The following is a 72,089-nucleotide window of genomic DNA, read 5'->3' as shown; positions in this document are numbered from 1 at the left end:
CCTTATGACCTTATGACCTATGTTATCCCAGTTTCACATCCCACTAATTCAGCGTGTCAGGCAGCATTGTTGGAAAACATGGATAGATGATGTTTTCGTCAAGACCCTTCTTCCGACTCTTCGCAAACCATGAACTCTTAACAAAGGCTCCAATGTTTCTACATGGTTTCTTGATTTTAAATCTTTCCCCTCTCATTTACTACATTATTTATTTGATCTGTGATACTATTTAACACTATCAAAAGATCCACACTCCTGAAAAATATACAATGATTCAAAACATCACGTGCACCACCTTTTTCAGCACTTTGTTCAGAGAAAAAACATTTTCATCTTTGCTGCTCGGTCCCATTACCATATAAAAGTCCAGAAAAGTGACTGAAGAATTTTTTTTTAAATTTCACTGCTAAGTCTTTTTCTCAACAAGTGGTCTTGCCCAAGGTGAGGAACTTATAACAGCGGACTGTGATAACTGTCTAACAATAAGTAACTACAATAGGAGTTCTCCCTTTTGATGTGAAACATGAGGCTCCAGGGATTTCTGACTAAATGCACACTGAAAAGGCCCTCGATGCAATGAGTCATGCTGGTGAACCCTCTGGAGGTCATTCTTGGTAATAGCATGGCTTCTAATTTCGATTTCTGTTTTTTAATATTTTCTACAAAAGGATGAAATTTCAAGTTATAATTCAAATAAAATCACATGAAAATAATTTGCATAATTCAAGGTTGCTGACCATTTGGATTTAGGAAGGCAAATTATATGTTGGCCTATATTTTAAGAGGTTTTAAATCCAAGTGAAGATGATGTATTCAAATTACACAGGGCCCTAGTGAGACCACAGATTTGTTAAAAAATCTGATCTTCCTTCTTAAGGAAGATGCTTGCATTAGAGGGAGAGCAGCAATGTTTTTTTAGAAAAACTGGTTCATGGCAGGTTGTCTTACAAGAATAGGTTAAGCAGACTGAACTGAAACTATTTATTGTGTAGAAAAGACCTGCGGATGCTAATTTTCACTGGTGAGTTATTAATGAAATAACACGATTTCAAGTCCAGTCAAGTCAAGTCAATTTTATTTGTGTAGCACATTTAAAAACAACCCACGTTGACCAAAGTGCTGTACATCAGTCCAGGTACTAAAAAAGAACATATAAGAGGGTGGTCATTTAACACTGGGGTACGTTGAGATTTCTTTTTGTAGAGGGCAGCAAATCTCTGGAATTCACATCTCCGGAGAGTCGTGGAGGATGGATCACTAGAAGCATTTAAAGTGAAGATAGATAAATGTTTGAAAGTTTGGGGAACCAAGGGCGATAGGCTATTGGCAAAGAGAAGGTAAGGCCTGGGAAATATTCAGCTACTATCACAATGGATGGTGGAAATGGCTTGAGTGGCTAGGTAGCCTACATCTGCTATTCTCTTGTGTTTTTGTGGTGGCTGAAACTGGTCTCCTGTTAAGTCTCAGGGTCAGTTCAATGTTGATGACACATGGCCATACACATGCACATATCCAGATCTTTGTATGAACCAGCCTATAATTGCCCCTTGCACCCCAAAATAGCTACAAACAGGAAGATAAACTAGTGGCCAGCAGTCTAGGGCTACTTAACTACCGGTCCAACTAATTCCCCCAAATCAAAGATTGAAACATGTCATCTTGCCCCAGCGGGTCTACAAACTTGATTTTGCTTTGTGTAAAATGTTTTAAAAAGTTATGAAAATCAGATATTTTTACTTTTGGTGCCCTGTCAGCTAGCAGTTTTATTGGATGTTCAACAATGTCGAAGCATTGTGTGTAGGAAGGAACAGCAGATGCTGGTTTAAACCGAAGATAGACACAAAAAAAGCTAGAATAACTCAGCAGGCCAGGCAGTATCTCAAGAGAAAGGAAATGGTGACGTTTCGGGTCGAGGTTCTTCTGCCGCCTGACCCGCTGAAGTACTCCAGCGTTTTGTGACTAAAGTCGAATCATTGCTTTGTACTATGCTTATTTCACCAGTTCAGACTTTATCCTGTCTGGTAGGATGGCCGGTCCATTGGCAGGTCCTTGTACCTTTTAGACTTTTCGAGATAGAGCGCGGAAACAGTCCACGCCGTACACTAGCACCATTCTATACACTGTGCTTAGATTAGATATCTAGAATTTCTACTTTTTTTCCAAGTGAATATTTTCACTTTTCAGGTGCTCTATAGGACATCCTGGTTCATGAATCCCGGTTACAAAGCAGCGAAACACAGATAGCTGGATGGACTCCGCGGGTCAGTCAGCATCTGTGGAGGTCATTGACAGACGGAATTTCTGGTCGTGATCCTTCTTCAGACCCTATAAAGGGTGGTTCAGTCCTTGATTATTGTTGTCTGAAGTTCAGAAGCATTCCACACATTCCCCCATCCCTGCCAGCAGGATTGTGAAGACCCTTCTTCAGACCTAATGTCCCCGCTCTTAAATCTTACACACGGAGCCTCCGCTGCCTTTCCCCTGGACGCTGTGCAGTGCGAGGAGCATAATTTGAAAGGGATGAATGCTCCAGGTCCCGCTCTGTCCGGCTGGAGCGCTAGGCGCGGCTGGTGGTTTCCCCACCCCGGACCCGGGAGCCCTAGTCTGCCCGCCACCAGGAGATGTTCCTGGTTCTGGTCGCCACTGGGTGCACGGGGCGATATCTGAACGTGTTTGCATTTTGATCTCCAAAGGGGAGTTCGGAAACGCTAAAAGAAAGAGGTGTTTTCAGATCAGTCTATTATCCATGCGGCGAAAATGAGTCGCCCGCTTGCCCGGCGCAGATCACAGCGCCCTCTCCTCTCCTCATCTCGTCTCTCCTCCTAACCATTCGCATTGATTCTTCATCTGTTCTCCTTTCCACACCTTCAATCCTTTCTACTCACCTACACCCATCCTCCCCACCCTCATCGATCCCTGCAACCTTCAGCTTTCCCATCCCTTCCCTGCTTGTTGCTCCTTCCTATCTCCTCCATTCCTTTCTTATCTTCCCTCTTTCCTTTTTTCTTCTGCTCTCCCTTATCTCTTCACTTCCTTCCCAACTCCTCTCCCCTTCCTTGCCCTCTCCTTCCTTTGTCCACCTTCTTCCTATCCTCTTTCTTCCTGGTTCCATCTTCCCTTCTCCCCTTACTCTCTCATCTGTTTTATTTTCTCCCGCTCTCTGCAGCCTTGCCTCTTCTGTCCTTCCCACACTCACACCCAGCATCTCTCCCTCCTCTCCCCTGACCAACGTTCTTCCACAATCACCCCGAGTCCTTAAATATTTACCAATTGCATGTTTTAAGAGACAGAGCACTTTTTGTAGCTGTTTTCTCCAAGTCAAAAATGGCTACTGTCAATCACGGCATCCTCTAACACCAAATAAAGAACCCATTTCCTTTGTCCCATCTTTAGACTTTGAAATGCATAACTAGAGAACTATCTGCAATAACTTATTTCCTGGTACTGCACTGCTTCCAATGGAGATACCCAAGGATCTATCCATGCACGCTTCTATCTCCATACTGTCCCTCAACAATAATGTATAAGTGGATGTGGAGAGGATGTTTCCACTAGTGGGAGAGTCTAAGACCAGAGGGCATAGCCTCAGAATAAAAGGACATACCTTTGGAAAGGAGATGAGGATGAATTTCTTTACTTTGTCTCACTCTTTTACACAAGGACATACAATATGTGATGGAGAGACACAAGTTGCTGGAATCCTGAACAAAACACAAAGCACTGATGGAAGTTAGCAGATCAGGGAGCATCTGTGGAGAATGGACAGATGACATTTTGGGCTGGGATCCTTCTTCAGACTGAATCCGAAATGTCATCTGTCCATTCTCTCCACAGATACTGCCTGACCCACTGAGTTCCTCCAGCACTTTATGTTTTGGTATACACACAACAGTTGGGCCTTAGATACGACCAAATGAAAAGTGAAATGCAGTGAATACTTACACATTGGATTCATCAATGCAAAGAGAAATCAACACATTTTTTTATTTGCATTTGCTAATACCTTATAAGAAATAAAACAAACAAAATAAGAATATTTATTACGGTTTCATAATATGGAAGCAACACCTTAAAAGGGTCATCAAAATCTTCCTAGGATTGTACATGATTTAGCTGTTGTTACTACAAAGTCTATGGAAGTGGATATCTTTAGTGTTCAATTATATTTTAAGATATCTATTCTGTTTATGGAAGGTATCACAAAATGCTGGAGTAACTCAGCAGGTCAGGCAGCATCTCTGGAGAGAAGGAATGGGTGACGTTTCGGGTCAAGAGCCTTCTTCAGACTGATGTCAGGGGGGGCGGGACAAAGAAAGGATATAGGTGGAAACAGGAAGGCAGTGGGAGAACAGGGAAGGGGGAGGGGAAGGGAGGGACAGAGGAGCTATCGAAAGTTAGAGAAGTCAATGTTCATACCGCTGGGCTGTAAGCTGCCCAAGCAAAATATGAGGTGCTGTTCCTCCAATTTGCGGTGGAACTGCACTATGACACTGGAGGAGGCCCATGACAGAAAGGTCAGACTGGGAGTGGGAGGGGAAGTTGAAATGCTCAGCCACTGGGAGATCAGGTTGGTTAAGGCGGACTGAGCAAAGGTGTTGAGCGAAACGATCGCCGAACCTACGTTTGGTCTCGCCGATGTAGAGACGTTGATATCTGGAACAGCAGATACAATAGATGAGGTTGGAGGAGGTGCAGGTGAACCTCTGGCTCACCTGGAAAGACTGTTTGGGTCCTTGGATGGAGTCGAGGGGGGGGAGCTAAAGGGACAGGTGTTGCATCTCCTGCGGTTGCAGGGGAAAGTGCCTGGGGACGGGGTGATTTGGGTAGGAAGGGGAAACGCTGCATTCAAGAATTCCTGTAAAACAGCTGGCACTGACACGGATAAGTAAGAAACAAGTAATTTTATTTATTTAAACCAATGTCGTTAGATTCATATCCCTTCCATTTTCTAACATGTTTCAAAGACATACAATATGAATAAACCCATCATAAATAGCTTTTTGTCCAAAGCTAAAAAGGTAAAGAAATTTAAATTTTATCTTCAGATTCATTTGGATTTCCTTGGAAATCATCTTCCTTTTCAGTCCCATCAGTCTCCTGATCGCCTTGATAAAGTCTGTCATGCCCTGCACTGTAAGGGTTATATGCCGGGTTATAGTCATCGTAAGATGCAGTCACGTCATTGGCATCATTCTCGAAAGGACATGAGTATTGAAGGTCTGGATCACAGATCATTTCATAGCGGCCCGTATCTTGGGAATCGAGCTCTTCATCCTCAAAGGCGAATCGCTGCACATGGCATTCGGGGTCATAGTTGGGATCACAGTCAGAATCTGTATCGTACACATCCTCCTCCTCGTTGTGGCAGCTGGAGTCATAGAGCGGGTCGCAGTCTTCTCTGTGCACTTGGTCGTACTCGACAGACTGAGGTGCGGCACAGTCACGGTCGTAGTCAGGGTCACAGGTCTTCTCTGATGGATGAGAAGCCACTGCCTCTCTACTACAGTAAGGGTCACGAGGGTCACACTCCTCGGCATCTGTTTTCTCGCTGCTGTGGGCAGGAGTGCCGCTACAATCAGGATCCAGGTCAGATGGGCAATCGCGATTTGATTCATTTGAGTTAGTTGGTCGGTTGTTGCAGTTGGGGTCATGACTTGGGTCACAATCTTTAACGTGAGACTGGTATCCATCGCAATCTGATTCAAAGTTAGGATTGCAGTTTTCCGTGGTCGTCCTTTCCTGCTCTCTCGCCTGGTATAAGGAATAGTAACATTCAGGATCAGTGTACGGGTCACACTTTTCAATGGCTGTCGCTTCCTTCTCTCCAGCGTGGGACCGGGAATAACACTCAGGATTAGTGTACGGGTCACAATTTTCTACGTCCGTTCTCTCTTGCTGTCTACTATGGGTTTGGGAATTACATGCAGGGTTAGTGTTAGGGTCACAATTCTCTGTCGCTGTTCTTTCTTCCTCCCTGGCATGCGATCGGGAATAACACTCAGGGTCAGCGTAGGGATCACATTTCTCACGGGCTGTTCTCTCTTGCTCTCTCGAAGGCGTTTTGAGATGACAATCGGGATCCTTGGAAGGGTCGCAGTTCTCAGTGGTTCCTCTTTCTTGCTCGCTGGTGCGGGACTGGGATTTACACCCAGGATCGGCGGACGGGTCACAATTCTCCGCTGCAGAACTCTGCTTTTCCCTGGCGTGATATAGAGAGTAATAACACTCGGGATCAGAGTGCGGATCACAGTTCTCAGCGGCCTCCCTTTGCTGCTCTCTGGACCGAGTTTGGGAATCACATTCGGGATCGGTGCGTGGATCACAATTGTCAGTGTCTACTCTTTGTTGTTCCCTGGCCTGGTATCGGGAATAACACTCAGGATCAGTGTAGGGGTCACAGTTTTCAGTGTCTTCTCTTTGTCGCTGTCTCGCGTGGTGCCGGGAATAACACCCGGGATCCGTGTATGGATCACAGTTCTCAGAAACTCTTATCTGTTGTTCCCTCGCCTGGTATCGGGCGTTACACTCAGGATCAGTGTACGGGTCACAGTTCTCTATGTCCACTCTGTGCTCCTCCCTATCCCTCCTGGATTGTGATCTGCACTCGGGATCAGTGCGTGGGTCACAGTTCCCAGAGTCTCCTCTTTGTTCCTGTCTAGCTCTGTATCTGGAATAACACTCGGGATCAGTGTACGGGTCACAGTTCTCTGCGTCTCCTCTTTGCTGTTCCCTAGCCAGGTATCGGGAATAACACTCGGGATCAGTGTACGGGTCACAGTTCTCTAAGTCCACTCTGTGCTGTTCCTTAATCCTGGATTGTGCTCTGCACTCGGGATCAGTGCGTGGATCACAGTTATCCGAGTCTCCTCTTTGTTGTTCCCGAGCCTGGTATCTGGCGTTACACTCGGGATCAGTTCGTGGGTCACAGCTCTCTGTGTTCCCTCTTTGCTGTTCCCTGGCCAGGTATCGGGAATAACATTCAGGATCAGTGTACGGGTCACAGTTCTCTGACCTTCCTCTTTGTTCCTGTCTAGCACGGTATCGGGAATTACACCCGGGATCTGTGCGTGGATCACATTTCTCTGCGTCCCCTCTCTGCTGTTCCCTGGCCAGGTATCGGGAATAACACTCGGGATCAGTGTATGGGTCACAGTTCTCTGAGTCTCTTTGTCGCTGTCTAGCCTGGTATTGGGCGTTACACTCGGGATCAGTGCGTGGGTCACAGCTCTCTATGTTCCCTCTTTGTCGCTGCCTGGCCTGGTATCGGGCATTACACTCGGCATCCGTGTATGGATCACATTTCTCTGCGTCTCCTCTCTGTTGTTCCCGAGCCTGGTATCGGCCGTTACACTCGGGATCAGTGTACGGGTCACATTTCTCTATGTCCACTCTGTGCTGTTCCCTAATCCTGGATTGTGCCCTGCACTCGGGATCAGTGCGTGGATCACAGTTCTCCGAGTCTCTTTGTCGTTGCCTAGCCTGGTATCGGGCGTTACACTCAGGATCCGTGTACGGGTCACAATTCTCTGTGTCTCCTCTTTGTTGCTCTCTAGCCTGGTATGTGTTCCCACTTTGTCGCTCCCTAGCCTGGTATCGGGCTTTACACTCGGGATCAGTGCGTGGGTCACATTTCTCTATGTCCACTCTGTGCTGTTCCCTAATCCTGGATAGTGCCCTACACTCGGGATCAGTGTATGGGTCGCAATTCTCTATGTCTCCCCGTTGTCGTTCCCTGGCCTGGTATCTGGCGTTACACTCGGGATCAGTGCGTGGGTCACAGTTCTCAGTGGCCGCTGTTTCACGGCAATAAGGATCACGCGTGGGATCACAATTCCGGCCGTGTTGCGGTACATGATTACTTTCCTCATTTCCACGACAGCCAGCGTGGGACGGATCACAAGCAGTGCCGGCTTGGGAATCCCGGACGGGGTAGCAGTCCGGGTGGTAGTAGGGGTCACAGGGGTAGCCTTCCTTCGTCCGGCCTCTGTACGAAGCTTGCGGCCTGCGAGCTCGGTCAATGGACTTGACATCTCGGCCACAGTCGGGATCATAATATGGATCGCAGCGAAGCTCGTTGTCACCGCCATACTGCGAGCTGTCGGGCCTGCAGCTCCGGCCAGACCTGGGGTCACAGTCTGGGTCTGTGTCTGGGGCGGGCTCGTCCCCAGGGTGCGATGCCGAATGGCAGTTGCGGTCATAGTAAGGATCACAATCATAGTGAGGGTTGGACCCAGACACAGCAGAGCGGCAGTAGGGATCTTTTACAGGGTCACAGGCAGAATGCTCTTCCTTGTTGGACCTTGGGAAGCAGTTGGGATCTGTGTACGGATCACACGTCTGCTTGAGGTATGCAACCAGAGCCTGGCAGTGCGGGCTGTCTGGGTCGTAGGGGTTGCAGTACTTGTTCACCAAGTCGGCATACTGTGCGTAAGAGTACGGTCGCTGATTGCACTGTGAGTCGTATCGCGGGTCGCATGGGAATGGCGCCAACTGCCCAGAGTGCAGTTCTGGGATGCAATAAAGATCTTTCTGCGGGTCACATGGTTGCAGGTGGGTTTTACAGCTGGGGTCCCTAGATGGGTCGCAACGCTCAATGCTGCAGTGCGGGTCTTTCCGTGGATCACAAGGGGAGGTCTCTGTTCTGCAATGGGGATCCGTCCTTGGATCGCATGCATGTGCCGCTACTCTGCAGGCGGGATCTTTCTGTGGGTCACACGGGTATGCTTCTGCTCTGCAGTATGGATCCCTCCTGGGGTCACAGGAGTGTGACTCTGCTCTGCAATAGGGGTCGGTCTTGGGATCACAGGAAAGGGCTGCCGCTGTCCTACAATTGGGATCGGTCTTGGGGTCACACGAGTAGGCCGCTGCTCTTCTGCAGTAAGGGTCTGTCCTGGGGTCACAGGAGAGTGCCCTCGGTCTGCAATATGGATCCTTGGTTGGGTCACACGGAGGAGGTTCCGCCCTGCAATGCGGATCTCTGTACGGATCGCATGCCTTCTGAGCGGCAAGTAAAGGTTTGTGAAGGACACCTGGCTGACAGTCGGGGTCTTTAGTGGTGTCACATTCTCCTTCCCGTAGATGCTGCAGGAGTGCTTGATGCGACCGCGTAGATTCATCTCTATTCTTGGCCTGGTGATATTGCAGATACATTCTGTCCATTTCAAACACCTGGAAAATACACGAGTCAAACAGAAGCAGTTATGATAATATCCGATGTTAAATCCAAGTGTTAAATCCAAGGAAGAGGCATATAAATCAGTCAGAGGAAGCAGGAAACCGAAGGACTGGGAGAAATTTAGAATTCAACAGAGGATAAAGAGGTTAATTAAGAGGGGGAAAAATGGAGCATGAAAGAAATCTTGCGGGGAATATAAAAACTGACTGTAAAAGCTTCTTTAGATATGTGAAGAGGAAAAGATTAGTGAAGACAAATGCAGGTCCCTTACAGTCAGAAACTGATAGATTTATAATGGGAAACAAGGAAATGGCAGACCAGTTGAACAAGTACTTTGGTCCTGTCTTCACTAAAGAAGACACAATCTCCCAGAAATACTAGGGGACCATAGCTCTAGCGCGAGGGAGGAACTGAAGGAAATTGATATTAGTCAAGAAATGGTGTTGGGTAAATTGAAGGCAGATAAATCCCCAGGTCTGATGGTCAGCATCCCTGAGTACTCAAGGAGGTGGCCCTAGAAATCGTGGATGCATTGGTGATCATTTTCCAGTGTTCTGCACTCTAGATCAGTTCCTGTGGACTGGAGGGCGGCTAATGTAACCCCACTTTTTAACAAAGGAGTGAGAGAGAAAACGGAATTATACACCAGCTAGCCTGACAACGGTAGTGGGGAAGATACTTGAGTCAATTATTGAAGATGTAATAGCAGTGCATTTGGAAAGCAGTGATAGGATCGATCAAAGTCAGCATGGATTTATGAAGGGGAAATCATGCTTGACTAATCTTCTGGAATTTCTTTAGGATGTAACAAGTAGAATGGATAAGGGAGAGCCAGTGGATGTGGTGTATCTGGACTTACAAAAAACCTATAGCAAGGTCCCACACAAGAGATTAGTGTGAAAAATTAGAACACATGGTATTGGGGATAGGGTATTGACATGGGTAGAGAACTGGTTGGCAGACAGAAAGTAGGAAGTAGGAATTAGCTCCTTTTCAGAATAGCAGGCAGTGACTAGTGGGGTGCCGAAAGGCCCGGTGCTGGAACCACAGTTATTTACAATATATATTAATGATTTAGACAAAGGAATTAAATGTAACATCTCCAAGTTTGCAGATGACATAAAGCTGGGTGGCAGTGTGAGCTGTGAGAAAGATGCAATGAGGCTGCAGGGTGAATTGGATAGATTGGATGAGTGGGCAGATGCATGGCAGATGCACTATAATGAAGTTATCCACTTTCGTGGCAAGAACAAAAAGGCAGATTATTATCTGAATAGTGTCAGATTAGGAAAAGAGACCTGGGTGTCCTTGTACATCAGTCACTGGAAGTAAGCATGCAGGTATAGCAGGCAGTGAAGAAAGCAAATGGCATGTTGGCCTTCATCACGAGAGGATTTTAGAAGCAAGGAAGTCCTGCTGCAGTTGTACAGGGACCTGGTGAGACCACACCTGGAGTATTGTGTGCAGATTTGGTATCCTAGTTTGAGGAAGGACATTCTTTCTATTGAGAGATTGCAGCGTCGGTTCATCAGGTTAATTGCTGGGATTGAGGGACTGACATATGATGAAAGAATGGGTCGACTGGGCTTATATTCACTGGAATTGAGAAGGATGAGAGGAGATTTTATCGAGAAATATAAAATTATTAAGGGATTGGAAAAGCTAGATGGAGGAAAAAAATTCCCAATGTTAGGGGAGTCCAGAACCCGGGGACAGTTTAAGAATAAGAGGTAGGCCATTTAGGACTGAGATGATGAAAAACGTTTTCACCCAGAAGTGAAGGCAGTGGAGGCCAATTCACTGGATGTGTTCAAGGAGAGTTAGATATAGCTCTTAGGGCTAACGGAATCAAGGGATATGGGGAGAAAGCAGGAACGGGTTACTGATTCTGGAGGACCAGCCATGATCACATTGGCTCGCAGGGCTGACTGCCCTACTCCCACACCTATTTTCTGTTTCTAGCACGAACTGTTACAAACACCTGCCACACTTCATATTCCCCCTCTACTACATTTTATCCATTTTCACTCCTATAAAATTGTATATTTAGGAGTGAGAACGCAAGAGTTTGCACCGTAAAACTCTGCAGCTGTTGAATAAGTTAACAGAGTGGAAAGCGGAAAGGGTTACTCCAGCACTTTGTGTCTTTTTTTTGTAAAGCAGCATCTACAGTTCCTTGTTTCTACCTCTTAGTTACTAGTCCAGTAACATAATCACTGCACTGCCAACATACAATTATCCTTAAATAACATTGAGTATCATGAACAATTACTAGCAAATTGGCATGTGCTACCTCTTAGTTCCTTTAGACTTTAAAGATACAGCATGGAAAAAGGCCCTTCTGCCCACGAAGCTGCGCCGACCAGCGATCACCCTGTACACTAGCGCTATCCTACACACTAGGGAAAATTTACAATTTACAAAAGGCAATGAACCTACAAACCTGTACGTCTTTGGAATGTAGGAGGAAACCGGAGCACCCGGAGAAAACAGGGAGAAAGTACAAACTCTGTACAGATACCATCTGGAGCCAGGATCGAACCCAGGTCTCTGGCACATTATGCCAGCTCCTCTACCACTGCACCACTGTACCGCCCTTATAATCGATAAATATCGATGCCTGTATCATAAGAATATTAGATACTTACTCCTTCATCAAATCCTATGTCAGAATAATGCTGATATGCCTTCCAGAAATCAGGGGAAAATTGATGCCATTTTGTATGTCTTTTTGAGCGTATCAATTTGTTTAAAAAGTTGTTTGCTTCTTTGGGCTCCACAGCTATTTTCTTTTCATCAACTAAAAGAAATAGAAACAATGAAAACAGCTAAAATTATAGCTTTTCATTTTGCCACCAATGTTCTGAAGCATTAACTCAGAGGAAAGTAAATTCCATACTTTTCCTCTTCACCATGTTATACTTCATGCAAACATTTCCATTGGTGATAACTACATTTAAAATTAAGATGGACTTCAATATAAAATCAAGTTATTTTAATAATACCACATTATCACAAAAGTATGTTTTAAAATATGAGTAGGCCCTTTTCAATACCATTATAATTAGTCTGAAGAAGGGTCACGAACTGAAACATCACCCATTCCTTCTATCCAGAGATGCTGCCTGTCCCACTGAGTTACTCCAGCATTTTGTGTCTATCTTCGATGTAAACCAGCATCTGCAGTTCCTTCCTATTCATGATTAGTTTTACATCATTTTCTGATCGTAACATAATTTTAAATCCGACTGCTGACCACATCTTTGCAATGCTTCATGTGGTAGTGAAACAGATTTCAGTTGACACAAAATATATCAACACTTGAGAATGCAGATTTGTATTCTTTCAAAATAAAGTAGTGTTGCTTGATTTTGAACTATGAATTGTTGTAGTCTGCAATGAATTGAGTGAAAAAGTGCTGGAAACCAATTCTTACAACAATCTGGTAATTTTGTGCTCTTTGATATGAAAGCATTATCTTCATGTTCTTCACCATGGGGACTAACTTGCTGAGTATTTCTTGCTATTTCTGTTTTTATTTCAGAATGACAGCATGTCTTTTAGGATTTCTTCCTTGTTGATCTGCTAAATATTTATAGTGTTTTCTTAGATAGATTTAACAACTCTGGGTCAAAGAAGAGAAAAAGCCGTTTCTCATTGCTGTTGGAGTCATGGATTCAAGCAGCACAGTAATTGGCCCTTTGGCAGCCCAGCTTGCCCATGCTGACCAAGATGCCCCATCAACACTAGTATTACAGACTGAAGAAGGGTCTTGACCCGAATGCCTGAAATGGCATTCCTTCTCTCCTGAGATTCTACCTGTCCCGCTGTTACTCCAGCTTTTCGTGTCTATCTTCAATTTAAACCAGCATCTGCAGTTCCTTCCTACACATTAGTACTACCTGCCTATGTTTGACCCATATCCTTTTAAACCTTTCCTATCTATGTACCTGTCCGAATGTCTTTTAAATATTGTTATAGTACTAGTACTAGCCCCTCAGGTTCCTATTAAATCTTATAAGAAAATAACTGCAGATGCTGGTACAAATCGATTTATTCACAAAATGCTGGAGTAACTCAGCAGGTCAGGCAGCATCTCGGGAGAGAAGGAATGGGTGACGTTTCGGGTCGAGACCCTTAAAGACCCTTAAAGGGTCTCGACCCGAAACGTCACCCATTCCTTCTCTCCCGAGATGCTGCCTGACCCGCTGAGTTACTCCAGCATTTTGTGAATGAATCCTATTAAATCTTTCTCTCTCACCCTAAACCTATGTCCTCTGGTTCTTGATTCCCCTACTGTTCATTAATCAGCAATCCCTGCTTACATAATGATACATTTATAGATGCAAGATAAGATTGACGAGGCTTGGTTATGATCTTGCCGTTTATACTCGCTGCCACGATCTGTGTGAATAGTGGTCACGGAGGTGAGGTTTCAAAAAGGCGTCAGAGAACTAATGGGCCATCCAACAGAAAGAATAAGCACCTTTGGAAGAGCAATGTGCCAAAATACAAACTAATTATGAAAATAACATTACTTGTTGTGTCATTTAACGATAGGTGGTTTTTAAAATACAAATATTCAAAGTACACTGTCAAATCACCAAGCTTTATATATTTTAAGTGGAGCTTATTTAAAAATGTATTTTATAAATAGTAAAAACAATTCTACTTTAAAACATTTCCAAGGTTATAATGGAAAAAGGACAACATAAGTTGAAAAGGAAATTATGTAAGTTTAATGGCAAATTAGCATTGAGGACTTTCCTTTCTTTTAAATTATCGTGGTGCACCCTCATTGATTTTCCCACAACTGCCCCCCACCCCCTCTCCTGCCCCCTCCCATCCCTATCTCCTCTGGCACAACACAGCCCCGAGAACTGTAACCTGGGATCAAAACCTGTTCTGTCCGGACCAACATCTTTCCAGCTTCCTTGTCTAGGGTAGTTGTGTTTGATGTTTAAGGTTAATGAGTACCAGCAAGCTATTTCGCTTTCATTGAGTGGGTGAAGTGCCTGGCAGGCGGAGGAAGAAGCACTGTAAATTTATTTCCTGTAGACTTTAGTGATCAACAAACAACAGCAGGAAGGCTGGTTAAGATTGTTTTCCCTCCCAGAGTATCGGCAGAATTATTACACTCTTCACAGATGTGTTTAGCAATGATCAGCTAACTGATGACAGAGTGGGGATCAAACCTGAAACCTATCTACTTGGTATGAGGAAATGCAACACCAAGCATTCAGATGTCTGCTACATTATCTGTCTGAAGAAGGGTCCTAACCTGAAATGTCACCTATCCATGTTCTCCACTGATGCTGTTGAAACAAAGAACTGCAGATGCTAATTTACAAAAGAAAAAAACAAAATGCTAGAGTAATTCAGCGAGTCAGGCAACATCTCAACATGCATAGGTGATGTTTCTGGTCAGGACCCTTCTTTACACCTTGAAACGTACCTACTTCAGGTACATGGATAGGACAGGTTTAGAGGGATATGGGCCATACACAGACAGGTTGGACTAGTGTAGACGGGACATGTTGGTCAGTGTGGGCAAGTTGGGCAGAAGGGCCTGTTTCTACACTGTATGAATCTATGACTCTACTTGGTATGATTAATTAACACACTGAATAATCCAGATATCAACTTTGTTATCAGTCTGAAGAAGGATCCTGACCCAAAGCATTGCCTATCCATGTTCTCCTGACATGCTGCCTGACACCCTGAGTTACTCTAGCACCTTGTGTCTTTTTTTATAAACCAGCATTTGTGGTTCCTTGTGTCTACATTATCAGGATCAGTTGTTTGTAAGTAATACAAGTGGTTAGCTCAAATTAGAACAACTATTTCTCCGATTGGTGACTGTTTATGGCTTGGATGCTTTTGCTGTGTTCTATGAACATGCAGCGAGCTACTTACCATCCCTTTTCAAGAGCCGGCGAAGAACATTAGCCTCCAGCATGTCTGAAAGAAACCAACAAAATGTAAGCAAAGCAGATGTGACAGACTGAAGGAACATGACCAAAGCCATTATCTGCTAAATAGGCTGTTCTGTGAACATAGTGAACTGCTCATGTCCCAGTGCCACAGGTGATATTTTAGTGGTGTAATCTTCAAACACTTTACTGGCAAAATGTTATCAGCAGGAGCTGGCTGTTAATGTGACCTAATGGAAACCCAAACCTGAAACTACAAAGCTAATCTAATTTGCTTGAAGCATTATAGAAATTTAGTAAAGAATTTTACATGCTTACTCCTCATACTAGTTAAAACATTTGCTGGGTAGTAAATAATGTTTGATGAAAATCCTAGTTGATGTCCATGATTAAACAGCAGCTTCATTTTGATTTGATTTGGCTTGAATAATTTACAGATTTCCTGTCACACCTATAATAATTTTATTTCTTGGAAATTTTGAGTTTTGTAAAATGGTTAAATAGCGCAGTGCATGAAGGAGTTATTCGATTTAAAAAAATAGAAGAGCGGGCATTTTGTGATTTGGATGTGAGGATTTTTTTTTCACTCAGAGTTGCAAATCATTTAGCATCTGTACCGATTGGCTCTGGATGGTCAGCTGGTGATTTGATTCAAGGCTGAGATTGAAAGATTTTAGAATATAATAGAAACTAAGAGATTTTGGCATCAGGGAGGAGAATAAAATTGAATCTCAGGGCTAGCCGTTATTTTATTGAATAGGCTCCACGAGCCTAATAGTATTCTGTTACTTCTTTTGTTCAGTACCTAACAACAAGGTGGGAGTAAATTCACCCACTTGAACTACAACAGTTTAGGAAGCCACCCTCCACCCCACACACATCCCAAGAAAGACTCATAAAATGAAATTAAATGCTTTAATTTAGTTGCAGAGATTGGTTCGTATCATTAAGAGTTCCTGACTTAACAAAGTTATCTCAGCAGCTCGATTAAATCACAGTCCATTGTTTAATACATTCTCCATTTGTGTAATAAATAGCATTTTCCTAAGCAAATAATCTACTATTTTTTCCTGTTACACACTGGGGAATAAGAGACATGGTGGAAAAGTGACTTACAAATATAAAATATAATTGGATATTAATATTAAAATGTTCTTTGTAGAAATGTTACAGTTATAAAGGAATGAAATTCATCTTTCAGAATATTTTATTTTGATTAGGTTATGGATAAATTGCAGAATATTCCTTGATAATAGTATGGCAGGTATGCTTCTAAAACTGCAGGATCAAATTGCCTCCAGAACAACTACCAAAGTAATCAGTGTGATCAAACATATATTGTTTGCAAAATATAATTGAACAATTCAATGAATTGGATGAATTGTAGAGCAAGAAATGTTTGAAGTGCTCTTGTATAATTTTATGTCTTTTGCTCCTACATGTTTATTTTGTTGAATCTTGTGCAAAATGCATTTCACATAACTTAATTTTAGTGTTAATTTTAGACGTAAAACACTGTACCCACATTTGGTGTGACAGGCCATAATTCCACCCTCCCAATATGAATTTCCACAATGATGTCATTTAACAACTATGTTTTTGAGGAAAGTTACCTTAAAAACAACAAAGTTTCTTCTTTTTATTTCCTCACATGCAAATGGATAGGGAAGATAAAATTGTTAGAATGAAAACTTATTTTCTTTGGGCCCTCCTTCTAACTGATCCAAGAGGGGCTGGTGTGGAAGTTTTATAGAATGAGAGAGGCTGGCTAGGTGTGCATTGGCATGGTCACACCACAAGGTTACAGGCATGAATGTGTGGTGCTATTTTGCAGTGACATGATGGTGGAATTAGGCAACTTTACTTGTGACATGACTTTACTTGTAAATTTGTCTGGTTTACTCTCCTTGGTATTCATCTGAAACCGAACCAGAAAGTCTGGTACAGTTTCAGATGGATACCAAGGAAAAGGATAGTCACTGCTTAAGTAATGAGGCCTGTTGTCGGTTCTGAAGATAATGAATTCAGTCTTCCCCGTGCATACCTGAAGGAAATTTCATCCAGTGCTGCATGCTTAAAAAGTAGTCAATTTAAAGTGAGTGGAGACATTGAGAGAAGTGTTAATGGGACAGAGCTAAATGTTAGAAAGGTCTTGACGCGAAACGCCACCTATTTCTTTTCTCAAGAGATGCTGCCTGGCCAGCTGAGTTACTCTAGCTGTTTGTGTCTATCCAGTTTAAACCAGCATCTGCAGTTCCTTCCTACACATAGAGCTAAATATTGTCAGCTGACATGAGGAAAGCCTCATCTCACATTAAGTTCCTTGTTGGCAGTAAATGAGAGATGGGAGGGAACTGATGGAAATAATGGGATGCTAGATGTAATTGGGCAGCAGTTTTAGACAACTTGTTCAGACTTGAAAAGTTGAATGGTTCCTTTCTTTGCCATTCCATGTTAAGAAGCAGAAAACTTTTATTTATTAGTAATTAATTGGAAATAGTTTGGTGTATTGTGCAGATAGATTCTTTGGATTCTTTAGATTCTTATTCTTTGGAGCGTAGAAGGTTGAGGGGGGACTTGATAGAGGTTTTTAAAATTTTGAGAGGGACGGACAGAGTTGACGTGGGTAGGCTTTTCCCTTTGAGAGTGGGGAAGATTCCAACAAGGGGACATAGCTTCAGAATTGAGGGACAAAGGTTTAGGGGTAACATGAGGGGGAACTTCTTTACTCAGAGGGTTGTGGCTGTATGGAATGGGCTTCCGGTGGAAGTGGTGGAGGCTGGCTCGATTTTATTATTTAAGAGTAAATTGGATAGGTATATGGATAGGAGGGGATTGGAGGGTTATGGTCTGAGTGCAGGTAGATGAGACTAGGTCAGGGAGAATGGTCGGCGTGGACTGGTAGGGCCGGACAGGCCTGTTTCCATGCTGTAGTTGTTATATGTTATTTGTTATATATATATGTTTTAAATTAAGGGAATATAATATACATTTATACACATTCTATTGCTCAGGCTCAAATGCAATGAGACAAGGAACTAGATAAAAAAATAATGTGTGGGAAAGAACCACAGATGCTGGTTTAAATCAAAGGTAGACACGAAATGCTGGAGTAACTTAGCGGGTCAGGCAGCATCTCTGGGGAGAAGGAACGGGTGACGTTTTCGGGTCAAGACCCTTCTTCAGTCTGAAGAAGGGTCTCGACCCGAAGTGTCACCCATTCCTTCTCTCCGGAGATGCTGCCTGATGCTGCCTGACCCGCTGAGTTACACCAGCATTTTGTGTCTACCTTAGATAAAAATAATGGCTGGTTTAAAAAAAACATGGATGTGGAGATAGGATCATGATTAGTAAAGCAAAAACAGAGGCAAAATCTGGAATATAGCAGAGATTTCTTTGGTTTGACATCTTTACATAGCATGGTATACATGTTCAGCAAATAGCTCAGATTATAGTGACGTAAAATAAAACTGACCAAATATCATTGTAAATCATTAATGTTTACATGTCAATACTATATATTTTTCTGATTTAACAAGAATCAGATGGCATTAAAATAGGCTTTTTATTTAGATAGTCAGCCAGGTGGAGTGCATATGTGTACTATTATACAAGAAGAAAACCTCATAAAATATTAATAATAGTTAAAATAATTCCACTCACCAGGTAAGAGCAACATGGTCAGAACCACAGTAGCCAGGATCAAAGAAAAAAAGTTCTCCTTTGCATCGCCCATGTTAACCTATGTTTTACCACCTGTGTAAACTGTGGAAAACACAATAAAAATGTGCTTAATTGCCTCGTGATGTTGTGCACAAATTGATGGCACATTTTCATGCACAATCTGGGAATAATAACATCCATATAGCAACATGCAAAAAAAACTGCAACCCAGTCTATTGTGTAAATCGTCTAGTACTAGTTGAAGTTTACAAACCCTATCCTTTTCCACAAACCGATAGACACAAAATGCTGGAGTAACTCTGGTGTGTTCTTCACTCTGAAGAAGGGACTCGACCCGAAAAGTCACCCATTCCTTCTCTCCAAAGATGCTGCCTGTCCCGCTAAGTTACTCCAGCATTTTGTGTCTATCTTTGATATATATCAGCATCTTCAGTTCCTTCCTACACATTTCCTATGCATTTTCACATCATCCCTTCTAATCCAACTGATGATATTTTTTCCTTGAGTAAAAATATTATTCTAAGAACATTTCTAAGGGCGCAGCGAAAGTGTTGCTGCCTTACAGCACCAGAGACCTGGGTTCTATCCTGACTACTGGTGCTGGCTGCATGGAGTTGGTACGTTCTCCCCGTAACCTGCATGCATTTTCTCTGAAAACACCAGTTTCTCGCCGCTCTCCAAAGACGTACAGGTTTGTAGGTGAATTGGCTTAATAAAATTGTAGTTTGGCCCTAGTGTGTGTAGGATAGGGTTAATGTGTGGGGTTGGTGGTCTGCTCTGACTCAGTGGGCCGAAGGGCCTGTTTCCGTGCTGTATCTCTCAACTACATTAAACTAAAGAGTTAAGGCTACAAAGTTATCCATTTCCCCATCATTTCTCTTTATCTCCCTCCAGAAGTTGTATTACAAGATCATTTTTAATTCTTATAATTTTCAGATCATCAGAAAATATGCATTATGTTGTTTTTCTGATGATTTTGATTTCATTTAAGGCAGTATACATTAAGGAAGCAATGAAAGACAGGTTTGTGGAATGAGCTGTACTTGATTAGGGGAGATCCTATTCCCTCAAACTGTATAATATGCTCCATATTACATTATCTATATACTAAAACTCTCGTTTGTTTGTTTATTTGTGATCGAACTACAGCCAAAACGGTACACGATAGCACGACAATTTTAGGCCCACCTTACTCACCGTCATTGCTTTAATGGTAATGCAAGTAGTTTTATTGAAATCGGTGTTCTATTTTTAAAGTTATTCACATTTTAAAGTTTAAATCTATCTCCTAAGGGAGGGAGGGGGATGGAGGGGGGGAGGAGGGAGGATGGAGGATAAGGGGGTTGAGGAGGATGGTGGGGGTGAGGGGAAGGGGGGTGGAGGGAGGGGGTGAAGGGGGTGGAGGGAGGGGGTGAAGGGGGTGGAGGGAGGGGGTGAAGGGAGGGAGGATAAAGGGGCTGAGGGGGATGGAGGGGAGGGGGAGGGGGATGGGAGGGGGAGGGAGGGGGTGGAGGGGAATAGGGGGGAAAGGGGGAGGGGGGGAGGAGAGGGTGCTGCACCAATGCAGGAGAGGTTTGGGCCCAATGGGTCCACTTGGTCTAGTTATATTATAAGATGATTTACTGTGGTCAAATCACCTACTAACCCACCCGTCTTTGGGATATGAGAGAAACCAGAGGCCCCCAGAGGAAAAGAAAGGGTCACAGGGAGAACATGAAAACTCCACACATAGAGCCCTAGAGGATAGGATTGAACCCGAGTTGCTGGAGCCGTGAGGCTGCAGCTCTTCTGGCTGTGCCAACCTTTATCAATGAACCACCATCAAATTGAAAGGCACGTGCAGCAGGGACATTTGCAAACCATCACTTTTAAGCTCTCTACAAAGTTAAGCACTGTCCTAACTTGGAAATATGTTATCGTATTGGAGCTAAAACCCAGCATTGCCAATGTAGATGCACTCTGGAGGTCTCTTTACCAAATTGCCTCCAGGATAGTCGGTCACCACATGCTTTCCATAGGACAATTGGAATTGACAATAAATGCCAGCTCCATCACTGATGGTGATGTCTACTGACTGGATAGATATTTACAGAAAAGAATCACAATTGAAATTATTTCAATTTAATTGGACGTAATTTTAGTGTGAAATGCAAAGCTAGCTGCAGGGGTTTCTCAAAACAGAATTGCCAATTCTGTAGGAGCTTTGATCATGCTTAACTCAAATATATTGTTTTATAGTCCTTTAAAACAGTAAGCGAGTCTGGGAGTGAACCTAGGAACGATTGATCAAAATGTGTGCCAAATGAGTCAGGAAAATTGCCAGACACAAAATTGAGACACCAAACTGTTTTAATTTGCTGTACTATCTCCTATTACTGGACCCATCTGAATTTTGTAGATAATGAGTTTCCAGCTATTGTAAAGGCAGAACAACATTCCCTCCCTAGCAAAAGGCACCCTTCAGTTTCCTTTAATCATAAGATGAAAGAAACATATAAACTAGCAGGAAACCATTGGATGATGTGGTGAAGTCCCAATGCTTTAGCTTGCCCACTTAAACCGAGACAACCTTTAATGCTGTGTTTTATATTATACAATTATAGCTCACTATTTCTCTGCTAAAGTAAGCAGTTTTTACAACTTGATCCCATCTATGCCCAGCATTGGTAGTTGCTGAATCAGAACAACCATTTGAAAACAAACATGTCTCGTAATTTTAAACCATGTTTAAATATGTTGATACTTTATCATTTCAATGGAAGTATCTTTAGGCTATAAAGTAAGTCAGGTTTGTATCTTTAAAACAAGCTTTCACAAACTCTGATGTCCTAAAGCCCTTTGCAAACAGTGAAAGAGACCTGAATTGCAGACACTAATGGTATATAGGACACACAGCAAACCAATTTGCACAGAGCAAGCTTTCAAGGACAGCAATGTGATAAAGATCAGATTATTAGTGATGTTAATTGAGGGATAAATATTGACCTGGACACTAGGTACAACTCCATTGCTCTTCATTGAAATCAAGCCTTGCGATTCTTTACCTCCAACTGGAAGAAAAAACAGATCCAGTTGAAAGTCTAACCCACCTCCTCCAACACTGCAGCTTTCACTCAACACCATTGAAATGCTGCTTTAGATTTTTATACTCAGTCAATAGAGTGGGACTTGAATCACAACCTCTGGATTCAGCAGTGGGTGTGTTCCTGTATGCTATGGCCAATACTATAAAAACATATCCTAACCTGAGGAAAAGACGACAAAGAGAATTGAGAAAAAAACGACTACAAAGTGCTGGAGTAACTCAGCAGATCAGGCAGCTTCTCTGAAGAAATGTGTAGGAAGGAACTGCAGATGCTGGTTTACACTGAAGAACGACACATGATGCTGGGTCTGGAGAAGGGTCTCAACCCAAAACATCACTCATCCCTTCTCTCCAGCGATGCTGTCTGTCCCGCTGAGTTACTCCAACATTTTGTGTACAGCTTCTCTGAAGATCATGGATAGGTGATGTTTTGAGTCTAGTCCCTTCTTTAGCCTGATTGTGGGGGATTGGGAAGGGGGCAAGAAAGAAAAGTGGAAGAGAAGTGGGGGTGGGACTAAGCGTAGCAGGTGATAGGTGGGTACAGGTGAGGGGAGAAATACTGGAAAAACTATAAGTAAAATTCAGCATCTGAGAAAGAAACCATGTTTCAGCGTCTGATAATTAGTTCCACTGCAAACATTGCAATAGAAAGTCCCAGGGTGGTTCACATTGACCACACTTAGTTGTTCAGATGCTAACTGATGTGCTTTGTTTCTCCACCATTTTTGTATCGGAACAAAAATAAGCCTTGAGAGTTGAGCCATTTAATCATAGGAATGTCACCAATATAAATATGCTTGGAAAATAAATATATACCCATCATTTGCTTTGGCATTGAAATACATATTAATAAAGACATTACTCTTCAGAACAAATTAGACCTCCATGTTATTCCCTGTGTCCAATATCAGTTTCACATTCAATTCATATTCATTCAATCTTACAATGCTTTTACAGCTAATTCTTTGAACTCTTTCCATAATCCTTAATGTATGCTCTGCTTACTTACAGTAACATTTGAAGAAAGGGCTTAATTTATTTTTTATGCCTGCTTTGCCCCTTTGGGAGCCTAAAGACCATTTCAAATAGGCATTTATATGGCTGCAGAGTGCTCTCGCCCACATAGCAGGTGGCTCAGTCATGGTGTGGACTCAGCATTCACCAGAGTGGCTCAGTGGCGCAGCTGGTAGAGCTGCTGCCTCACAGGGCCAGAGACTCGGGTTCAATCCTGCCCTCGGATGCTGTCTGTGTGGAGTTTGCATGTTCTCCCTGTGACCACGTGGGTTTCCTGTGTGCTCCCATTTCATCCCACATCCTAAAGATAGATTGTTGTGTAGTTTCATTGACCTCAGTAAACTGCCCCCAATGTGTAAGGAGTGAATGCGATAGTAGGATAATAGAACTAGTGTGAATGGGTGATCAATGGTCAGCATTGACTTGGTGAGCCGTTGGGGGTCGGTTTCCATGCTGTATCTCTTCACTAAAGTCTCACAGAAGGCAGTGGAAGCCAATTCTCTGAATGCATTCAAGAGAGAGCTAGATAGAGCTCTTAAGGATAGCGGAGTCAGGGGGTATAGGGAGAAGGCAGGAACGGGGTACTAATTGAGAATGATCAGCCATGATCACATTGAACTGCAGTGCTGGCTCGAAGGGCCGAATGGCCTACTCCTGCGCCTATTGTCTATTGTCTAAACTAAACACACGTACATTGCCTTGTCAAAAATGATTAATCAGATTTCTCAAATATGTTTTGAACAACTTAAAGGATCCCTACATGTCAATGGGTGTTTGCAGGTAAATACTCTTGGACTGGACGCTACTATTTCATATCTAGTTGGCCATCAGTTGAATGTCAGGTGGTGGTCCATCTGAACCCCAAACTTTGTCCCCAGTACTGTGCAATCAGAAGTCATAGTCAAACAGGCTCTTCAGCCCAACTTGCCCATGCTGACTATGATGTCCCATTTTAGCTGGTCCTATTTGCATGCATTTTGGCCATATCCTACCAAACCTTTCTTTTCGATCTACCTGCCCCATGAAAAATATTAATTTATGTTTGCCTCAGTTGATAGTTATAATTTTGAGCCATTTTCACCCAAGGGTGGCATAAATTATCTGAGCAAAGCCAGAAAATGAACAGTTAACATGACTCTTCCAGGCCAATGGAGAACAAAGGTGTTATTAAAAAAAAACGCACAAATAGATTTTCCAAATAAAAGTTTTGGAATTCAGATCAAGGTGCACTTTATTTCCATTAAATCCTGCCATTTGTCATTTTCTTATGACCTGGCAAATGAAACTACATCTAATGGAAGGAATTTAAAACCACAGACTATTGCTTCCATGATTTTGTCTGGAATTGATTGGTGTTCAGGACTACCACTGTGTTTGAAACATGTCTTATGAATCTTGTAGTTTTTTATAGCACAAATTAGCAGAAACGTGTTAAAATGTTAAACCAACCCAATTTCCATACTGTATCCTCAATAAGACAATTCCTTTAAAAAGTAATAGACAATTTTTCACTTGAAAGCGCGAACTTGTTAATAGATCTGAGGTGACCAGTTAATGTAAAGTGATTTGCACAGATGGTTACTTTTTAACATACGCTCTAAGACTTGAAGTATTGGTATGATATTCAACTATGGCGGCACGGTGGCGCAGCGGTAGAGTTGCTGCCTTACAGCGAATGCAGCACCGGAGACTCAGGTTCGATCCTGACTACGGGCGCCGTCTGTATGGAGTTTGTACGTTCTCCCCATGACCTGCGTGGGTTTTCTCCGAGATCTTCGGTTTCCTCCCACACTCCAAAGACGTGCAGGTTTGTAGGTTAATTGACTGGGTAAATGTAAAAATTGTCCCTGGTGTTTGTAGGATAGTGTTAATGTGCAGGGATCGCTGGGCGGCACGGACTTGGTGGGCCGAAAGGGCCTGTTTCCGCGCTGTAGAATCTAAATCTAAAAAAAAAATCTAAAATCTATGGGAGCATCCACAGCAAAGTCCAATCTTGTTTCAACGCAGGTACTTTATTGTTGGAGACGTAGTTGGGGAAAGATCCGGAGAAGGGGGAAGGAAAACTCATTGCCTTTCTCTTCATTTTCTGAAAACTTCGGAAGTGCAGGGATCGCTCAGTGCGCCGAAGGGCCTGTTTCCGTGCTGTATCTCTAAACTAAACTAAACTGAAGTAAACTAGACTAAATGTGCATTCAAAGTAAAAATACTCCACCGTTATTGTAGAAAGAAGGGAAAAAAAGACACGTTTAATTTAATAAAATAATTAACTAAGAACAATTATTAGATATTAAATGGCACAATATGAAGACTTTATTATGTTAGAGCAGTATGTGACACCACACTTAGTGACGTTAGTGATTCTATCCATACCATATGCACTGATCTCAGAGAAACAGACCAAGTGGGAACCAAATGCTTGTCAGTAGGATGACATGAAGAGCAGAAAAATTTAGTCACCCAACACCAACCGCTGTGGGCAACTTGGGCCGATGGGCCTGTTTCCACACTGTATACTCATACTCACCAACCTCGTACTTTATGACAAATTATTGGAGAGTCCTGAATTCAGACAGTATATTCTATTGATCAAGGAATGTGTACAATAAGGGTTTAGAAGCAAGGAGGGGAGAGGGGGAGGGACGGTGGGGGGGGGGGGGGGGGGGGGGGGGAAGGGGGAAGAAACGACAATAGTCTTTATGTATCGCCTTTAATGCCATAAAACCTTCCAAAGAGCATCACAGTAATAATAAATCAGTCAACATGTGACATTGAGCCAAAGAAAAGCGTAGGACAAGTGACCAACAGTACTCTTTGAAGAGGTATGTTTTATCTGTTAAAATAAAGGGAATATAATCATCCCCCAATATTTTTTAAATGGGACAAATTGAATGATTGAGAATATTCAAAGAGAATGATTTCAGTTTAGTCTCCTTCCTTTATACTTCAATTATTTTAGAACAACAGAATACATGCAGCAATGTATTCACTGTTAGAATTCATTCAAATCTTTTTTTTCTAAAATCGGCATTTCATCTTTGTCTAAATTGGTATTGATTCAAAACATTATCATACTATTCAAGTTTGTAAATAGATAAACACACTTTTTGAGCTCTTCATAAACATTTTATACTCATTGTTCTGATTAGAGCTGAAATACAATGCATGTTTTTTTTCTTATGGGAGTCCCTTGTGGAAATAAATACAATTATTTCAGGGTTTTGTTTTTCAGGAGACTTGCCCCATTTCAGTCATTTCTTCTTCTCCCTGCTCCCGTCTGGCAGAAGATCCAGAGGCTTGAAAGTTCACCCAACCAGGCTCAGGAACAGCTTTACCCCCTGTTATCAGGCTTAAGGAACTATTTGTGTCTCCCTTATCCCATTGAGGATATTGGACTCTGTCTAAGGAACTGATGTGTTGCAATGTGCTGCAATGCTGAGAACTATGTTCTGCACTCTGTACCTTCCCCTTTGCTCTGTCTATTATACTTGAGTTTGAACTGATTGTAACTGTTTGGTACTGATTGAGAATGATCAGCTATGATCACATTGAATGGCGGTGCTGGCTCGATGGGCCGAATGGCCTCCTCCTGCACCTATTGTCTATTGTCTATTGTTTATGGCACTTGATCTGTTTAGAGAGCAATGCAAAACAAACTTTTCACTGTACCTCAGTACATGTGACCATGATAAACCTAACCTAACATTAATCATGACAGCCAGTTATCCAGAAGCTGTACTGAATTTCCTTTATGCTTCCTAACAACATCAAATGTTGTACTGATCTGTATAAAGTAATAAATTGTACAATCCTTTTACCATCGTACTTGTGACGTGCTCACCTACCTGTTGTTGAGCTTCCTCGGCAATGGAAATTTAATCATGAACACCACTCCCTGCGGGCAGATCAACCCAATTATGCTGACAAATAGAAGAGTTAAAGCACAAGCATGTTTTGCTTATATTCACTACTTTCATGCTTCTGGCCTGCCTGCTTTCTCAGCAGTTTCATTAGGACACAGCATTGATGCAAACCCCTCTTGCGATGTTAAACTGAAAGCAAACAGCATATGATCCAGGTACGAGTGTGTCAGTCCATCCAGCTCTTGTTTTTCCTCAGCCTTCTTATTTAAATCACATCAAAACTTAAAGGAAAAGTTACTGTTTATGAAAAGCAGCTTTCTGAGGCTGGATGCTGAAGATAGATTAATATTATGGCTGAAGAGAGTCTTGATCACCTATTCCTTTCCTCCAGAAATGCTGCCTGAGTTATTCCAGCATTTTGCGTCTATCTTCAATATTATGGAATTTCACTTGGCTGCCCGGAGAAGCCATGCAAACAATTACCTTTTTTGTTTGCAGGGAGCACAATATGTGATAGACTCGACTGTGAAAGTAACAGGCCTTATCTAATCCCATGCTTTCTACACGGATTTGAGATTTATTCTCTGGAAGCAGACACCAGAAGGGCATGAGAAGAAGTGACCATGGTAATTCACATTATAAATTTAAATGTAAAGATGAAGACCCTTGTAGAAACAAAGAACTACAGATGCTGGTTTACAATAACAAAACACAATGTGCTGGAGTAACTCAGCGGGTCAGGCAGCATCCCTGGAGAACATAGACAGGTGATGTTTTGGGTCTGGAAAAATGTTTTAAAATTATTCATAATCCAATTGGACTTTGACTGGAAAAGAAACAAACCACTGAGTTTCACATCCTTTCCCTCTGACCCACTATTATGAACAGTACATGGTTGAGATTACCTAACCAGTACTAATTAAAGTTACATTATCGACACCTAATATCATAAAAGTGTGTACTCTTTTTAGTTATAATTCCTCAAACTGCTTTAATTTGGCATCTTTAATATCTATCTCAAATAGGAAGTGTATGCCTCATCCATATGGAGCATATTAAACAGTGCGATGAAATAGGATCTAATCAAGTACAGCTTAGTCCACAAATTCTGGTTTTCCATTGCTACCTGCAATACTGCCTTACGTGAAATCAAAATCATCAGAAAAACAACATAATGCTTATTTTCTGAAGTGATAACTGGAAATTATGAAGATGAAGTCAATCAATAAATAGATATCAATAAAGCAAACTTGATCAGATTTTATTTTTTGAATGAGTACAGTTTGTGTAGTTGTTTGCATGTCTTCATACTCTTCATTGGAAAACGGTGTTGGCAAGATTTATATTTTAATGTAGAGTCTTAAAGACCCCACTCTTTCCTTGCCATCGGCCTTTTTAATAATAGATAATATGACTGTTTCCATAAGATGCTTTTGAAATAGACTTGTGAAGAGCCAAGAAATAACAATTGAGCATTTTTTAGTTAGACATTTCTGAAACTGCATTTCCACTTAAATTTGTGGCCACCAAGCTGATGGCTGAGAAACGAAGAGTTGCATCTATGACAAATGTAAAAATTACTAGATATTCCAGAAGTGTGACTAGATGTGTGCATTAATGTGTCCCAGCCTCTTAAATTTGGTTCCATTATGTATCAAATTACCACTCTACCATTTGGTTGTTTGATAAAGCTTGTACCTACATTCAGGTTCCTGAATTTTATATCTTCAACATGAATTAGGCACAATTAGAATCAATAATTGCTTTAAGCATCCAAAAGACTTTCCATTTGACTGTTTCGTGGAGAGTCAATTTAAACAGGCACATATTATGCACACACCCATACATGTTGGATCTTGATGTGCGTTATGGTTGTTGTAGAGTGGGTTGACATGAGCCTCCACTACCCCCACCATCTTCCACACTTGCCACTGAAATACGACCCAATAGGGGAGGTCTTTCTGATACTTTAAAAATAGGTACCCTTTTTGAATTAAACAAACTCCCAAAACAAATATTTTCAAAAATTCTCCATGCTGAGAATTTGAATTGAGTACTCAACAATATCAATATGAATTTAAGGTATGTTTCTAATATAATAATGAGTTTCAAAAATCTTAATCTGTTTCCAATAAAAGTTATATGACAAACAATTATTCAAACAATTGAGCTTTCATAAATAATATATTTTCCCAGATTCAAGGACAGTTTCTTCCCAGCTGTTATCAGGCAACTGAACTATCCTTTCACCAACTAGAGAGCAGTCCTGACCTTCCATCTACCTGATTGGTGGCCTTTGGACTATCTTTAATTGGACTTTACTTTGCGCTAAACGTTATTCCCTGAATCCTGTATCTGTACACGGTGGATGGCCTAATTGCAATCATGTATAGTCTTTCCACTGACTGGATAGCATGCAACAAAAAAGCTTTTCACTGTACCTCAGTACATAAACTAAACCAGACAATTGTTTTCACTGTAACACATTGCTGAAGTGATCAAAGTTATTTTCTATATAGATAGGTGAGAATTATAAGTACTCCTTGAAATGGGAAGAGAAAAGTATTTCAAATGCCCTCCTTCACTGAAGGTTGCTTCATCAAAGCCCATGAAACAGTTCGGCAGGGACAGTGGTAAATTGGTAAAACAGAGATTGGCTACCACTCCCTTATTCATATGCTACAAGAATGAAAATCCAACAGAATGAATCTGCAGGGGAATTTAGAATGATCCTTTAATGATTTTCAATCCTGAATCGTACAAATCTTATTAGCATCAGGTTGCTAGACTAACTGCATAAAATGTTATCATTAAAAAATTACAAATGTGGAAATATTGAAACAAATCACTTTTTCTTTAAAAAGTAACAATGTAAGCCATTCAACTCACCAGCTATTCATTGGTATTCCCACTCAATTACTTTTCAGCATCCCTTGTGTTATTTAGCCAAATCTTCAATCGAGAGGCAGTAACTCCAGAGTAGCAATCCTGCTCCCCCAGTTTATAGTGCTGCCACTGCAACTGCTCAGGATAATCTTAGGAACTACCTTGAGATCACTCCTCTGTTTTTGCAACCATTTAAATAAGAAACAAATAGGGACATCACATGGAGATGGCATGCTGTTAGCTCCAAAGCAATTGGATCCCTTCAACTGCCTAAAGACACCTATAACTGAACAACCAGTTAATATATTAAAGACTTGGCTCTGCTTTGATGAACAACAATTTATGTTAAGTACACTCTAGTTTGACAAGTAATAGTGGAAGATACTTTACAAGTCACTTTACAAAGAAAAAATACCAAATAAAAGATAATCATCTAAATAAAATTACTGACATAAAATTGGACAATTTCATCTTTAATATGCTTAATATATACTTTATTTATAACGTTGATATAGAAACAAAGTACAAAGGTAACTTCTAAATACAAAAATGATTTCATTAAATCACAATTATAATTTTTTTTTCTGACAACTTTTGAGAAATGAAGAATTGGAAAAAGTCACCAGGAGTGCAATGACTATTTCTGAGATTGTGTTAATCAGTACACAAATTATTTGTGATAGCAAATAAGATTCAGGGAATACAAGAGAATGCTCCAATTATTCCCAAAACAGTTTCTTTATCTGAGATTAAAACTCTACAGAAGGCATGATTTCAATAATGACAGAACGTTCTAAATTTTTCATTAATGCCATATGTGATTTAATGCCGAGTATCATATAATTTTAGGTGAAATACTACCACATACAACATGAGGTCTAGTTCTTAGAAAAATATAACGATCTTTCTTTGATACTTGTAATAGGTTCAACCTCACCTAACTATAAAACCAAACAGATTGCAGCTGTTCAGAAAATTTCAATAAAAGCAGAAAATGCTGCAGACAGACACAAAATGCTGGAGTAACTCAGCATGTCAGACAGCATCTCTGGAGAAAATGGCCAGGTGACGTTTCAGGTTGGGACCCTTCTTCAGTCTGAAGACCCGAAATGTCACCTATCTATTTTCTCCAGAGATGCTGCCTGACCTGCTGACTTACCCCAGCATTTTGTGTCTGTCTTTTGCATAAGTCAACATCTGCAGTTCCTTTTGTTTTACAAAAAAATGTTGCAGTTAAGTACATAGCATTCAAACTACCAGGAGCAATTTGGAATAAAATGTTAAGAATATTTAACCACCTGTTGCATTTTTGCCAACTTAAGAAAACCCACTGACTTTTTACAGTCATAGTTTCACCTCCACCATTTGCAACTAGCACTGAGGCTGGTATCGGGTGGGGGTTTGACTGGCAGCTTTCACAGTACTGTAACAAGGCACAGATGATCACAGCTATTAAAACAGTTAAACAAAGCGATTCTCTCCATTGCACATGTGCCATTGCCATCCTCGTCCTCTTTCCTTCATATCATTCTTTGCAAACCCAATGAATTTATTTTAAGTGTTGTAAATTAGTCTCCTGCAACAGAATCAGCCTGATAACCTTCTGTATAGAAATATTGCCTTCTATCTTTAATTTTTTTGCCACTTTATATCTATTAGCTACTCCAAACAGTCTTTCAGCATGAGTGCTCAAAAAATCCTTCAGAACGTTGAAGGCTTGCAGGAACATCGCATATTTTTCATCCTTTTTCATTTCTAAAGTCCCACATTACTAATATCATTGCTGAATATTAATTATATACCCTATCAAGCTCCCACTTCCTTCCTACTGAGAGATACTGACAAGGCAAGGCAGATTGGCACAATTCTCTTTTAGGTCCCCCATTCAGCTCTCCACCACCTTTCCCCTTATTATATCTACTCATTAAAATCAGCAATAGTAAATTCTCCAGAAAAAAAACCCTATTGTGCTACTATCCATATTTTTGAATGTGGTTTCTTTTCAGTATGTTACAGCACTGAGCCTACTGGTTGGTAATATTTTTTTCTATTGGGCAATAACAGAAACCACAGTAATTTAAGACTACTCTCCAAGGTTGTAATCCAATATACAATTAATTCACTCTTGCTTGTTATTGTAATTAAATTGTCATGTAATCACCCAAAAGATTTAAAAAACATTGTTCAGATGTAATTGAACATGTAACGTGGCTCACAATGTGTTTATATCAGCAGCATATTATTTTAAAAAAAGATAAACCATTAGAAAATGTGCAAATCATTAAAGCGCTGGATTCATATCCAATAAACTGGAATGTTATAAAAAATAACTGAAGCTGTTCCCAATTAAATGTGTGGGAGTGTGGGGGGGAAGTAAAACTTTAATTTGTTTCTTTTTACAGTCAAACAATTTGGCTTGTGATTCTGATGGAGAAATCATTAAAACAAGTGGGCAGCTACACTGCTGTGACAGACATGTAAAATGTGTTCTGTTATAGTAAGTAGAAGTTGAAAGCATCATTAATTTTCAGAAAACATTCATTTATTTTTAGTTCAAAAATATTATCTATGCATACTTTTAGGTAGTTCTTCAAGATAAACTTGCTTCTTAGTTAAAAGTTAATACTGCTATTGTGGAATTCATGGCGACAGGTCAAGTCTTGGATGAAGGGATTAAAAGTACCATTAGCAAATTTGCAGATGATACAAAGCTGGGTGGCAGTGTGAGCAGTGAGAAAGATGCTATGAGGTTGCAGGGTGACTTGGACAGGTTGTGTGAGTGGGCGGATGCATGGCAGATGCAGTTTAATGTGGATAAGTGTGAGGTTATCCACTTTGGTGGTAAGAATAGGAAGGCAGATTATTATCTGAATGGTGTCAAGTTAGGAAAAGGGGACGTACAACGAGATCTGGGTGTCCTAGTGCATCAGTCACTGAAAGGTAGCATGCAGGCACAGCAGGCAGTGAAGAAAGCCAATGGAATGTTGGCCATCATAACAAGAGTTGAGTATAGGAGCAAAGAGGTCCTTCTGCAGTTGTACAGGGCCCTAGTGAGACCACACCTGGAGTACTGTGTGCAGTTTTGGTCTCCAAATTTGAGGAAGGATATTCTTGCTATTGAGGGCATGCAGCGTAGGTTTACTAGGTTAATTCCCGGAATGGCGGGACTGTCGTATGTTGAAAGACTGGCGCGACTGGGCTTGTATACACTGGAATTTAGAAGGATGAGAGGGGATCTTATCAAAACATATAAGATTATCAAGGGGTTGGACACGTTAGAGGCAGGAAACATGTTCCCAATGTTGGGGGAGTCCAGAACCAGGGGCCTCAGTTTAAGAATAAGGGGTAGGCCATTTAGAACTGAGATGAGGAAAATCTTTTTCAGTCAGTGAGTTGTAAATCTGTGGAATTCTCTGCCTCAGAAGGCAGTGGAGGCCAGTTCTCTGAATGCATTCAAGAGAGAGCTAGATAGAGCTCTTAAGGATAGCGGAGTCAGGGGGTATGGGGAGAAGGCAGGAACGGGGTACTGATTGAGAATGATCAGCCATGATCACATTGAATGGTGGTGCTGGCTCGAAGGGCCGAATGGCCTACTCCTGTCTAAGTCATTGGGCATTTTCAAGGAAGATGGACACAATATGCTGGAGTGACTCAGCGGGCAGGAGAAGGAATGGGTGACGTTTTGGGTCAAAACCCTTCTTGATTGCCCAGCAAGCTCAGTCAGTAGAGCATGACTCTTAATCTCAGAGTCGTAGGTCCGAGCACCACGTTGGGCGACACTCTCTTTGGCGCCAAAATGTGGCGACGGGTGCAAGAATTTCATTATGCAGTGCATACGTATCAATAAAGAACCATTCAGACAGTCACGGGAGAGGGTCACTAGATATGGAAGGGCACAAAGAGCATCCAAGGTGTGAAAAGGACAGATCAAAGCAGACGCAGATTGACAGATTCTTGATTAGTGAGGGTGTCAGTGGTTATGGGGAGAAGGCAGGAGAATGGGGTTGAGAGGGAAAGATAGATCAGCCATGATTGAATGGCGGAGTAGAATTGATGGGCCAAATGGCCTAATTCTGCTCCTTTAACCTATTAACATGTTCCTGTTGATTTGCTTTTCAAAAGAACCAGAGAACTTTGACTTATCATGACCTATGCATTCGCTGTTACTAAAGATACCTATTTTAGGACCCTAGTATGTGGGCCTTCAGGTCTAGGTGTCTTCTCAGCTCTTAATCCCATTAATTTGCCTGGAACCTTTTCACTAGTCCTGCTCATTGTCCTAAGTTCTTCTCTTCCCATCACCCGTTTTTTATTACGATCATTTGTACTTGAGCTGATGACAGGTTCAAAATACCTGTTAAGTATTTTATATCCCATTATTAATTCCTCACCTCATCTTCTAAGGGACAAACACTAACTCTTGAGACCCTCTTCTTTTTTTATACATTATTGAAGCCCTAAGCATGTTTTAATATATTTATCTGGTTTACCTTCATAAACGACTTACTCTAATTATTATTTTAGCCACTTTTTGCTGTTTTCTAAAACGTTCCTGGTCTTCTGGCTTTTCACTAATAAATGCCTTATTCCATGCCTTTTTTTTAATGATAACATCCTCAATTTCCTTGGTAAGCCTCAGATAGACTTCTTGCAGAATCCTTATTCTTCAATGGAAAATACCTTTCTTGCAAATTATTAAATATTTCCTTAAATGCCTTTTACTGTTCATCGATTGTCTTCCCTTTCAACCAAATTTTCCATCTGGCCTTGGTGAACCCCACCATAATTGGGTTTTTTTTGCTGAATAAAAAGTAAACTGCCTAATATACAACTCCTGCTTTCTGGAGAAAAGTAGGAAGCAGGCAGATCGTTCACCATTGGAAAACATGACATTTATGACCTCACCATGGACATGAAATGCAAGTCAGCAGGAACAGTGAACAGTATTAACTTTTAAAATAAGAACCATGTTTATCATTAAAACTTTGTGAGCATAGTTCCTTCCAAAGTTCTCTAGATAGAAAAGCCACAAATATAATGACCGATTCAAGAAAGGAGAGGCAGAAAGTAGGAATCTGTGTATTAGTTAATTAGTTACATCTATCATTGGGAAAAAGGTTGAAATCTATCTTTACTGATATAATCATAATGCAGTCAAAGTAAAGAGTTTTATGAAAGAGAAATTGAAAGATGTATTTGTGTTCCTTGAGGATCTATTAACTGGGATGGCAAAAGTGAAACCATTCATCATAAATTTGGATTTCAAAGAGCATTCGTTGTGATGTTACATTTAAAAATAGTGCATATGGTAAGAGGTCATGGTAATGGGAAATAATGTTGTAGCGTGGATAAGTGATTGGCTAACTAATGAAAAGGTCAGGCTAAAAGGGTGATTTTCATTTGAGGAAGATAGCACTAGTTACTGGTAGGATAAATTTCTTCACCCAGATATGGTTAGAATGTAGAAACCTACCATAAAATGTGGTTGAGGAAAACAGCACAGCGATACATTTAAAGGAAAGGAGATAAGCATAAAACAACATCCTTAAGGAGTCAGATGAACCAGTATGTGTGAAGAAGGGCTGAGGGGCTTCTTACTGTGCAGTAAATAGGATGCAAGATAGACAATAGGTGCAGGAGGCCATTCGGCCCTTTGAGCCAGCACCACCATTCAATGTGATCATGGCTGATCATTCTCAATCAGTACCCCGTTCCTGCCTTCTCCCCATACCCCCTGGTTTGGAGAAAAGGATGATTTTCACCAATGAACACAAAATGAAATCATTTAGAGACAGTTGGTTGAGATAATATTCTTCTAATGGAAGGGCAAGTTAGAAGGTGTGCAATGTCACTTCTAATCTTTGTGGGGTTTTTTAAAGTGATAATCTTGTATCCAGAGTTGCGCAGTTGGAATCCGAATAAACCATCAGGAATAGAAACAGGAAGTCAGAGAGACTTCAATACACTTCACAGCTCTGCAATATTATCATCATGTACTTGTGAACAAAATATATCCTAAAACAACGGAAATCTTCACACAAACAATGCAAAGTGGTTTCTAAACTAGTGGAACGAAGTAGGACTGTATTTACAATGATTTGACTAAACTATGTACACCAACATGCATTTCGTGAAACTCTGTCCTTCAATTATCTGAATATCTCAACAATTTTACTCTGAGTGAAAGGGCATATTTGTTGGCTGTTTGAAGGAAAAAAAACTACAGTGTTACAAGTATATTTTACAAAAGAGAGTATTAATTTAATAAAATGTACACTAAAACAAAAATGAGTGAGCAAATCCATATTTATACAACAGGCTGTTTAACAAACACAAGGATGTTTTTGAATATGCTGCAGTGTTGTCCATCTTCTTTCCTTTTCCATATTTGAGGTTTGAATGAAGTGAAGGGACCAAATTACTGAATATCATCGTCATCAAAGAGGTCTTCAAAATCTAAAGTGTAAACAATGCACAATTAATTACCCCGAAATTTAAAAAAAATTCTACCACCTTCCCTGCCTTTCACTTCCTTTCACTTCCACATACTCAACCAATCTGTTGAAAATGAAAAAGGCTAATTTCCTTCTACCTCCTCACAAATTCAACACAAGGGAGAAAAAACAGAGATGGAGTAACGCAGCAGGTCACGCAGCCTCCGGGGGGCAATGGCAATCGACGTTTCAGGTCAGGACCCTTCTTCAGTGCTATTGTGGGAGAGGACAAGAGAAGTGAGAGTGAGACAAAGCCTCGCAAGTGATAGGTAGATGCAGGTAAGGGGAGTTTGGCAGGTGGGTGGAGTAAGTGACAAAAGCCAGAAATGAAACGGAGACAAAAAGGTGGTCAGGTAAGAGGAGTGAAATGTAAAGCCAGAGGGAGTGTTATAGGTGGAAGGGAAAGGGGAAATGACAGACGTGAGATGTGAGATGAGTGTATGAGGATGGGAAAGGTGCAGGCTGACTGGCAGGATAGTGCTAGAAATGGGTAAGCACTGGGTTGGTGGTGAGGGCACAAGAGAGAGGGAGGAGAGAGTGATTACTTCAAATTGGAGAATTCAATGTCAATTTCTTTATAAATCCAAACATTAAATCATAGTGAAGACACAAAATGCTGCTGCAACCCAGAGGGTCAAACAACATTTCTATTCACCTAGCAGTTCAACTAGCATCATCTGCCCTCTAGCTGTGGTTTCTTCCACACAAATATTATTTTTTCCACTCAAAAGAATCATGTGGAGTAAAACAAGATGAAAACTAAATTCCATTGACCAGTCCGGAAACCAAATAAAAAATAAATAGCATTCCGAATGTGTAAACATTGATAAATGCATTTTTTTTTGTTGCAGTAGGCCATATTCCTTTATATTAGTCCAAAATAGATCCAAGGTAAGAAAAAGACTAGCTGGGAAACTTTGGGGAGCAAGCCTGGTAAAGGTGCAAATAGTGCAGTAAATTTTATGTTGTTGTCCTTCAAAAGCTTTGGTGCTCCACTTTCTATTCTTACCTATGCATCTGTTGCTTTTCATATTAAAATAAATAGCGGAAGAGAAAGAAAAAATATCAGCAGGAAGAGTATCTTTTTGCAAATGACCCCAACACCAACAGCCATTGGAGAAGGAGCTCTTACCACAAATCATTAGATCTCGTAGACAACCGCTCCATAAATCTGCCAAAGGTGCTACTGGTTTGCTACTGCAACTAATTCTGATCCTTTGTTCCTAGAACTGCTGAATGTTTACGATAGGGGTCCTATATCAACTGTAGGACCCCTGTAGAAGTCTTACTGAGAACCCATGGGATGGCTATTATTTGTAAATTTAAAATAGTGCAAAAGAGCTTTATCACTTGATTGAAACATGAAAGCAACAATGTTGGCTGAGTCATCAAACTTTATTCCGTGCTTCAAGAACCTTCTACCCAGCTCATTGTGTATGTTACATATCAAGTCGTTGACAAATTGAACAGAAAAATTCAATTCATTTGCACATTTTCAAAGCAACTTTTCAAATTTACAGCGATTTTACTTTTTGAGCCTGTCAGTATTTAATGCCTGCATTGTGCATTAATAATCATCACCGCCACCACCATTTGCCCCAATGTGGCGAGCAATATCTCAACTGAAGTAACTTAGAATCGTACCATTCATGTTTCTACCATAAAGAATGTTTCGATTGGGATTTTTTTTAAAGATGAAATTCCAATAATAAGCTAGAAAAGCAAAAGATCAAATATGGAAACAAAATCCTTAGGGATTTTTAAATGTTTATCTCCTTTCTTTACTGTGCTATGGTGCCAGATACTGAAACACTACGATTTATCGTAGAAAGGAAGATTACTTTCTTCAGTAATCTTTGCATTTACTTTGAATCTTTGAACGTGGCAATTTGTGTACTGCCTGAGGTATTGCAACTATACTCAGATTAAGAGTAAGTAATCCAAAATTGCCTGGTGAGAGGAACAATAATTACCCTGTCATTTTATTCAAAGTGCTTATTCTTCTGCTTTCAGCTCTTATCAAACACTTTATTCACAAAATGCTGGAGTAACTCAGCAGGTCAGGCAGCATCTCGGGAAAGAAGGAATGGGTGACGTTTCGGGTCGAGACCCTTCTTCAGACTGATGTGAGGGGGCGGGACAAAGGAAGGATATAGGTGGAGACAGGAAGATAGAGGGAGATCTGGGAAGGGGGAGGGGAAGGGAGGGACAGAGGGACTATCTAAAGTTGGAGAAGTCGACGTTCATACCACCGGGCTGCAAACTGCCCAGGCGAAATATGAGGTGCTGTTCCTCCAATTTCCGGTGGGCCTCACTATGGCACTGGAGGAGGCCCATGACAGAAAGGTCAGACTGGGAATGGGAGGGGGAGTTGAAGTGCTCGGCCACCGGGAGATCAGTTTTGTTAATGCGGACCGAGCGCAGGTGTTCAGCGAAGCGATCGCCGAGCCTGCGCTTGGTTTCGCTGATGTAAATGAGTTGACATCTAGAGCAGCGGATGCAATAGATGAGGTTGGAGGAGGTGCAGGTGAACCTTTGTCTCACCTGGAAAGACTGTTTGGGTCCTTGGATGGAGTTGAGGGGGGAGGTAAAGGGACAGGTGTTGCATCTCGTGCGGTTGCAGGGGAAAGTGCCCGGGGTTGGGGTGGTTTGGGTAGGATGGGACGAGTGGACCAGGGAGTTACGGAGGGAACGGTCTCTGCGGAACGCAGAGAGGGGAGGGGATGGGAAGATATGGCCAGTGGTGGGGTCCCGTTGTAGGTGACGGAAATGTTGGTGGATGATATGTTGGATCCGCTGGCTGGTGGGGTGGAAGGTGAGAACGAGGGGGATTCTGTCCTTGTTGCGAGTTGGGGGAGGGGGAGCAAGAGTGGAGCTGCGGGACGTAGAGGAGACCCTAGTGAGAGCCTCATCTATAGTGGAGGAGGGGAAGCCCCGTTTCCTGAAGAACGAGGACATCTCGGAAGCCCTAGTGTGAAACACCTCATCCCGGGCGCAGATGCGGCATAGACGGAGGAATTGGGAGTAGGGGATAGACTTTTTGCAGGGGACCGGGTGGGAAAAAGTGTAGTCCAGATAGCTGTGCGAGTCAGTGGGTTTATAGTAAATGTCCGTCACTAGTCTGTCTCCTGTGATGGAGATGGTGAGGTCCAGAAACGGGAGGGAGATGTCGGAGATAGTCCAGGTATATTTAAGGGCAGGATGGAAATTGGAGGTGAAGTGTATGAAGTCAGTGAGTTCTGCATGGGTGCAAGAGGTAGCACCAATGCAGTCATCAATGTAGCGGAGGTAGAGTTCGGGGATGGGGCCAGTGTACGTCTGGAACAGGGATTGTTCAACGTACCCGACAAAGAGGCAGGCGTAGCTAGGGCCCATGCGAGTGCCCACAGCTACGCCTCTGGTTTGGAGGAAGTGGGAGGAGTCAAAGGAGAAGTTGTTGAGGGTAAGAACCAGCTCTGCTAGGCAGAGGAGAGTGTTGGTCGATGGGGATTGGCTGGTTCTACGGTCGAGGAAGAAACGGAGGGCTTCGAGAACATTATACTACTTATCAAACACTTGTTGCATGCCCTCTCCATCATCTGACAGGAAGGGAAATTACCTACCCGCAAAAGAAAAATGATTGCTTTTGATTCAATTTTCTGAATATTGTCATACAGAAGCTGAAAATCCCTCAGTATTTCATATAACTTGAAAAAGCAATATGTGTGATTATAATGAGCTTTGCAAGTAAAGATTTAGTGCAAAATATGAAGGAGATTCTCCAAAATATTACAGTAAATTCTGAAACAGAGATCACATTGGCAGAGTTTAAAAAAAAGAACCAGAGACTACATTGTGTTATCATGATATATCCCAGATAACTCTGGCATCAGAGGAAACACATAGATGTTTAAAGTAAAAAGAAAAATGGGCAAGTCTGGAAATGACAATTAAAGCAGAATATTCAATCAGCCACAATAAGTTTACAATAAATAAATGGACCAGAAAATTGTGTAAAAAAATATGAAAGGATTACCCACCATTAAAGAAATCTGCATGGACTGCTTTTTCATTAGCTGCAAGGTCCATCAGAAGTCCTGAACTTCCTCCCGCCTGAAAATTTGACAAAAGTCAAAAAAATACATTTTATTGTTTACAGAACTTCAACACTTAGATAGAATTTCACTGCTAAAATAATTCCAAACTAAGCTTGTATTCTGTTAGTTGATCTAAACTGGGGCAGCACCTGGGAAGCTTTAAATAACAAAGGGAGGGAAAAAATGATTTCCATTACTCATCCATTATTACATATATACACATGTACACACATATATAAATAATAGTACAAAGCTAAAAACAATGCCCCCACGTCTATACAGTTCAGAGCTTATTTGGAGGTTGTAGTGTTTAATAGCCTGATGGTTGTCGAGAAGAAATTGCTCCTGAATGTGGAAGTCAGTTTCAGGCACCTGTAATTTCTTCCTGATAGCAGGAGTGAAATGAGTGTGCCAGGGTGGTGTGGGTCTCATATGATGCTGGCTGCATTTTTGAGGCAGCGACTCCTGTAGATCCCTTTGATGGTGGGATGTCTGGGCAATGTTTACCACCCAAGTGAAATATGAGGTGCTGTTCCTCCAATTTGTGCTGGGCCTCACTCTGACCATGGAGAGGGCCAGGACAGAAAGGTCAGATTGGGAATGGGAGAGGGAGTCAAAGTGCCGAGTAACCAAATCAGGTAGGTTTAGGCAGACTGAACGGCAGCAAAACGATCGCCGAGCCTGCGCTTGGTCTCACCGATATACAGTTGACACCTGGAACAGCAGATACAGTAGATGAGGTTGAACAAGGTGCAAGTGATCCTCTGCCTCACCTGCAAAGACTGTTGGGGTCCTTGGACAGAGTCAAAGGGACAGAGTTTTTAAAAAAGGGTCAGGTGTTGCATCTCCTGCAGTTGCTGGGGAAAGTACTTGGGGAGGGGGTGGTTTGGGTGGGAAGGGACAGGTTGACCAGGGTGTTGCGGAGGGAACGGTTTCTGCAGAAGGCAGAAAGGGGTGGGATCCTGTTGGAGGTGGCGAAAATGTCGGAGGATTATATGCTGTGTGCGACAGCTGATGGGGTGGAAGGTGAGGACAAGGGGGACTGTCCTTATTACAAATGGAGGAGGGAAACCCCCATTCCCTAAAGCATATATTTTTTAAATATATATTTTATATTTTATATTTAGAGATACAGCACGGAAACTGGCCCTACACACACTAGGGACAATTTTTACATTTACCCAGTCAATTAACCTACATACACATACATGTGTGTGCGCCTGTATATATATATATATATATATATATATCTCAAAAAGGCAGCCAGTATCATTAAGAACCCACATCACCCTGGCCACCATCTAATTTCATTACTGCCATCAGAAAGAAGGTATAGGAGCCTGAAAACTGTAACGTCCAGGTTCAGGAACAGCTAATTCCCTGCAGCCATCAGGCTATTAAACACCACAAATAAGCTCAGAACTATAGACTTGGGAGCGTTGGTTTTGTCTTTTTGCACTATTATTGTTTGTTTGTTTTTGTATACATATATATATGTAAACACACATATATATACACAAAAACAAACAATAATAGTGGAGAAAGACAAAACCAACGCTTTTGCGCTGTATATATATATAAATATTTACGCATACATATATATATATGCGTAAATATTTATATATATACACGCACTGAACTATTTTTCTCGTTTATTACATCGTTTACAGAGTACTATGTTTATATATTCTGTTGTGCTGCTGCAAGAATATCATTGTTCTATCTGGGACATCTGACAATAAAACACTTGAGTCCTCCCGCCGGCGACCCCGGGGCGGGCTCTCCCCACCGGCCGACCGGCCGCCACCCTCACCTCGTCCAGATCCACGTACGGCCCCGCGCCCTCAGGAAACATCTCGTCCACTGCCGGCTTCATTCTGACTCTGACTGACTCCGACCGCCGCCGGACACAAAACCCGGCGGAACCTTCCGGTGCCGCACAGACTCTGTGCCGCTGGAAAGTAGCTCCATGGATAAAAGGACCGGTGGGCCGACAGGGGATCATTCCTTTTGGAGAAACAATAGCTGTATATTTGCAGTTTTCATTTAAAGTAAAGTAGATACTTAACTTTCTAGATTTATTTGTTTGTTGGTTCTCAATAGCCCATCTAAAATCTTATTGGAACAAGGTCAAAACCTAAACCTAAACCTAAAGTCACAAGTATGTCACACATTTTGCTTCCCTGCTTTTCTTGATATATGTTAAAGACTTGTACCTGGGTATGTGGGGCAGTGTTTCAACATTTGCAGTCAACTAAAATGCTGGTTGGGAGTACTGATAAATACATTCAAGAGCATATGCACAGTATAATGAATGGTAGAGATAAATAGTAGAGTTGCCAACACTGCATTTCATATAGCGTGTTGTGGGCATGGCATGTTTTACCTTGCTAGAGAGGATTCCAGAATCTATTGGAGTATATCACTTAAGAGTAAATTTATTTCTAAGTATGTGCAAATGTCTGGCAAATCCTGGACATCAGATATTTCCATACAGGATGATCGTTGTAGATTAGGGGTTCAAGCTGGGAAAATCATAACAGAAATTGCATGTCCTTATCAATCTTGTACATCACAGCCTTTTCCTATTGAAATAAGGGAAGTTGGGCCTGGAAAATATACTGCAAGAAATACTGCTAGCATCAACCACATTAGGTTTTAAGAGGGAAAAGAACAACAAAGGCTAAGGCTGAGGAGTGTGAAGTATAACTTGATCCAAGAGAATGCTGTCAACCAAGAGGAGAATGGGGTTGAAATTGATTGAATGCAGAGTAGTCTTGGGCCAAATGGTCTAATTCTGCTCCTGTGACTTATGAACTTATCGCTTAAATAGAGAGGCATTGTGGCTGCAGCATCGACCAATAGATGTTGCCCCACACTGCCCTGGGGAACAGAGACCTTTCCAACATTGCATGTTAATATGAACTCTGTAAAGCCCAGTGAGATTTGTGGTTTGCATTGGGGACTTTGGTAGAGATGTTATTCAACCATGGCTAATGTTAATTTGGTTCCCTCTCTCGCTGGGGTGTAATCACAGACATCAGGAGATAATTGACAGAATCCAGACACAGCCACATCATCGTACCTACATGCAGAATGTTCACCATAAATATGACCCCAGCACTACTCTAACCATAAAGGATGATGGATTTTTCATACCAAACCTTCCTTCTCACATCCCACTTCTTCATCAGCCCACGTTATCTGATTAAAAAGCTGCAGTTGTTGTAATCAAACCCCAATCTTTTCCCCAAATCTTTCCCTTGCTACATCATTACCTTTACCTTCTTTAACATGGCCAGGAACTGCAAACTGACTAGATCATTGAAGAAGATGAAGATATTGAAGATATGACAAACTATCACTTGAGTCAACGCACCCAATCACCAGCCTTGTATGTAATTTAGAGGTTAGCTACGAAGTGGGATTGTACATGATAGCTCACCAAGGATTTGGCAGCAGTGGCCGGGAACAAGAGTAGATAGAAGAATAGTACAGGTGTCTACAGTGTCCTAGTTGAGGACTTTGACAGGATAACCCACAAGATAAAAACCAACAGATATGCAAAACAAAATACTTAGTGCTTTACCAGGCCTGCTGAAAAACTTGCACAGAATGCCAAGGAGTCTATTACTTGTCTTAAGTTCAGAAATGGAGACCATCCTTTCCAACATGGAAATGTTGGGCAACTCCATTTGCAACCTTGTGGAGCCAACCATAACTCAGATGTACAATGTGTCGGTCGGCCTCAATTGCAGCACAAGCAGAAACCATTGAACATTGCTGTTGTGGTGGAAACAGACAGCTTGTGTCCTTCAACCTCTACCTTTGTAGCTCTTCGATATTAGTGCCCAAAGGGGCTGGGAGCATGTCACAGCAATCCAGCAATCCGTCATCTGATCATTGGGTGCAGTTCCTGAGACGTCAAATCAAAAGGAGAGGCAGTAGTTGTTGGAGCATGAATCTCTTGGCCACTCTCAGGATGAGAGATCATGATCTCACCATTGCCGTTTCACCAGTGACCTTGCTGATGCCTGTAGCCGACCATAACAGACGGTTACTGCTTATTCCGCGAGGGTGTAATCCACCACCAACCCTTCGAGAGTCATCCTCTAAAACCAACTGCTGCCTCCTCTGAAATCAACAGCCTTTCTCCAGTCATGCCACAATCACTAGGTTCAAGACAAAAGGCACCTAGAGAATAGACACAAGGGAATGCAAGAGGATTAATAATTGATTTTTGTATGGATATTGGCCCATCTTGATTTATGAATTAGTTTCATGTTTTCATTGATTTCATCCTTTGCATTGTGTCCATGCAGTCACTGTGATGTTTGCAGCAGAGGGAAATAGGATGTGAGACTTGTTGAATGAGGAATTAAAGGTGTGTTAAAGGAGGCATAGATAGGTTAGACAGTCAGAACCTTTTTTCCCAGGATGGCAATATCAAATACTAGAGGGCATATCTTTGCGGTGAGAGCAGCAAACTTTAAAGGAGATATATGGTGCATGTTTTTTACACAGAAGGTGGATAGGTACATGGATATTCAGAGAATGGAGGGATATGGATAAGAGTTGGCCTTGACATCATGTTCGGTACAGACACTGTGGGCCGAAGGACTTGTACCTGTGCTGCACTGTTCTATGTTCTATAAATGGTGTCAGATAAATTGTTTGTAGTCAGTCCAACAGGAAATGGGTTGTCTGGGGTTGCTCTTTCCTGTCCTGTTGCTCAGTGGACTATTATGCACCTGGCAATGAGCCTCATAATGGCAAAACTTTGCAGCAGACAAGAATCCACCACATATCCTCAGACGTGCTCTGCCAAGTACAACAGGGTTTCTTTGGAGCAGTCCCGACAGTGAAGTCAGTGTTTGAGCAAATGTGTGGCAACGTTGCATTTATGGTGAGTCACAGGCAACGAGAAATTAGCTATATGAGTGATGAGTCAGGACCGTCAGACCATGCGGCACCAGGACTGTGGAGCTGCGCGCCAGCCCTGGCTCTCTCGCCCACCATGGAACCTGGAAACCCATCTGAAGATAGTGGCATGGTGGCGCAGCAGTAGAATTGCTGCCTTACAGCACCAGAGACCCGGGTTCAATGCTGACTGCGGGTGCTTGTCTATATGGAGTTTGTACGTTCTCCCCATGACCTGTGCGGTTTTCTCCGGGATCTCCGGTTTCCTCCCACACTCCAAAGATGTACTGGTTTGTAGGTTGGTATAATTGGCTTGGTATAATTGTAAATTGTCCCTAGAGTGTGTAGATGGCATTAATGAAGGGGCCTCGCTGGTCGGCACAGACTAGGTGGGCCGAAGAGCCTGTTTCCACGCTGTGTCTCTAAACTAAACTAAACTAAACGTCAAGCCTGGAGAGGGAAGTCGCTGAGCCCGGCCCCTGCTTGCTCCCGATGACCAGAGAACCAGAAAGGAGGGTGGAGGATGTTGGTGATGGTAAACGCACGAACAAAGAGGAACTGGGGTCTTACATTCTGCACCCTCAAGTTCAGCTGCAGGAGGCGTCACCAGGGCACAAACGCTGAATGGTGGCCGGGCGAGGAGAGGGACGACAGTTCGGTGGTCAATCCGGATGGAAGAGATGGCTGTAACGGGCCTTTATGGCCAGCTGCAGCTTGGACTTTGGAAATGGCACCAAACCTGGTGACTCTTATATATGGTTTCAGTGGGCTATTTCTCTCCACTTTGTTCTTAATCTGGGATTGTGCTATCTATAGTAATAATTTATTAAACTGTATGCAAAAAAATAATTTCACCTTGCCTTAGTATTTGTGGTAATATGGAGTGATAGAACCTTATATATAGCAGAAAACCTTTGTTTTCCATTCTTTGGTTGCCCGTGGTGTTCAAATGTAAATGACCCAGGCAACTGTGAGGGCATCATGTCTGCCCCCGGCCCCGCAGCAGAAGCATCCACGTCGCGGGGCTGGAAACTGTAAGTGTCCTGAGCTAATTCCGCTAAGACCATCATCTATTGTACAAGTGAGGCTCCCACTGATTGTCGCCGGAAGCTTGCGCCCTTTTCAGGACGGACAATGACAGTGATGTAACATTTGGAACATGGATGATGGATACGAAAGAAGAAGATGCCAAGTGTGGATCTGCATAATGAGATGGGCACTGCAGGGCTGGAATTATTTCTTCAGTCACAACACATCTCTGAGTTAAACCACATTGTCCAGAAAGTGATGTGCACCCAATTAATGATGCCCTGTACCTAAAAGCAGTCAGCGACCCAAGCAAATTCAGCCTGCTGGTTTATGTCAAGAATACAACAAAATATTTGAATAGTGAATGCCAGTGAATTCCTTTATGCAGTAGTGGGGTGGCAAACTGTGAGATAGAAGAGCTCCAGTTACTGCCTGGAAGTTAGGGGGCGACCCCAACAAATCTCATCTCATCTCACCTTGTTCTGAGGGTGGAGTTGTGATCGGGATGTGGTAGCTTTCAAAGGGAATGTCCTTGTGAAAAGCAGCTCATTCAAACAGCACATGCTGAGGTTTAAGTTTGAAAGTTGCTCATTGAAGAGCCTCTGTGACCATGGCATCCTGAGAAACCTTTCCCACCTCTTTGTAGGCTATCCTCTCTGCTCCTTTGTAAGAGGCACACTGTTGTCCAAGTGGGATATCCTCTCATGCACCCATGTCACTGGACAATTATTTTTACAAGGAAGCCAGGTAAAATCCTACTGAACCTGCCAAGCCAATTCCCTTACGTTCTCAATTTTTTTTGAATCAACAGCTAATTAAAACCATATGGAAGTAACCAAAATGTATGCAATGAAATGTATGCAGTTATCAATAAAAATGCTGGTGGATCTTTAGTGTTGCTCAACATGTGTTTAGAAACATACTCCACTTTTGCTGACCCAAGGAAATGCAGATGCTGGTTTACCAAAAAAGGCACACAGTGTGGGGTTAACCCAGTGGGTCAAAGAGCATCTCTGGAGAACATGGATAATGGGACTTTGCAGGTCTGAAGAAGGATCCCGAGATGCTGCCTCACCCGCTGAGTTACGCCAGCACCTTGTGTCTTTATTTCAAATTTTGCTGTCCTGGTGACAGATTAATAATGTTTGCTGACTGATTTGCTGGCAAATTTTGCAGCCTTACACTGTTTTCTTCAACCCTGGCCTCTCAAGAGTGGGTCGAGGTACATTTGGCTAGACTGGCCTGTCATAAGTCTTTCTTTAAATCAACATGGAAACTCATTGACCAACACATCCATCCATGTTTTTTTTCTATGGCACTGGCTTCAGAAGGAATGGGTGGAAGCTCTCCCTATTGCAAATTCCCAAATCAGGCAGGTTCCTGTAGTGCCCTACTTTCCACTCAGTGCACACCCACTGAATTTGCAGTAGCCCAGTACTGGAAGAGCTGGAAGAGCCCGAAGAATTTTGCCATAATACATTTACACCTCTGTTTCAAATTTTTGCACTATATTCTCCAGTGGAAATACTTGGGCAACGTGTATGAATAATTCCAGGCTAAATTTCAGTTTTTGCACTTTTTACATACGAAAGACAACAGTTCCCCCTTTTATATATTCCTTTTGATAACATTTAGAAATATACGTATTCTAAATATATAAATGACATATGTAGACACTCTCTGGGAATTCGATGAGTCAATCATCTAAATAAAAGGAATGATGTAATAGTGACTGTGGTTGCCACAACATAAATTGTGAATAAGGAGTTCAAATGAGGACAGAGAAAGTAAGATCAATGGAGTCCTCAATTTAGACCAGTATAAGGTCAGTGTAGGTTGTTGAGATTTTGCATCAATGTCATCATTATGCTGCTTTGCAACAGGCTTTGACCAATAAGCATACATATTTAAAATATTTTGTAACTTCAGTTTTAGAGATACAGCGTGGAATCAGGCCCTTCAGCCCACCGAGTCTGTGGTGACCAACGATCACCTGTACACTAAACTGGTTCTATCCGTTACACATTCAATTTCCAGAAGCCAATTAACCTACAAACCTGCATGTCTTTGGAATGTGGGAGGAAATCGGAGCACCTGGAGAAAACCCACATGGTTACAGGGCGAACATGCAAACTCCGCACTGACAGCACCCGTAGTCAGGATCAAATCCGGGTTTCTGGCGCAATAAGACAGCAATGCTACCACTACAATACTGTGTTACCCTGAACAGAATATGTTTTTCAATTTAACATTGAGAATGATACATTGGTAAAATTATACCTTGTTGATTGGTTAATAGGCTTTAAGAAATGTGTACTTTTCCTGCTGTGAATTGTTTTCCTTTCCGAATGTACACAACTGATCTATCCATTTTATAATTATGGTCTAATTCCATGCATCATGGAAAACAAACTGAAGTTACCAAATACTAAGTAGTGAAAGGTGCCAAATCCCTTAATTGAAAGAGGTGAAAAATAATGTTACTGTTTACATACATGCAACGTTACACTCATTCATTAGATATGTATATTTTATTATAGCAAGGTAGAAAGAAATCACTGTATGCACACTGATTGATTTTGAATTTAAGAAGTTACACGTTTGACAAGAAATAATGTGTAGGAAAAAAACTGTAGATGCTGGTTTAAATCAAAGGTAGACACAAAATGCTGGAGTAACTCAGCGGGTCAGGCAGCATCTCAGGAGAGAAGGAATGGGTAACATTTCAGGTTGAGAACAAGAAATAATGTTCCTTTGAATAATTAATAATGTTACAATTCTCAATTTTTAAAAAATTAAACCAATTTCAGTTACAAAAGTTAAAATAAATCATTTTTGTTAAAATAATGATGCATTCTATGAAGAAAACATTTTGTACAGTGCAGGTGTGTTCTGTAATGTGGTTAGGGATAACTCATATAATTATGGCACTACATACAAGCAACAGATAGATAAGGTGGATTATAATGTTAAAGTAATTTTATTCTAATGATGTTCGCTCTACTCTATTTATTTTTGTGTTGGACCAAATGGGTTTCCTTGCATTTTCACTCTGTGTGTGGTTTCTTTGCAACCTCAGTTTGTATTTCTTGTTGTTCCGGAGTGTCATAGCCCATAGTATTCCCTATGGGGAAATGAGCAAAGAAAATGTAGGCCAGCTGCTGGATTCGGTCGTAATCTCCAATGCTTCGGAAATACTCCACGTATCTCCAGAAATCAGTCGTCGAGTAAGGCCAGTATGGAGGGCTTCGTTTTTCCACATGATGATCTAAGTAAGGAATGAAAATCCACATGTGATCACTTCTGAACACAAAATACAATGCCTGTGCTTGTCAGTAAAAATAATTTCATAATATCTTCCATGCACTACAGAAACAATAAAGCAATTGTAATCTATACACATTAATCCCTGAATACCAGCAGTACCAACAATAATCAAATTCAGCAGTTAATTAATACCGTACCTTCATATTAATCACAATAACAATTCTGTAAATGCACTCTAGGTACAAATATCTCTTTATAAAGTACCTTTTTAACAACACAGATGTAATGGTTATATTGATAATAAAATCATGTTGAGATACTAATCATTAATAGATTATTAGTACCCTGTATATTGGTAAGTAATTAATATAATGCATTTTACTGCTGTTTCATTAACATTTATAACTCTTTCACTTGTCCCAATGAAGATAGGTAATCTTAAATGACTCCAACCTACCACTAATATTTTTTACCTACATATAAGAACCTAGGAAAAATACCATATTTGATGGTCTCATTTGGTTGGGATTCAAAGCTAATATTCTAAAGGAGTCTTACTGGAAAAAAAAAACTTGAGCAGTTATTTCAACTAAAAAAGTTGGCCAAAATGACTAATGCAATAAATTGTGCACTTGCTTATTTGTTTCCTACATGTCTGCTCTATTATACTCAACACAAGAATTTATTGATAATAAAATCATAGACGGATACCTATTATTTATTAGTTAATAGTATTAATTACAAAAGAAATACTGTAAATACACTATAGGTACAAGTATCTCTTAATAAAGTGCCTTTTTAATAACACAGATGTAACAGGGATATATTGATAAAATCATGTACAGAAACCAATCATCTATTAGTTATTAATACCGTGTTGGAAGTTTCCTTCTGAAGATTAACGCATTTATTTAAAGGACCTGAAATTTTCTTTTGGGATATACTTTTTTCCTCACATTTTTATATCTACTTTTCATGCAAAAACACAAAAAAAATCAAAGATTTATTTCCATATTATATTTCTATACTGGCAATAACAGCAAATGTAATTATAAATTTGTCATGGAAAAACATTCCAGTATAAACATTTTCTATATTTTCGGTGCTGGTGGCTTATATTGCAAATAAGATTTGTTACCGTCAGGCTGTCGGATCACGTTGGCATCTGAAAATAAATATATGGAGAAATGATCAGCATGCAGAGATGGACAACTCACAAAAGGGCTTTTCATAGCCCTGAAATAAATTGCTTCCCTTGAGAAATGCCAGCACAGCATTTCACAACATTTTCCAGATTACTGACATTTAATACAAAGAATAATCTAACATATTTATAAATATAAAATCATAATGTAAATCGTCTTTGTAACAATTATGAAACAAAATTACTTCAAAAATAAATGTTATTAAACCTACCAGTTAGTATGCTCAAAGTGAGAAGTATAAACAGCCCAACACCGACAAACCACTTCATTTTGACTGTAAAAAAAACCAAAATCTCATATCAGTTTCAGCATCTAACCAATCTGCACATTTTCAAATATTTAGTATTGGTCACAAATTAAATATTCCATAAGGTCTGCACATTTTTTACATTCAATCACTTTTTTACTGGTACTAACTTTCTTATGCACTTAAAATATTTCCAAATAAGCATTCACTACTTACACTTTTGATCTGGGATTGCAGTGATTGAGAGGGAAAAGAAGCTAAAGCTTTAAAATTAAGCCTCAGGTCTAGAATGCGTTCCTGGCTACCTGTGGGACGAAATGTTTAAATTGGCTCGGTCTATATAAATGGAAATGAACGTCACTTCTCCAACTTGGTTTTTTTAATATAAACAATGTGCCTTTCTAGGCACAACCAGTGAGTTTCACGACAATCAGCGCCCTCTTGGGTTCGAGCTGGAAATATATATTTATGCGGAGAAATAAAGCTTGCAATAAGTAGGACAAAAAACTGCCCATGCTGGTTTAAATCGAAGGTAGACACAAAATGCTGGAGTAACTCAGTGAGTCAGGCAGCATCTCGGGAGAGAAGGAATGGGTGACGCTTCGAATCAGTCCGAGGAAGGGTCTCGACACGAAGCGTCACCCATTCTTTCTCTCCCGAGATGCTGCCTGACCCGCTGAGTTACTCCAGCATTTTGTGTCAAGCTTGCAATAAGGTTGTGCTGGAGCAGGACACCTTACAATGTGTTCCAACAGTATGAACATTAAATTCTCCAATTTTAGGTAAGAACCTCCTTTGTTTCACCCCTCTCATTCCTCTGCCCTAACCTGCACCCCAGCGCGCACCCATTTCTCACACCTTCCCACCCCCCTTTTTCCCTGTACCACCATCCCTTTCCACCTACATCCCTCCCTCTAGTTCAGGGGTTCCGAACCTTTTTCGTCCCGTTTACCCCTTTGCAACTTTTCGAAAGTAAATTTATCCCCACCCTGTTTTGTTCAGTAATTTGAGTTTGCACTTCTACCTGCAAACGACAAAGGGGAAATTTTAAAATACTGTTTTTAACATTATTATTAAGTTCAAATAACAATAGTAATAGCACATAACAATGTTATTTCACGTATTTATGAACAACTAATGATGAACAGATACCGGTATACCAGAACCAAACACAGTCAGTCAATATGTACAAATCCAGAATCAACAGATTTACCCCCTGGGTAGGCAAAATCTACCCCCTGGGGGTAATTTTACCCCAGGTTGGGAACCCTTGCTCTAGTTTTACATTCCACTCCTCTTTCACTCCCGAGTTCCACCCGAAACGACACCTATCCATGTCCTGCAGGGATGCTGCCTGCCTGCTGAGTTACTCCAGCATTTTAGAAACATAAAAACATAGAAAATAGGTGCAGGAGGAGGCCATTCGGCCCTTTGAGCCAGCACCGCCATTCATTGTGATCATGGCTGATCATCCACAATCAGTAACCTGTGCCCACTAGACCCCAGAGCTCTATCTAACTCACTCTTAAATCCATCCAGTGATTGGGCCTCCACTGCCCTCTGTGGCAGAGAATTCCACAAATTCACAACTCTCTGGGTGAAAAGGTTCCTTCTCACCTCAGTTTTAAATGGCTTCCCCTTTATTCTAAGACTGTGGCCCCTGGTTCTGGACTCCCCCAACATTGGGAACATTTTTCCTGCATCTAGCTTATGCAGTCCTTTTATAATTTTATATGTCTCTATAAGATCCCCTCTCATCCTTCGAAACTCTAGTGAATACAAGCCTAGTCTTTTCAATCTTTCCTCATATGACAGTCCCACCATCCCAGGGATCAATCTCGTGAACCTTTGTGTCCTTTTGTCAGTGATGTCCATGTTCCATGAACAAATATAACATATAATCATTTTTTTCTGTTCTCTATCAGCTGTACAAAATTGAAAACCCTTAGCGATGTCAAAATACTTTATTATTTGGGTGCTTAAAGTTGCTTTTTGACTGCATTCCTAACACTTTGACAGTTCCATATAACTTTGTTCATGAAGAATCCTTAGATCTGATACTTTAGGAGTTTCTTTGAATAAACAAAGGTATCACAAAATGCTGGAGTAAGTTCAGTGTTCCGATTGAGCATGAGCATGCGCAGGTCATAGGTCGCTGGGGCAAAGCATTGTCACCAGCTGATCTGTGTATAACCAAACCTTCGTTTCATCCGTTTTTTCCAGTTTTTCTCCATATAGATAAGAAAATACTGTTTTCAAAACTGTTAATTTGGTGTATACATGGTTAATTAGTAAAAATTATGATGATTTTGTAGGTTTTTTTGCTTTATGCTTCAGTGAGAGCAATATAGTGACTGAATAACAAGCATTTTTAATTGTTCTTTGTTTTGGTGGGGCATGGAGAATGAAATGAAATGTATGCTATTGATAACTATCAATAGACTTCTGAATGAGTCCTGCATGTGCATGTGTAAGTAAAGATGTGTAGTAAAAAACTTAGTCAATAGTCTCCTGACTAAACATGTCTATTCTGGTTTCCATAACATTGGACCATTTTAATCAGTATTTGACATTCTAATTTTCTGTTATAATCTTGTGATTGTATAAATTTCACCATTTTCTTTTGCATTTGTAATTTAATGGACTTGCTTACAGGACCCTATACAAATTAATATATGATTGACTGTTATTTATTTTGTTTTTATATGTTGGATGTGCAAAGCCATGCGCAATTGTGCAATTTTGGGCTGCTCGATTAGCACGTATCACCTAAGTATGTTGCAGAATGTGTGATCTACAACAAAAGCTCGTAAACGCTTGTTGTCTGGTCCATCGTCAACATGTTGGTAAACATTGGTTTGTGTTGCTATCACCGATTTTTTTCTTTTATTTGAAGGTTTTCCATCTCTGTGAAGGAGTGCACGTGGGGACATTGGGGAGTCTGATAACAAATAACCAAGATTCAGAACCGGGTCTAGATTGAGCGATGTTTGCTCGCCGTCCACAAAGTGCTTACAGCACATGCGGCCGGTGCCTTTGGGGTTAGGCTGCCAATTCTTGCCTTTCTCATCCTTTTGGATGACCAGTTTGGTCCAATGCAATCGGGCTGCTACATTCCTCTTCTCTGTCGGAAATGGGTAGAGTTTGAAGGGAGGTGGGCAGAAACGGTTTCCCGTTCCAAAATTACAGTTGTGGCTGTCACACACATTCTGCATCCACTTACTCAGGTGATACGTGCTACCCGAGCAGCCCAAAATTGCACAATTGCGCATGGCTTTGCACATCCAACATATAAAACTAAATAAATAACAGAGTCAATCATATGTTAATTCGAATAGGGTCCTGTAAGCATGTCCATTAAATACCGGCACAAGTTACAATGCAAAGGAAAATGGTGCAAGTATATTGATCTAATCTATACAATCACAAGATTATAACTGGAAACCAGAATAGACATGTTTAGTCAGGAGACTATTGACTAAGTTTTTTACTACACAACTTTATTTACACATGCACATGCAGGACTCATTCAGAAGTCTATTGATAGTTATCGAAAGCATACATTTCATTTCATTCTTCACCCCCCACCAAAACAAAGAACAATAAAAAATGCTTGTAATTCAGTCACTATATTGCTCACTCACTGAAGCAGAAAGCAAAAAAACCTACCAAATCATCGTAGTTTTTACTAATTAACCATATATACACCAAGTTTTGAAAACAGTATTTTCTTATCTATACGGAGAAAAACTGAGAAAAAACGGATGAAAGAAAGGTTTGTTTACATGCAGCAGATCAGCTGGTGACAATGCTTTGCCCTCACGACCTATGACCTGCACATGCTCAGTCGGAATACCGAACTCGCTTATTCCCTGAATTAGTGGTAAACGTTTGGGAGAATGTATGTCAAGAGCTGTTTGCTTTTATCGGCATCCAGTTGTGGCGCTGCTTTAGAAAGCTGTTGACGCTAATAATTAACCGCAACCGCTTTTAATTTTTTTGTTGTTGACCTAACTCTGCGCTGAACCCTCAAACGCCACGCACCACAACTGTGATTCCGACCAGACCTCACCCCGTAATGCATCTGAGTTATGGTAACTTCGGTACAAAGTAGCCAATCAGGCACAGGAAGAAGGACGTCTTATTGGGATGTCTGGCGCACCTTGCTGTCTCATAATTAACAGTTGTGTTTATGTAAAAAAGGAAGTCATTGACTAGCTATCACAACTTTTACTCTGTTATAGAAAATCAAGTTGTGCAAATCAGCAAAGAAAATTCAAACTGCTTATTAGAAACATAGAAACATAGAAACATAGAAAATAGGTGCAGGAGTAGGCCATTCGGCCCTTCGAGCCTGCATCGCCATTCAATATGATCATGGCTGATCATCCAACTCAGTATCCCGTACCTGCCTTCTCTCCATACCCCCTGATCCCTTTAGCCACAAGGGCCACATCTAACTCCCTCTTAAATATAGCCAATGAACTGGCCTCAACTACCTTCTGTGGCAGAGAATTCCACAGATTCACCACTCTCTGTGTGAAAAAAAACTTTCTCATCTCGGTCCTAAAAGACTTCCCCCTTATCCTTAAACTGTGACAAGGAAGATGGATTGTTACAAGTTCTGATCAATTTACATTTTCTCGACAAAGAAAGTAGAAAAGAAAACTGGCATCGCAGGGAAAGTTGTGAAAAATATACGTGCCCATTCCCACCGGCGGAAGTGGGACCCACTGTCTGCTCAATATGTTTTGTTTATTATGTGGCCTTAAAGTACTCACAAGAGCGCACATTTCCTTCAATATTCACATATGGGATGTGACATTATAGCATTTTTGATTCATTGTATATTGTTTAGGGGTTCACTGTGGTCACTCCCTCTTCTCTCCTCTCCCATCAGGCAAGAGGTACAGTTTGAAAGCTAATACCTTCAGATTCAGGGACAGTTTCTTCCCAGCTGTTATCAGGCAACTGAACCACCCTATCAGCAGCTGGAGTACGATCCTGACCTCCCATCTCCCTCCATTGGAGACTTTTGAATGATCTTTAACCGGACTTTATCAGTCTTTATCTTTCACTAAATGTTGTACCTGTATCCCTTATTTCTACACGGTGGACGGCTTGATTGTAGTTATGTATAGTCATTTCTTTGACTGGAATGCACCTAAAAGCTTTTCACTGGATTTTGGGATATGTGACAATAATCTAAACTAAACTAAACTCATCCCACAGCACCAATTGGTTGAGTTCCAGGGTTTGACCCTATGGTGATCAACACACAGAAATAAATTTCCAACTCATGAAGGTACCGGGTGCAGCGGGGAAACTGAGGGTATTGTTGTCCCTATGCGCCTCCTTGCATTTCAAATAAGTCGAAATAATGAGTTTTCACAGCAATATTGACGAGTCGCTGTGTTGCATCTAGTGGGAGATATGTGTCATGAAAAGGATCAATCACACTCTCCATTCTTCAGGTCAAACAGAATGCATTTATTTTCATGGACCCAACACTTGCAATGGGAGAAGGCGGTCTTACATCAGAACAATCTTGCATGCCGAGTATTTCCGGTCCTGCTGAATATTTTCACAAGTTTTCTTTCAGGTTTTGAAATCTGCCATTTTATTGCCTTTAGACTGATTATCAGAGGATGGACTGCACAGATGCAACAGGATGTTCCTGACAATGTTCAGTTTAATAAAGCAACAGTTAAGAGTAGGGTGGCATGACTGGGTGCAACTTTGTACGCTTAAAGTCTATGGTGATAGAAGGTATTGATTCGCTTGGTAAACCTGAGTCTGCAGAGTTATTGCTGCTCAGGAGGGTTGAGATAAAATCCTTGTTTGCGTGAGAGTACTCACCAAACATATGCATTTTCTACCTTCCCCTTTGAGTATTCTTTGCACCTTGTCTGAAACACCGACAATGACTGGAGTAAAAGCTTCTACTAAAAATGCCCAGCTAGCAATATCACCATGGACGCAGCCATGGTAAGTAGTTTGTAAATGCCACATTAAACTTCAGTACAAAGTGCCTGTGGTGACTCTGAGCCGTTATAATTTCTGCCAACAATCCCCACCGATTCTGCAGCAAGGTGCTCAAGCTTCTCTTTTGTATGTGCATAGACGTTAAAACCTGCTCTGATTGAAGTGGCAAAGTTATGAAAACCTGCTTTTCTTTGTGTTTGTCAAATGCCAATTGTTGTCCGGATGTGAAGCCATTGATTCATGTCAAGAACAGTAAAAAATATTTAAAGTTTATAAAAAAAAGTGGTTTTCATTACTAGAAGTTAACATTGAATTAAGCAATGAGATTTGAAGAGAAAACCTACGGGCAAGATACATGCACTCACTATCATTTTCCCACTTTTAAAAATAATGGATTTAAAAATCATGGTGAATGTGCTTGAGTTTCAGATTCATGCTCCAACTAATTTAACACAGCTCAGAGATGAATTTTGTAAAATTATCTTTTTTGTTTTGTTTCATTCCTAAAAGGTATCTAACTAATTTAATGGTGTATCTATACAGAATGAATATGGCTGCAAGCTAATTTGCACATTGCAATAAAATGAGGATTTAAATATAAAGCTAACATCAAAGATTCATTTTTGGAAACTTTTATTGTGAAGTATTTGACGCACATTGTTGCCTACAACAAGATCTTAATCTTGAAACATCACTAAGCACATCCAGGACTCACAAACATCACCTTTACAGATATCACCTCAGCCTGTTTGATGTGCTTCATCAGATTTCTGATAATTTAATCTGATTTCCTCTTAACACTGTGGCTGTGAGCATTTCTGCTGCATGGAAACACATCTACATTTGGTGTCCCAAAAGCGTGGCCTCTATATTCTATATCAGGTAGATTCTTTATACTGAATTTATGATCTCTGAATGGGAAAACTATCCTGGATATATTCAGTTTCAAAACTTGCATTTATGTCTAATTGTACTTGGGTTTAGTTCAGGTTAGTTTAGGGATACAGAATAGAAACAGGCCCTTCAACTCACCCTCAGTCCACACCGTCAATCGTTCTCCAATTTACAATAGTTCAATGTTAGCTCGCTTTCTCATCCACTCCCTACGCATTAGGAGTAATTTGCAAAGGCCAATTAATCTACTAACCTGTGCATTTTTGGGATGTGGAAGGAAACCAGACCTCTTGGAGGAAGCACACACAGTCACAGAAAGAACATGCAAACACCACACAGACCGCACCCGAGGTCAGGATCAAAGCTGGGTCCCTGGTGCTGTGAGGCAGCAGCTCGAGAAGCTGTGCCACTATTCCATCCTAATGGTGTACTTCTATAATGGTTAAGATATCTTAATCATTTTTCATAAAGATGCACCTATGTAAATGTCAAACATTATTTATACTACTTTTTACTTGGTGATGTGTTATATTAGCAACCTTTTGTTTTGGGTGTTCCTATTCTTTTTCTTCTCATTTATGCTGCTAATAGCATTGAATTTCTTCTGGAAGTGGGTCTAATATTACTTGGCAAGCAAAAGTATGAGAGGCCAGTTACTGGGGAACAGCAGCATCCTTGCAGTGTGCAGTTATTGAATTTCAATCAGGTGAGGAGAATTAATAGAGAATTAATTTTGATATGTGTGTAAAATGGCAAGGATGGCTTTGTTATTCTGGTGGATCGGCCTGAGATTGACAAATGCAAAATTCAAGGAGCAGCGTACCTTTCCAACAACATAACACTTGCCAGACGTGAGATAATTCTATCTGTAAGTCTCCAAAATAAATGCAAGCAGCTTGTGGTATTTTCATGTATTGCCCAAAACCTCAGCAATACCTCATACAATGTGCATTTGCCAGATTTAATCTGCTCATTTAATTTAACATCACCACATTAGAGGAAGGATGTGCAGTCTTTGGAGAGACTGCAAAAGAGGTTTACCAGATGCTGCTGGGAATAGAGGGTATCAGCTATAAGGTTGTACAAACTTATTTGTTTTCTTTGGAGCATCAGAGGCTGACAGGAGGAGCCCTGATAGAAGTATATACAAATATGAGAAGCATAGATAAGATAGACAGTCAGAAGCCCTTTCCAGGGATAGAAATGTCAAAGACTTGAGGGCAGTGTTTTAAAGTGCGAGAGGCACAGATTTTTAAACTGAGGGTGGTGGGTGTCTAGAATACGCTGCTACGGGTGGTGGTGGAGGCAGATAGGATAGTGGCATTTATTAGGCTTTTGGATAGGCATATGGATATGCATGGAATGGAAGGATATGGTTCATATGTAAGCAGAGGAGATTAGTTTAATTTGGCATCATGTTCGGCATGGACATTGTGGGCTGAAGGGCCTATTCCTGTACTGTACTGTATTATTCCTTGTTTTACATTCCATATTTTAACATGAGTAAATGGGAATAGTGTAACTGTGCAAACATGTAAGGCCCATTTCTGTACTCTATGACTATGACTTTTCATTACTCAGCATCATCTCCATGGAATTAGCAGTACAATTGTAGCCCATTGACATTATTTTTATCCAGAAAGCAGTGTGGAAATGGTCCTATTTTGCCTTACTCCATGATGGAATTTAAGGTATCACATAAAGCTGGAGTAACTCAGCGGGTCAGGTAGCATCTCAGGAGAGAAGGAATGGGTGACGTTTCGGGTCTCGACCCTTCTTCAGTCTGAAGAAGGGTCTCGACCCGAAACGTCACCCATTCCTTCTTCAGTCTGAAGAAGGGTCTCGACCCGAAACGTCACCCATTCCTTCTCTCCTGAGATGCTGCCTGACCCGCTGAGTTACTCCAGCTTTTTGTGATACCTTCGATTTGTACCAGCATCCGCAGTTATTTTCCTACACCATGGTTGAATTTATGTCTGTAAGAAATATTTATCTCTTAATACAAATATCAGACGCGCAGAATAACTGTGGACCAAAAGTATAAATTCTACTTCATTCAAATTAATGATTCTTTATTTCCTAATGTCATACCAGCACTTTGGGGACTGATATTATGCATCATTTTAGCCTTCATTTGTAAAGATGAATATAATTGCATGGATGAGTTGGGCCGAAGGATCTGTTTCTGTGCTGTATGCCTATGACTCATCTAAACTACAGCACAGACACAGATCCTTCAGCCCAACTCATCCATGCTGACCAAGATACCCCAGGGAAAGGGTATTTGATTGAAAGCAGAATCAATCTGGAGAATTCCGATACAGGGATCACTGCTTAAAAATAAGCATGCACCCCTTTAAACCAGAGACGTGGTGAAATATTTTCCTCTTAATGGAAGCAAAATGTTTGAATATTTTCAAGGAAAAGGTAGATGGATTCCTGATGAGCAAAGAGAAGAGATGTTACCAGGAATAAGTGGAAATACAAGGTTGTGGCTGCAATCAGATCAGCAATTATATTATGGAATGGCAGAGCAGACGTGAGAGGCCTAGTGTCCTCTTTCAGCTTCCAATTGGTATGTTTGTATTATGAGAAATGTAGGTGGATCTGAGCTGTTCTTCCATTTTGTCTTAAAATGGGCAGTGCTTCATTCTGTGGGAATCAAATTTTATTCAGTGAAATGTGTAGGAAGGAACTGCAGATGCTGGTTTAAACTGAAGATAGACAAAATGCTGGAGTAACTCCGCAGGACAGGGGGCATCTCTGGAGAAAGGTATAGGTTTTGGGCCAGAACCCTTCTTCAGACTTTAGTCTAATTCCGATTTTTCTTTTATATTTGTGTTATAAATTTATTAAACTTAAAGCCTGCAATACAAGTCATGATATTGACATTTGGGAAAGGGATAATTCCTGTAATCAAAAGGTGTCGCTAAATGTGTCTTGACCCGAAAAGTCAACCATTCATTCTCTCCAGAGATGCTGCTTGTTACTCCAGCATTTTATATCTATCTTTACTCCAGTGGAGTAGCCCTTCAGCGCGAGGTTAAACATGCCTGGTTCAAGTGGCTCACTCAGTCAACAACTTGAACACCCGCATGTCTAGTTTTTGAGGGGAAAATTACAGAATGCTGGATCACAATAGTTAACCCTGTGAACTGGTGTCGCGTTTATGCTATCAAGTGATATAAAAATAGTGCTTGCTTTGAGTCTGTAGAGCAGTCTCTTGTTTGACTGTTCTCCTTGTCTGACAAGTTATTGCAAATAAAAAAGAAGTTAACTGTCCATCACCTCTCATGTAAATTATTCCGACAGTATCCTCGTATATAACGAGACAACTGACGTGATGTCAGCATTCAAGTAGAGAAAACAGGGTGTTGTGCATTTCATGTTGCTGAGAGAGGTTTGGTTGGATCTGATAATAGTATCAGAGAGCGTACAAAACAAAGTTTTTCATTGTACCTTGGCACATCTGATAATAATAAATCTAAACCCAACTCTCTAAAAACAGTTGTTCCCAACAAAAGTCGAAAAAGTGTCTTCATTCAAATAATATTTCGGCGCTGCCATGCATCACTCGCTGGGTTTCATAATGAGAAGTTTATCTTTGAAATTAGCGTGCTCTGCCAGCGAAGTCACATTTCAAGCGCTTGCAAAATCCTGCAAGTCGTTGAACAGTATTGTTTTCCATCATCTGCAGCTCGGAATCAGTCGAGCACAGCTGAAGTGTGAACGGTCAGAGTTCAGATCGTATCACACCCCGAGCACCAACACTGATCTCTTCCTGCCACTGACCTCCGGTTTAAAATACAATGCAAGAAATGAACTAGGCTAACGGAAGCCGGGCATCTTGTTGGCAAGCAGAGACAGTGTAAATATAAAAGAGGGCTGGTGAAAATATTTGACTCCGAATTTACAAGATAAATAATTTAAAAAGCATGAGGATAAATAACTAAGAAGAAGTGAAAAGAGTTGGTTTTCCTGCCGGGCGCTGTTTTTGTGGCAAAGGTCACCTTTTTGTCACCTGGAGTAAGAAAGTTTTTCAATAACATTTTGAACTGCGGTGTAAAATATTATTTCAGCTTTTCTTTAAACCTAAATAATTTAATCTGTCTCAAGATGTTCGTATTTAAAATTGTATATAGTTTGCATGGTTGTTGTGTCCGTTAACAGTAATTTGCATTAACAGGTATATTCTGATTACAATGTACGGTTGAACGTCGTTGGGATTATCTGGGGAACTGACTCGCTGTTCCCATGTGTGAGGGTGCGAGTGCAGTGCGCTCCCTTCAGAGTCCTCCTTCACAACCTTGAATTTACACTTAATAGACAATAGACAATAGGTGCAGGAGTAGGCCATTCGGCCCTTCGAGCAAGCACCACCATTCAATGTGATTATGGCTGATCATTCTCAATCAGTACCCCCTTCCTGCCTTCTCCCCATATCCAAACCACCCCAACCCCGGGCACTTTCCCCTGCAACCGCACGAGATGCAACACCTGTCCCTTTACCTCCCCCCTCAACTCCATCCAAGGACCCAAACAGTCTTTCCAGGTGAGACAAAGGTTCACCTGCACCTCCTCCAACCTCATCTATTGCATCCGCTGCTCTCGATGTCAACTTATTTACATCGGCGAAACCAAGCGCAGGCTCGGCGATCGCTTCGCTGAACACCTGCGCTCGGTCCGCATTAACAAAACTGATCTCCCGGTGGCCGAGCACTTCAACTCCCCCTCCCATTCCCAGTCTGACCTTTCTGTCATGGGCCTCCTCCAGTGCCATAGTGAGGCCCACCGGAAATTGGAGGAACAGCACCTCATATTTCGCCAGGGCAGTTTGCAGCCCAGTGGTATGAACATCGACTTCTCCAACTTTTGATAGTTCCTCTGTCCCTCCTTTCCCCTCCCCCTTCCCAGCTCTCCCTCTATCTTCCTGTCTCCACCTATATCCTTCCTTTGTCCCGCCCCCTGACATCAGTCTGAAGAAGGGTCTCGACCCGAAACGTCACCCATTCCTTCTCTCCCGAGATGCTGCCTGACCTGCTGAGTTACTCCAGCATTTTGTGAATAAATCGATTTGTACCAGCATCTGCAGTTATTTTCTTATACTTCTCCCCATACCCCCTGACTCCGCTATCCTTAAGAGCTCTATCTAGCTCTCTCTTGAATGCATTCAGAGAATTGGCCTCCACTGCCTTCTGCGGCAGAGAATTCCACAGATTCACAACTCTCTGACTGAAAAAGTTTTTCCTCATCTCCGTTCTAAATGGCCTACCCCTTATTCTTAAGGGGTAATTCGCTTGTGTTGCCTGTTTCGTTATCTCCAGTCCAGTCCTTGATTGTTAGGGTACCGTACGCATGTATTTTAACGTGGGCTTTTGGCCTTATCTTTATAAGATAAAGATTGCACCATCAGGCAATCTTGGGCAATTTCCAAATTTTCGGAGTGAACCAGTAGTAATTTGGATTAGTTTATACACCGTTATTTCAGACCGAAACAGAATTTTCACATTTATCGATTCAAAATCAATTATAGACGAAGCCACTCGGGATCACTTTGGATCTCAAACGCACTGTATAAACGTGAGCAGCTGTCAAATGATAACTAGACCTTAGAGTAGCCACCAGTACTGAACAAAAATATAAAATGTGCCGAGAAAGTTCAATAACTGTGAACTTCCATCCACGCGAACTCAATCCGGATTGCAACTGTACACAATATAAGAACATAAACATTGTATATCAGTTATTTTAGAAGATTCTTGGTGAAGTGTCTTATTCCTTTGACCAACAGAATCAGTTTATAGAGCCATAGTCATACAGTGTGGAAATAGGCCCTTCTGCCCAACTAGCCCACGCCGACCAACATGTCCCATCTACACTAGTCCCACTTACCTGCGTTTGGCCCATATCCCTCTAAACCTGTCCTATCCATGTACCTGTCCAAATGTTTCTTAAACGTTGCGATATTACCTGCTTCAACTACCCCTTCGGCAGCTCGTTCCATACACCCACCATCCACTGAGTGAAAAAAAAGGTACGCCTCAGGTTCCTACTAAATCCCCCCTTCCCCTCACCTTAAACCTATGTTCTATAGTTCTCGATTTCCCGACTCTGGGCAAGAGACTCTGTGCTTCTCCCCAACAATCCCCCTCGTGACTTTGTACGCCTCTACATGATCACCCCACATCCGCTGGTGCTCCAAGGATTAGAGTCCTAGCCTGGAATAGAGTCCTAACCCCAAGTTTCTATCCACAAGAACACTAAAATTCAACTGACAGTATTTTGTAAGCTACATTCTTGACAGGGGAGATCCTAAGCACAGTAGCTCTCCAAGGACAATGGAGAAAGAAGGAACTGCAGGCACTGATTTACCAACAGTAAAGGACACAAAGTACTGGAGTAACTCAGTGGGCCAGGTAGCATCTCTGAAGAAGGGGCCCCGACCCGAAACGTCATCTATCCATCTTCTCAAGAGACGCTGCCTGACCCGCTGAGTTACTGTGACAATCTGTGGCTTTCTTTTGTAAACCAGCATCTGCAGTTCATTGTGGCCACATTAAAATGTACCATTTATTTCGGTTATATCGTCAGTTTTGTTTAGGATACTTAACAAGATTAATATCACGATCACAATGGGAAAATCCTTACGATAATTTTGTAATCATAAATTTTACGCACTCTCCAATTTGTATGTTCAGAAGACCGGGTTAAATTGGAAAGGGAAACTAATTTACTGATATTTATTCATGAATATACAAACTTACAAGAATAAATCAAAAAATTGTAAATATGGGTCGGCACAGTGGTAGAGTTGCTGCCTGACAGCGCCAGAAACACGGGTCCGATCCTGACTATGTTCGGCATGCTCAATGTGAACCGAAGGGCCTGCTAAAATCAACTAAAATTAGCGACACGGTGGCGCAGCGCCAGATACCAGGGTTCGATCCTGACTACGGGTGCTGTCTGTACATAGTTTGTACGTCCTCCCTGTGACCGCGTGGGTTTTCCCCGGGTGCTCCAGTTTCCTTCCACATTCCAAGCATGTGCAGGTTAGTTGGCTTCCGTAAATTGTCCCGCAGGATAGAATTAGTGTATGGGTGATTGCTGGTCGGCGCAGACTCGGTGGGCCGAAGGGCCTGTTTACACGCTGTATCTCTAAACTAAACGAAACTAAAATCCGCATATTCCAACTGTCATTATCCATAATTATGTTGTAATTCCTGCAGCTGAACGGTGCTTCGTAATTTAAACACGAAAAACAACACTGCACTCCAATAGAAAGCTTTATTAATGAACAATTTCAGTTAACAATTTTATTTTTCTCACAGGTCTGCTATTCCAAAATGAAATGTGACTTCGCCGTATAGATGTAAATAAACAATTGATTGGACTTTTCCTTGTGAAAATGCTTACAGTGCTTTCAGGTATCACGTCAGTCTAATCTTTAAGCTTAGTTCTGTACAAAAACATTCACATTCACCAGTGTAATTCAAATGCATCTGTTTCCCATCCCAGCGCTCCATTTACTGGCACTCAGCGGGACAGGAACCCCAGCCCGACCCGATACCGTCATTGATGCCGTCGTCGGACAAGAGGTTCATTTCCATGCGGATAATCCGTGTGAAGATCGATATGAGGTGACATTTCAGATACTATCACCGTTTGTGGCTCAACTAGCTTCTACGGGAACGGACACACCCGAGACCCGACACCCAGTGTATGCAGACAGACTGCGTTGGGACGCGAATGGATCTCTGGTGTTGTCCAATGTGCAGGTCAATGACAGTGAAAGATATGGACTACAAACCGACTGCTACAGCCCCAAACTAACAGACCCAAGAGAAAGAACCTTCGATGTGCATGTGTTTGGTTGGTAACTGATGGGGCAGATGGCGCCGCTGGGAAGATTGCTGAGGAATATCAGGGGCTGTGGAGGATCGGGAGAAGCCCTGGGGTGTGGTATCTGGGATCAAGAGGGTGGACACCGCGCCAAGCCGCGGACTCCTGGTGGCTCCAGCTGGGGTGGGGTGGGAGGAGAGAGTAGTTGCAGACCTCCCAACCCTTCCGAATTTGGCGGAAAGTTTCCGCTTTCTCTATTTCATTTCCGCCATTCCGACTTCACCTCACATTTTTCCGCAAAACACATGCCGTTCACCTCGCCCCTCGCCCCACCTTGCGCCCCGCCCCACCCCGCCCCGCCCCTCGCCCCACCCCGCCCCACCCCGCCGCTCGCCCCACCCCGCCCCGCCCCGCCCCGCCCCTCACCCCGCCCCACCCCGCCGCCCCTCGCCCCACCCCGCCGCTCGCCCCACCCCGCCCCTCGCCCCACCCCGCCGCTCGCCCCCCCGCCCCTCGCCCCACCCCGCCGCTCGCCCCACCCCGCCCCTCGCCCCACCTCGCGCCTCGCCCCACCCCGCCCCACCCCGCCGCTCGCCCCACCCCGCCCCACCCCGCCCCGCCCCTCACCTCGCCCCATCCCGCCGCCCCTCGCCCCACCCCGCCGCTCGCCCCACCCCGCCCCTCGCCCCACCCCGCCGCTCGCCCCCCCGCCCCTCGCCCCACCCCGCCGCTCGCCCCACCCCGCCCCACCCCGCCCCTCGCCCCACCTCGCGCCTCGCCCCACCCCGCCGCTCGCCCCACCCCGCCCCACCCCGCCGCTCGCCCCACCCCACCCCTCGCCCCGCCCCACCTCGCCCCACCCCGCCCCTCGCCCCACCCCGCCCCTCGCCCCACCCCGCCGCTCGCCCCACCTCGCCCCCCGCCCCGCCCCTCGCCCCGCCTCGCCCCACCCCGCCCCTCGCCCACCCCGCCGCCCCTCGCCCCACCCCGCCGCCCCTCGCCCCACCCCGCCGCTCACCCCACCCCGCCCCTCGCCCCACCCCGCCGCTCGCCCCCCCGCCCCTCGCCCCACCCCGCCGCTCGCCCCACCCCGCCGCTGGACCTGCCCCTTGCCCCACGCCGCCCCTCGCCCCACCCCGCCGCTCGCCCCCCCGCCCCTCGCCCCACCCCGCCGCTCGCCCCACCCCGCCCCACCTCGCGCCTCGCCCCACCCCGCCCCACCCCGCCGCTCGCCCCACCCCGCCCCACCCCGCCCCGCCCCTCACCCCGTCCCTCGCCCCACCCCGCCGCCCCTCGCCCCACCCCGCCGCTCGCCCCACCCCGCCCCTCGCCCCACCCCGCCGCTCGCCCCCCCGCCCCTCGCCCCACCCCGCCGCTCGCCCCACCCCGCCCCACCCCGCCCCTCGCCCCACCTCGCGCCTCGCCCCACCCCGCCGCTCGCCCCACCCCGCCCCACCCCGCCGCTCGCCCCACCCCGCCGCTCGCCCCACCCCGCCGTTGACCCTGCCCCTCGCCCCACGCCGCCCCTCGCCCCACCCCGCCGCTCACCCCACCCTGCCGCTGGCCCTGCCCCTCGCCCCACCCCGCCCCTCGCCCCTCGCCCCACCCCGCCGCTCACCCCACCCCGCCCCTCGCCCCACCCCGCCGCTCACCCCACCCCGCCGCTCGCCCCACCCCGCCCCTTGCCCCACCCCACCCCTCGCCCCACTCCACCGCTCGCCCCACCCCGCCGCTCACCCCAACCCGCCGCTGGCCCTGCTCCTCGCCCCACCCCGCCGCTCGCCCCAACCCGCCGCTGGCCCTGCCCCTCGCCCCGCCTCGCCTTGCCCCTGGCCTCACCTTGCCGCTGGGCTCGCCTTGCCCCTAGCCTCGCCTTGCCGCTCATCTCACCCCTGGCGCTGGGCTGCGTAGCGCGAGGCCAGTTGATGTTGAGAGGGGTGTGGGGGAGGGGGGATGGAGGAAGGGAGGGGGGAGTGGGGGAGGATGGTAGGGGTGGTAGGGGGGGAAAGGTGGGGAGGAGAAGGTGGGAGTGGGGGGAAAGGGGGGAGGGGAGTGGGGGGGGGAAGGGGGAGTGGGTAGGGCGGGAGTCGGGGGGAAATGGGGAGTAGGGAGTGGTGGCTTGGAGTGGGTGGGGAGGAGGGTAGTGGGGGGTGGGGGGGACATGGACTGTTGTGATTTGCTGCTGAAGACCACTGGAGCAAGTATGTCTTCAATGAATTTAGGTATGTGCAGTTTTAAATGAAACTCTTTCTTCATAACTTAGTCATACATTTTGTGTAAGGAAAAAGCAAAATAGAGAAAACAAAACAAAACATATTTTTCTTTGTGTTGTGAAAAGTATTTCTGTTCAATAACCTTTCTATAAATAGCAGAATATACTCATGATAGGCCTGACATTGTACATGTAGTCCAAGAACTACAGACTGTTGGAAATAGTCGTTTTTCACACATGAACGTAGCTCAACGTGTATGCGCATTTGGCGTGCATACCTTTTTTTGCTGAAAAGTTGCATTACGTGCCATACTATGAATTTTTATGTAAATTTCTGAATTTTGAACATCAAAATTCTGAATTTGTAAAATCAAATGTTGGGAGGTCATTGTAGTTGCAATGTTAGGACCGAGGGTGGGGTTTGGTCTAAATCACCCGGAGCGACCCATCAGAGGTTGGGTTGCGGTTGTCGGGCAGCTCCCGGGGTGAGTGTGTGAGGGAGATGGAGGGAAGGAGTTGAGGGAGAAGGGAAGGAACCTGACTCGGAGAAGAACCAGGGTGGGGGATAGGGGAAGGGGGGCAGGAAGGGAGGAAGAAGGTTTGGTGGGGAGGGGAGCTGACGATGGAGAGGGAAGAGGACATTGATGGGCGCAGTGATGTATGGAGGTTGTTGGGGATCCGAGAGACGAAGGAAGGCGAGTAGATGTTTGAGTTGTGGAGAGAACGCTTCTTCTTGCCAGGCTGTTGGTCAGGTCTAATACGAGTACCTTCCAACGTAGAAAGGTCTGGGGATTCGGGTGGTCGCTGCTCATCAGGCTTGAGGGAGTGAAGCCCTGGTCCATTGCCATAAGGTCCAAGATAACTGGAGATCAGACTCGGCTTCATGGACTTGAACACATACGCGGACCCCCTACTGCGCCAACTCACATCCCCTAAATAAAAATGGAAACAAAAATATATAACTGGAAAATCTGAAAAAAGAGAAAACTTTGGAAATATTGCATACAAAATGGTAAAAAAAACTAGAGGCAGACCTGAAGATTGGGAAATGCTCAGAAACCAGCAGTCTAAAACTATTAGGATTGGAGAAAACCAGTAATGAGAAAAAATGGTAACATCAAACAAACAGAAGGAGCCTCTGTGAACATATAGAAAGGAAGATGGGAGTTAGTTCGTTAGTAAGAAACTGGGAAATGCATAACAGGAAATAAGGAAATAAACCAATACTTTGCGTTGGTATTCACTTGGAAGCCACTGAGATTATCTCAAAAAGAACAGATGTGTTATTTTTATGTAATATGTAGCAATCCTTGTCAAGGACAGAGTATTGGAAAAACGAATGGAACCAAAGACAGATAAGTTGCCAGGACTTGATTGTTGGTATCAAGAGCTTTAATGAAGTAGATGCAGAGGTCGAGATGGTGAAAACATTAGCTGAAGTTTTTCAAAACTCACTACACCAGTCTTTTTAGTTCAGTTTAGTTTAGAGATACAGCGTGGAACAGGCCTTTGGACCACGAGTCTGCGTGGATCAGCGATCAACTGTACCCTAGTTCTATCTTACTTACTGGGGGCAGTTTACAGAAGCCAATTAACGTACAAACCTGCACGCCTATGGAGTGTGGGAGGAAACTGGAGCACCCGGAGAAAACCCAGGGGGAACCTACAAACTCTGTACTGACAGCAACAATAGTCAGGATCGAACCCTGATCTATGGCGCTGTAAGGCAGCAACTCTACTGCCACTGTGCCGCCCTTTTGAATGTTATGGGAGCTCGTTTGTATGTCGGAGTGTCAGTAAGTCTGTTATTCATATCCTGGGGATGACATGTAACAATTAGTCATTCAGAATGAAAAAGCATCACAATGGCAAGTAGATAGACCATATAGTCCATTCAACTTGCTTTAATACTCAGGAAAGTAATCTTTCACCTGATGTCTACATTCTCAATCAATGTTTTAGGTTTCCAATCATTTGCTGTGTGAATAACCTCAGATCTGTAAAATTGGGTTGTCAGCGACTGAAAGACAATTCTGCAATAATGATGTTGTTTCTTGGTATTAACCACTCAGCTATTCTCAATCAAATAAGGCTTGCCATCATCTCTGACATTTAGCACCATAATACTGGATTAAAAATTGGAATTAATGATTACATGTTGATTGCCCCCACACTGTATGTAACATCGCACTGAAAATAACATCCAGATTCCTCCATTTGATGCCTTATAACTATGTTGGATGCCAGAAGTTGCCGTAGATTTTACGGAGAACGGTATTGCTGTTATTGTACCACAGATCCTGCATGATCAGAGGTTACTGCATACTTATGAATCTTAAGTAAAATTTGTTACCTACTAAGTAAAACAATGTAACCTAGGAATCAATGTTAAATTTCAACATTCTTCCTCTGACTACTCTACATCTTTCAGAATCAGTTTCAAAGCCAGTGATAACAGCAAGTGGGTGTTGTTCATCTCCAACTGTTAATCTAAGCTGCTCCGTCTCCAATGGAACAAATGTTACCTTCTGCTGGGAAATGTTCTCCTTGTCCAAACGCCTCAACGGAACATGCCTTGGACCAGAACTGGTGATAAACCATGTTAGAGAACACAAACTATATACATTCAGGTGCACGGCAAAGAACAGAGTCAGTAATGCAAGCAGACAACAAACAATCACGGAGCTGTGTTTTGGAAATGACTATGCACGTACGTATTAAAACTATATTTGACTCTTGCATTGCATTCCTGACTGGCCTCCCTCCATCAATGTGAATGTTTCTTAAACTCACACCAACTCCTGTTCACTCCTTGCATCTGGTTTTGCTGACATATTATTGACAAGGCAGTAAGATTTTCAGATTCCTTTGCCTCTTCTATTTTATATGTGGTGGGCTTTTGTTGAGGCTCCACCTAGAATATTGTAAACAGGTTTGTTCTCCTTCTGTAGAGAAGGATATAATTGTAACAGAGATTCGTCAGATTGATTCCTGCCAGAGGGGTATATTTATATGAGGACTAGCCCTGCACTCTCTGGAGTCTGAAAAAGACTCCTGACCTGAAACATCACCTATCCATTCCCTCCAGAGATGCTGCCTGATGCACTGAGTTACTTCAGCACTTTGTGTACCAAAACAGATTGGTCTCATTGCAACACACCAAATTCTTAGAGGATTTGACTTGGTAAATGTAGTCTTGGGTGTTTAGAATTAAGGATCACAATCTCCATCTAAGGGCTTTGCTAGTCAGGATTAAAATATGAAATTTCTTCACCTGGAGGAGAGTGAATCTTTAGTATTCTCTATCCCTGCGCAAGATAACCACTTATGAGGTGTTTGCGCAGTAATCAACCAAAACCAGAACCAGTGTATGTGGAGACAGTTGCGAGTGCAGTCAAGTCAGAGATTGGTAGACTGTTGGATATTAAGGGAATGAAGAGTAATGTAGTTACTGATATGAACAATGAGAAATTATCATATTGAAGGGTGAAGTAGACACAAGGGCTGAATGGTGTACTCCTGTAATTGTTATGTTCTTAAGACATTCCTTAAAAGTTATTTCCTTGAACAGACTTTTGTTCATCTGCCTAAATTTCAAAGTTTGCTTGGGGACATTCCTTGGGTAAGTGTTATTAGGAAGTGCCACTGTGTTTCAGGTTCTAGATAAATGCATGTTATTTAGTTGTGTTGAGCAGCAAGGGAGAATGAGAAAAACTTTTTTTATACACAGATAGCAAAAAAGTCGGTCCTTTGAAGATGTTGTAGAAATTAGAGAGAATGATGGTGTAGAAAAGTGGTTTTGACCTTGAAGAGAGATCAACCTGGTGAAAGGGGGAAAAAAAAGTAAGGTTTCCAAGTTTGCCAATGATATGAAAAAAGGCAGAAGGACAGGCAAGGATGAGGACATTATTATCTAAATGGTAAAATACTGCAAATGAGTGGTTCAGAGGGATTTAGGTGTCCTATTGCTTTAATCACAAAAATGTAGTTGGCAGGTCCAACATGTGGTTAATAAGGCTAAGGTATGTGGGTCTTTACTTGGCCAAGCCCTGAGCTGAAAGGATTGCCTATTACATGAGCTAAACATAGGCAAACCTAGGAACCCATCTTGGTCAGCATGACCAAGTTAGACCAAAGGGCCTGTTTCCATGCTGATAAACATGCCCCACACTAAACAAATGTGTTTTTATGAGCAGATCCTAATGCCACTTTTAGAATGTTCAGCAGCATTTGTGTGTGGTACCTCCCATCTCCTGACTCCTTGACCCAGGGAACCCGAGATAG

The 72,089-nt window shown here is 42.5% G+C and overlaps 2 protein-coding genes across 2 annotated transcripts; both read right to left on the bottom strand.

The window, feature by feature from the left end:
- Positions 1 to 35,876: 35,876 nt before the first annotated feature.
- On the bottom strand, positions 35,877 to 42,134 carry cops9 (COP9 signalosome subunit 9). The gene is made up of 3 exons (XM_078410782.1): positions 42,021 to 42,134; positions 40,151 to 40,223; positions 35,877 to 36,093 (listed from the first exon to the last, which is right to left on the bottom strand). Exons 1-3 carry the CDS (start codon positions 42,081 to 42,083, stop codon positions 36,056 to 36,058), a joined length of 174 nt encoding a protein of 57 aa, XP_078266908.1. The 5' UTR covers positions 42,084 to 42,134; the 3' UTR covers positions 35,877 to 36,055.
- Positions 42,135 to 48,701: 6,567 nt separating this feature from the next.
- Positions 48,702 to 51,206, bottom strand: otos (otospiralin). Its single transcript, XM_078410000.1, has 4 exons — positions 51,092 to 51,206; positions 50,840 to 50,902; positions 50,562 to 50,588; positions 48,702 to 49,424 (listed from the first exon to the last, which is right to left on the bottom strand). Exons 2-4 carry the CDS (start codon positions 50,895 to 50,897, stop codon positions 49,204 to 49,206), a joined length of 306 nt encoding a protein of 101 aa, XP_078266126.1. The 5' UTR covers positions 50,898 to 50,902; positions 51,092 to 51,206; the 3' UTR covers positions 48,702 to 49,203.
- Between the last annotated feature and the right edge of the window lie 20,883 nt (positions 51,207 to 72,089).

Source organism: Rhinoraja longicauda, chromosome 13, assembly GCF_053455715.1.
Source record: "Rhinoraja longicauda isolate Sanriku21f chromosome 13, sRhiLon1.1, whole genome shotgun sequence".
Classification (NCBI taxonomy): Eukaryota; Metazoa; Chordata; class Chondrichthyes; order Rajiformes; family Arhynchobatidae; genus Rhinoraja; species Rhinoraja longicauda.
Note: the sequence above shows the minus strand (reverse complement) of the source record. Positions and strands in the feature narration are given on the sequence as shown.

What these genes read in the sequence shown, in the direction of transcription:
- cops9 (XM_078410782.1), bottom strand. Translation starts at nt 42,083, where the DNA reads ATGAAGCCGGCAGTGGACGAGATGTTTCCTGAGGGCGCGGGGCCGTAC. An exon ending in CGTACGTGGATCTGGACGAG is followed by an intron (nt 40,224 to 42,020) that starts GTGAGGGTGGCG and finishes TCAAATTTTCAG; the next exon opens with GCGGGAGGAAGTTCAGGACT. An exon ending in CCATGCAGATTTCTTTAATG is followed by an intron (nt 36,094 to 40,150) that starts GTGGGTAATCCT and finishes TTTACACTTTAG; the next exon opens with ATTTTGAAGACCTCTTTGAT.
- otos (XM_078410000.1), bottom strand. Translation starts at nt 50,897, where the DNA reads ATGAAGTGGTTTGTCGGTGTTGGGCTGTTTATACTTCTCACTTTGAGC. An exon ending in CACTTTGAGCATACTAACTG is followed by an intron (nt 50,589 to 50,839) that starts GTAGGTTTAATA and finishes ATTTATTTTCAG; the next exon opens with ATGCCAACGTGATCCGACAG. An exon ending in CGTGATCCGACAGCCTGACG is followed by an intron (nt 49,425 to 50,561) that starts GTAACAAATCTT and finishes TTCCTTACTTAG; the next exon opens with ATCATCATGTGGAAAAACGA.